Below are 56,742 nucleotides of genomic sequence, written 5' to 3' on the forward strand. Positions count from 1 at the left end.
CATCTCTCTCTTCCTCTCTCTCCTCCTCTTTGTCCCTCTTCCTCCCTCCTTCTCGCTTCATCTCTCCCTCTTCCTCCCTCTCTCTCCCTCTTTCATCTCCCTCTCTCTTCATCCCTGTATCTCTATCTCTCTTTCTTTGCCCCTCCCTCTCCCTCCCTCTTTGTCACTCTCTCTCCCTTTCCATCTCTCTCTTTCTCTCTCTCTTCCTCTTTGTCCATCTTCCTCCCTCCTTCTCGCTTCATCTCTCCCTCTTCCTCCCTCTCTCTCCCTCTTTCGTCTCCCTCTTTCTTCATCCCTCCCTCTTCCTCCCTGTCTCTCTATCTCTCTTTCTTTGTCCCTCTTCCTCCTTCCTTCTCGCTTCATCTCTCCCTCTTCCTCACTCTCCCTCCCTCTTTCGTCTCCCTCTCTCTTCATCCCTCTCTCTTCCTCCCTGTCTCTCTATCTCTCTTTCTTTGTCCCTCCCTCTCCCTGTTCCTCCCTCTTTGTCACTCTCTCTTCCTCTCCATCTCTCTCTTCCTCTTTGTCCTTCTCCCTCTTCCTCCCTCCTTCTCGCTTCATCTCTCCCTCTTCCTGTCTCCCTCTTTTTTCATCCCTCCCTCTTTCTCCCTGTCTCTCTATCTCTTTTTCTTTGAACCTCCCTCTTCCTCCCTCTTTGCCATTCTCTCTCCCTTTCCATCTCTCTCTTCCTCTCTCTCTTCCTCTTTGTCCCTCTTCCTCCCTCCTTCTCGCTTCATCTCTCCCTCTTCCTCCCTCTCTCTCCCTCTTTCGTCTCCCTCTTTCTTCATCCCTCCCTCTTCCTCCCTGTCTCTCTATCTCTCTTTCTTTGTCCCTCTCGCTCCCTCTCTTCCTCTCTCTCCCTACTGATTTCGTCTATTGTGGATTATTTTTAGAACATAACCTCCACGATAAACGAGGGACCACTGTTCTACAAATTTAACTTTTCCTTAACTGTTAATCGCTCTGGAACGTTTTTTTAATCAGTCTCAACTCCATGGACATCATTTGGAGCCGAGTTTCATATTTGGAATTCCGACCGTGAGTATCATAGCAACCAAAGAGCCAATCTGAAGCGAGGTTGTTGAAGGAAACGCCACTTCCCGCCCACAAACACCGCTGGTTTATCAGGCAGTGGGCGCTTAGCAACACTGTCAATCAAACCTGTTGCTAACGCTAACAGGAGTGACTTTGCAGAAATAAGGCGCCTGATTGGTCTGTTATTAGTGTTTATAGTTTGATTTACAGACAAAATAGCTAAATAAATCCGCTCTAAACCCCAGTATCATGTAGAGCGGGTTAATACGAACATTTTAACACCAAAATGACGAGTCTGACAGCAGCAGGTGCAGAGAGAGGAGACACAGTTCTTCAATAGAAAGTGAATTGGAGCCATAGTTGATGGAGCTGGAAGTGCGCCCATGATCACTTCCTGTTTGGAACGCGGCGACTAGCAGGTTACCTATGTTTATTTATTTTATTTGTTTTTTTAATTATTTATTTATTTTATTTTTATTATTTATTTATTTATTTTTACTTTATTTATTTATTTATTTTTTTAACTTTATTTATTTATTTTATTTTTATTATTTATTTATTTTATTTTATTTTATTTTTATTATTTATTTATTTTATTTTTATTATTTATTTAGTTTATTTTTATTATTTATTTAGTTTATTTTTATTATTTATTTATTTAGTTAGTTAGTTTATTTTTTATTTTATTGATTTTATTTTTTTTTACTTTATTTATTTATTTTATTTTATTTTTATTATTAATTATTTTATTTTATTTATTTATTTAGTTTATTTTTTTATTTTTTTTATTTTTTTTTTAATGTCCATTTATAAATACAGTCCATCTTATAATGTGCTGTTAAAAATACATTTACCAAAACCAGGGTTGTCAAAACATAGATTCCCAGATAATCAAAACTAAATCTAGAATCAAATCTAGACACTCAAAATGTGACGTTTCCTCAATTGTTAATCACTACGGCAACGGTTCTTTTTTCATTTTGTCTCATTGTGAAACCCCACAGAGATCTGAATGAGTAAAAGACCTCGATATTAAATCAACTGATATTTTGTGTTGAAAATGACGTTTCGTTGTCAAAAAGCAGCAACAGTCGAGCGTTTGTCCACTGATCCGAAAGGTTAACGGTTCGAATCCCGCTCTCGACGTAAACTTCCACTGACCCACAGGTTGGTCGAGTGATTCCGGCTCCCACAGAGGAATGCTGTCCTTGTGTCCTTGGGCAAGACACTTACCCTGCCTCACCCCCAGTGTCTGTGTGAGCGGAAAAGTACTATATAAAAAGTATAACATTTTAGGTATCTGTACTACTTTTACTTTTACGTCACAACATTTGAGAGCAGTATCTGTACTTTCTACTTTTTTATTAGATCAAAAAACTGATGTTATTAAGTGAACATCCTCCATTTGTTCACTCCTCCGCCTGTGTCCGTCTATTCTCTCTCTCTACCTGCTGTTCGCTCTCTTTACTCTCCCTCTCTCCTCCCGCCCTCTTTCTCAATCTGTGCCCCCTCTCTCTCCCTTTCCCTCGCTTTCTCTCTCCATCTTTTCTCTTGCCATCTCTCCTCCCTCCCCCTTCCATCTTTCTCCCTCTCTTCTCTCCCACCTTTCCCTCTCTCTTTCTCTCCGTTTCCTTTCTTCCTTCCCTCTTCTTTTCCCTCACTCCTCCCTCCCCCCTTCTCTTTCTGTTTCTTCTCTCTCCCTCTCTCCCCTCTCCCTCTTTCCCTATTTCGTCTCTCTCTCTCTCCCCCTCCCTCTTTCCCTGACTGTTTCCTCTCTCCTTCTTTCCCTCTCTGTTTCCTCTCTCTCCCTCTTTCCCTCTGTTTCCTCTCTCTCCGTTTCTCTCCCCCCTCCCTCTTTCCCTCACTGTTTCCTCTCTCTCCCTCTCTCCCTTCCTCTTTCCCTATTTCCTCTCACTCCCTCTCTCCTCCCTCCCTCCCTCCCTCCCTCTTTCCTTCCCTCTTTCCCTCTCTGTTTCCTCTCTTCCCCTCCCCCTCCCCCTCTCTCCTTCCTCCCCCATTCCACTCTCTCTTTCTCTCTTTCCCTCTCTCTTCTAAATCTGCACAAAATACATTTTACTTTTACATTTTTAAACAGATACTTTAATACTTTTACTCCATTTTTCCACCTGTTTCTTGTACTTTTACTTGAGTACTCCAGTATGTGTAACTGAGTACTTCTTCCTCCTCCGTTTATTGGGAGCACATTGCCGTGATTCCGGGGCCGTGTTTCCTGATCGGAGCCAGGTTTGGTTTGGAGGATTTGTCTGTGGTGTTGTGTTTTATGAGAGCGACACAGGCAGAACGTGCAAACTCCTCACAGAAAGGCCCAGACCACCCGGGAATCGCACCCGGGACCTTCTCGCTGTGAGGCGGGACTCTGTCAGCTCATAAATTCCAAACGCATCGTGCAAAAACTTCCAGGAGAAATACATGGATCAGATTCAGGAATTTCTTTTCCAGATGCCACTGACACCAGATGTTTTACTCGTGTGTTTTTAGCAGGTCAGAGTAGTAGTAAGTGTAGTATTAGTAAGTATGCAGTAGTAAGTGTAGTGTTAGTAAGTATGCAGTAGTAAGTGTAGTATTAGTAAGTATGTGGTAGTAAGTGTAGTATTAGTAAGTATGTGGTAGTAAGTGTAGCGTTAGTAAGTATGAAGTAAGTGTAGTGTTAGTAAGTGTGCAGTAGTAAGTGTAGTATTAGTAAGTATGCCGTAGTACGTGTACTGTTAGTAAGTATGCAGTAGTAAGCGTAGCGTTAGTAAGTATGCGGTAGTAAGTGTAGTATTAGTAATCATTGTAACAGGAAATAGTCCTTTAGTAACTTTTAGAAAACATTTTATAAAGAGGAGTATTTTTTACACCTTACTTTTTTGTGTACTTGAGTACTTTATTCTGATGTGTTGTTGCAGTGTTACAGTAGCAGCAGGCACAGTAATAGTAGTACCAATACCAGCAGCAGTCGTAGTAGTAATAGTAGGATTGATAGTTGTAGTAGCAGTAGTAGTAGTAGTTCTTCTTCTTCTTCTTTTCTTTTTGTTCTACTTGTTCCTCTTGTTCTTGTTGTATCTTCAGATGTTCTTCTTCTTGTTCTTCTGATATTGATCTTCTTATTCTTCCTGTTCTTCTTGTTTTTCCACTTGTTCCTCTTATTCTTATTCTTCTTGTTCTTCTTTTTGTTCTTCCTGTTCTTCTTCTTCTCGTTCTTCTTCTTGTTGTTTTTCTTCTTGTTCTTGTTCTTGTTCTTGTCCTTCTTCTTCTTGTTCTTCTTGTTCTTCTTCTTCTTCTTCTTGTTCTTCTTCTTCTCGTTCTTCTTGTTCTTCTGATATTGATCTTCTTATTCTTCCTGTTCTTCTTGTTTTTCCACTTGTTCCTCTTATTCTTATTCTTCTCATTCTTCTTCTTCTTCTTGTTTTTCTTCTTCTTGTTCTTCTTCTTGTTCTTCTCGTTCTTCTTCTCGTTCTTCTTCTTCTTGTTCCTCCTCTTCTTCTTCTTCTTCTTCTCGTTCTTCTTCTTCTTCTTCTTCTTCTTTTCCTTCTTCTCCTTCTCCTTCTTCTTCTCGTTCTTCTTCTTCTCGTTCTTCCTCCTCTTCTTCAGTCTCATGTTTAAACTGTGTGAGATTCAGACTCAGCAGATTCAGACTTTGTTGAGTTTGTTTAAATCCCAGATGTTTGAGCAGAGCACGGTGGTGTTATGTAGGTCACTGCTGGGACGTCCTGAACACGTGTACTAGAATACACACTCTGAATACTCTTTACGAATAACTGCAATCTGCTACAGTCTCAAATACATGACAGTGCAGTACTTGACCACACAAACTGCAGTATTAGTATTACAACAAACGCAGAACAAACCCTTTTCAGTCCTATGTTGTCCTCTGTGTAAAAGTATTCCAAATATTCAGAATACATTACTCTGATTGGACCATGTATCAGAATATGTCACAAAGTACTTTTTAATGCAGTAGTCAGTATTCTGTAACTACATAAAAGTATTCTCCCCATCACTGTACTGTATGTAGGTCACTGTGTACGTACTTGTTACATAAAAGTACAAATAAAAGTTCTGTTTTTTCATATTTCTGCTCAGAAAAATGATACTTTTTGGGGGTTTTTGTCCAAGTGAAGCAGACGTATTGTTCTTGTGTCGCTCTGTAGTTGTAGTTTCACTTTTAAAATCACAATATTTGGCTAAAACTGGAGTGTCAAACTCGTGGCCCGGGGGCAAATCGTGGCCCGCGAGATGATATTTTGTGGCCCGCAGGACAATATGAAACTTTAATGTTCGTGTTCCTTACCATGTTGCGTGTAGAAGGTTACGCCAAATCGATAAACCTCAAACGCGTCGTGTCTCTCGCGCTGTGTACTCCCATCACAAAAGATTCAACAAATAACGACGTATATCCATAAAATCCACGAAAACGTTTCAGATAATTTCAGTTTGAGACCCCTGATTTTAAACGACGTAATAAAAGAAACGAGTTCAGTGATTTCCACGTTAGAAAACTGCGACGTCGCCGTAAACGTCACAAAGCGCCGTGTAGCTGTCAGCGCCCCCTATGGACAGATGCACATCACACTAGCGAGCAGCAGATTTTTTTTATTTTTATTTTTTTACCATTTGTACCAAAATGACTATGCAACACTTCTGAATCCTACGAGTATCACCGATTAAGAAAATAAAACTGAAGAACGAAACAGTACGTCACAGTGGGCGTGTCCAGGTGGAGGTGAAAACAGGGATTGATAAATAAATCCAAATGAAATGAAAAAAACAAACAAAAAAAACTTCTTTGCCACTTAATTTCAGTGTATTTAAGTACAATTCCCAAATTCAAAATCCTTAAATCCAAGAAAAGATGGTTAGACATTTTAGACACCGAACCTAAAAGTGAATTCCAAAATGGCCGCCGTCTTTGTAGCTTGATTCTTGCTTTGATTCGATGTTTGATTAAGATCACAACAACTTCCAGGTGTTTTTAGAACCAAACTCATTCCAAATCCCTGAAGGAAAAAATGGCGGAATTTTAACACAACTTAAAACCCGCTGGCCGTCGAAACGAAACTTTTTCTTTGTTTACGCTTTTATTTCAGCTGTAACTTGCTTATTTTCAGTCAAATCAACCACTCTGGGAAGAATGTGGATCACTAGACCACAAATACAAACAGTTTTAATTGGATTTTAGGAATTCTGCCTGGAATTTTTAACCTAATAAAAAGTCTCATCTCAACAAGTGTCATTTTTAGTGAGATCAGCTTCAGCTTTGAGTGAGTAAATGAGGAGAAACAGCTGAAACGTGGTCTGAAAAGAACATTTGGAAAGAAAAGGTCTGACTTAAACTTGAATCTTACCTTTGTTTTCTGATGTTTTTCTTCTGTTTCAGCTCTGATCGTGCGGTTTCTCACCAAACGTTTCATCGGGGATTATGAAGCCAACACGGGTGAGTTTGGGACATTTATTCACCTTTTTTTTAAATTCAGTTGGACGTTTTTAAGTGAACGTCCTCCATTTGTTCTCTCCTCCATCTCTGTGTCCATCTATTCTCTCTCTCGACCTTTCTTTACTCCTCTTACTGTTTCTATCCTTCCAACTTCTCCCCCCCTTCCCTCTCTCTTTCTCTCTCTGTGTCCCCTCTCTTGCCCTTTCCCTCCCTTTCTCTCTCCATTTTCTCTCTCACCCTCTCGTCTCCCTCCCCCTTCCCGCTTTCTCCCTCTATTATCTCCTCCCTTTCCCTCCCTCTTTCTCTGTTTTCCTTTCTTCCTTCCCTCATCTCTCCTCCCTCCCCCCTCACCTCCTTCTCTCTCCCTCTGTTTCCTCCCTCTCCCTCTCTCCTTCTCCCATCTTCCCATCCCTCTCTCTCTCTACCTCTCTCCTCACCCCCCCTTCCCCTCTCTATCCTTCCTTCCCCCTTCCCCTCTCCCTCCCTCTCTCATCTCCCCCTTCCTCTCCCTCTCTCTCTCCCTCTGTTTCTTCAATCTCCCTCTCTCCTCTCTCCCTCCTCCCCCTCCTCTCCTTGTTTCTCTCCCTCTTCCCTCTTCCCCTCCCTCTCTCCTCTCCCCTTCCTCTCCCTCTCTCTCTCTCCCTCTGTTTCTTCACTCTCCCTCTCTCCTCTCTCCCTCCTCCCCCTCCTCTCCTTGTTTCTCTCCCTCTTCCCCTCCCTCCCTCCTTCTCTCCCCCTTCCTCTCCCTCTCTCCTCTCTCCCTCCTCCCCTCCCTCTCTCTTCCTCCCCCTCTTCCCTCTCTTCTGTAGGAGCTCTGTATTCGAGGAAGTTGCCTCTGGACACAGAGGACGTGTCTCTCCAGATCCAGGACACTCCCTGTGTGTCTCTGCAGGTATTTCACACTTTAATCACTCCTTTTTTTCCACTTTTTACATTTAAAATCAGTTCATCAGCTAATGCTAACAGCTAACTCCGCTAACACTGCAGGTACGGAGGAAAAATAAGACACAGTTCAGGCTCAGGTGTCATAAGGTTTTCATTTTTGTGTTTTAAATCAACCTCAAAATATCTGCAGCAGCTTATTTGATATTTGTTGAACTGGGAAAAAAAAAATCAGCAGCAGTCGTGACAAACTCCACGTCGCCCGATCTGTAGATTTGAACATCAGGAGGTGGTTAAAGTGTGTGTGTGTGTGTGTGTGTGTGTGTGTGTCCTCGGCTCTTATCTCTGAGGGGAAACGACCTCTACCTCAGCTCCTGTAAACACACAAACCACAAAGTCCACACGATTCAATAAACCCAGCGACGACGAACGAGTACAACGAGTGCATAGCAGAACGAGTACTCACACCTGTGACCTGTGACCTGTGACACCGGGCTCAAAGGTCACACAGGTCAGCGTGTCCATAAACATGAGGAGAGAACGACCTGCCCCCGGGGGAAACGGAAACACGGCGCCAAAGGAGAAGTGGAGACAGGCAAAAAGAGGAGGGACAGCTCAAAAAATACTTTAAAGTACTGCAGCGAATGTACTGATACGTAAAAAAGAGGGAGTAAAAAAGAGGTCAAATAAAGGATACTAAGAAGAAACTCCATCCATTTTCTTCCGCTTTATCCGGGGTCGGGGTCACAGAGGCGGCGGGCTGAACACGGAGGCCCAGACTTCCCTCTCCACACCTCCTCCAGCTCTTCCGGGGGGATCCCAAGGCGTTCCCAGGCCAGCCGAGAAACATAGTCCGGGTCCGGCGTGGGTCCTGGGTCTTCCCCGAGGGTCTCTTCCTGGTGGGACATGTCCAGAACAACCTCCCCTGAGAGACGTCCAGGAGGCGTCTGGAACTACTCCGAGCTCCTCAACCTAAGGGAGGAGGAAACTCAGAGGAGGAAATTCAAACCTTTAAAAAGCCAAAAACAAAACAAAAAAAAACATGGATTCTGACTGTGAGCAGGGTCAGGCTGTGGAAACAAGCAGGTGGCAGACCCTCCACCAGAAAGGTTACATAGTGCAGCTTTAAATAAAACAAAACAAATGTCAAAATTGTAAATATGTGTTTTTCTTTTTTTCAGGAGGACGACGGCCTGTACTGCCAGGAGCAAATCAACAGGTCAGACGTTCATGTTTTTATTCACGTTTTAAAACTACGCAGCGAACACAGACTTAACTCCAACGCACTGTCTAACTCTTTACTTTCAAATATCATCAGGTAACATCTCATTTATGATTTGAAGTGAATTAGAATCGCAAAATATTAAATCTTGAATCTTAAATATTTGGTATTCTGAAGGAGAACTGCAGGAAACACAGATGTTCAGATCATTTCTCATTGCTGACCCTAAACCTGTGCGTTTTTTTCTGCAGATCTATTTACTGGGCGGATGGATACGTGTTTGTGTTCTCCATCACAGACTACAGCAGTTACCGCACGGTGCAGCCTCTTTACCAACACGTGCGCCGCATCCACCCGTCCGGAAACATCCCCATCATCCTGGTACTTTTCTCCCGCGCTACTGTCCACCACAGGCTCAGGTTTCTCTAAATATAACTTGGTTTGGTGGAATAGTACTACTACGCTAATAGTAATACTCATCAGCTTTTTTAATCATTTAGGTTTGCAATAAGTTTGTGGAAGGAAAAAAAAAAAAAAACTTTACAAACTAAGTACAAAAATACAGGAAGTAGAGCTGGGAATTCCTCTACCAATGTCATTAACACGGAAAACTCTATCCAAAAAGAAGTAACAAGGATCACACTTTTCTGCCAGAGTAAACATTGTTTTAAATCAGTGACTTGTACTCAGATGTGATTTATTTGTGAAATATATGTTTTTTTTTCTTCATTATTATGCATTTTTTTGGCTGGTGCAAATTATACTCCTGTGCGATTTATACTCCAGTGCGACTTATACTCCGGTGTGACTTATACTCCGGTGCGACTTATACTCAGGAGCGGCTTATACTCCAGTGCGACTTACACTCCAGTGCGACTTATACTCAGGAGCGACTTATACTCCAGTGCGACTTATACTCAGGAGCGACTTATACTCCAGTACGACTTATACTCCAGTGCGACTTATACTCCAGTGCGACTTATACTCCAGTGCGATTTATACTCAGGAGCGACTTATACTCCAGTGCGACTTATACTCAGGAGCGACTTATACTCCAGTACGACTTATACTCCAGTGCGACTTATACTCCAGTGTGACTTATACTCCAGTATGACTTATACTCCAGTACGACTTATACTCCAGTGCGATTTATACTCCGGTGCGATTTATACTCCGGTGCGACTTATACTCCAGTACGACTTATACTCCAGTGCGACTTATACTCCAGTGTGACTTATACTCCAGTATGACTTATACTCCAGTGTGACTTATACTCCAGTACGACTTATACTCCAGTGCGATTTATACTCCGGTGCGACTTATACTCCAGTACGACTTATACTCCAGTGCGATTTATACTCCAGTGTGACTTATACTCCAGTGCGATTTATACTCCAGTGCGACTTATACTCCAGTGTGACTTATACTCCAGTATGACTTATACTCCAGTGTGACTTATACTCCAGTGTGACTTATACTCCAGTATGACTTATACTCCAGTGTGACTTATACTCCAGTACGACTTATACTCCAGTGCGATTTATACTCCGGTACGACTTATACTCCGGTACGACTTATACTCCGGTACGACTTATACTCCAGTGCGATTTATACTCCGGAACATACACTATTCTGCAAAATCGACTTTTTATAGCGTTTAATCTCATGTTATAGTTGTTTCCTTCTCATCAACCCTCTGAATTTGCATTTTGAACATATCGTATTAAGTCGTTTTAGCTGAATATTGTGATTTAAAATGTGGAATTTATAACATAAAGATCCACAGCTACATAGCAAACACAAGCACAATAACAAACGCTTTAACAAAATAAAGGCGTCATGTATTTTATTTGTTAACCCTCTGGTGCATAGTGGTCACTGCAGTGGACAACTACTAAAACATAACTTTCTCTTTAATGCATTTGTTTATATGGTCAGCATCTAGAGTGCTCTCTGCTGCCACACTCCATTGAGGTCAATTCAGTGGTCAGTCGGTGTAACTGCAAGTAAATTTCCTCTGATTGGTTTTCTTATTCAGGCCTAAACATTGCGCCTATACAGTGTTGAAATTTCCCAAAAATTGTTGAAATGTTTTTCAAAACATAAAAATAAAAAAATAAATAAAATAAAATAAAATAAAATAAAATAAAATAAAATAAAATAAAATAAAATAAAATAAAATAAAATAAAATAAAACAAAACAAAACAAAACAAAACAAAACACAAATTAATTCATTTTTACAGGCAGTTCACAATGTTGTTTTATGTCCTGAGAAGAATAAAAATGCTTCAGAAAAAAATTTTGACCAAGGCTTTGATAATTCCATACATCAGAGGGTTAAATCATCGTGCAATTTAGATAAGTTTTGTTTGGTTTGTTGACATCATAGTTGCTAGGTAACAGTTACAGAATTACCTCTACCTATGTCCAACCAGGAAGTAAATTGATAAACTCCACCAAAAATGTTAAACTAATAAAAACGAGGTAAGATTTTGAGTCAACTCTTAAATCCGCACTTTAAGGACGGGCCTGGGCCTCCTGTTCAGACGACCTCAGACCGACCTCAGATTGACCCTAATCCCGCTCTAATCCTGTGTCTGTGCCTCAGGTCGGGAACAAGAGCGACCTGCTGCGAGCTCGACAGGTGCCCGCTGACGACGGAGAGACGCTCGCCGCCACTCTAGGTCGGCCATCTTTGCTCCTTCTTCTCTTAGAGTGTTTAGATTTGACCCGTAGACTGTTTACATAAGTGTTATAGCGGCTAATCTGACCGCGTGCATCATAGTAACTAAAGAGCCAATCAGGAGGGAGGTTTTTGAAGGGAACTGTAAAAAACTGTACTACCGGGAGCACCTTAGGGAAAGAAGGCACCACATTGGTCGGTTATTAATGCTCGTATTTTGATTTAGGGACAAAATAGTGAAATTAAAACCGCAAGATCACGTAGAGCGGGTTAATACGAACATTTTAAGACCGAAACGACGAGTCTGACAGCAGCAGTTACAGAGAGAGAGGTGACAGCTTTTCAATAGAAACTGAATTGGAGCCAGAGTCGATGGAGCCATGGTTTAAAACGTGATATTTTAGCAAAGAAGACGATGAGAATTGAGTAAAAACATAAACTTTGATACATGTTAAGAGCGCACATACAACAAAACAGAATTATTAACGTGACAATTTGTGAGAAAAAAGTAAACAGCTGTGTGACGTTTATCAGTCTGAACTCCACACGTGTCCGTTACTCTCCTCCGTTTTCTGTAAATAAGAACCAAATACAGATAATAATTCCTCGTTAACATATTTCACTGTGCAAGACTCGTGTATTTCTCTGTCTCTCCTTCTGGTTTAAGCTCAGAGCGAGTGTCTCTCTTTTATCTGAGCTCTAAACACTCACGCTGTTTAATGAGTGAGGAATGTTCTTATCTGCACAGCCACTTGAAAGTGTAACTCTGCAGAGGAGGGACTTTAAAGGCCTTGTATTACACAAAATGGACTCTTCTGAGCTTTAAGTCATGTTAAAATGCTGTTACTTCATCAAAAACACACCTGGAGTTGAGTAGTACTGCATATTAGTCTGCGTACTTTTCCAAAACTCAAAATGCTCTGTTCCACCGTGTGATGTCATCAAGTGGTAGTTTTAGTTAACAGCTCCTTTTACCTTTAGTTCAGTCGACATTCGCAATTCCAGCACTGAAATTAAATCCAAATGATTCTAGTGAAGGTGTGTGGAGTTTAAAAACACAGTGAAGCACTTCCTGTATTACCACACGATGACATCACAAGGTGGAACGGAGTGTTTTCAGTTTGAGAGAAGAAGAACTCAGCCTAAATCTGCAGGTTTGTGCGTTAAAAATGTGTGAATGAAACAAAAAAAACACAACTCCCGGTCTGTTTGTGACGAGGAAACGACATTAGAACAGATCAGAAAATAGCGTATAATATTTTTTATCGAAACAAAATCTGAACAAACACAATTAGCAAATCAAAAAGGCTGCAATTTTTGACGTATTCTCCATATTTCTGCATATAAACGGCTAACCCTGTACTTCTGAAATGTGATTCTTGTGTCTGTCAGTTCATATTTCAGTCTTTTTGTCACGTGTTTAAAATGTGAACTTTGAACAGAATCGTATTATTATTCAAACAGAACTTGCTGATCGCAGTTGCAGTTTCCCTGTGCAGTAAACGTTGTTCTGCACATTCTGAAAATAGAGCAGTGTTTTATGTCCATAAAGTATCTCTGACATGAGCTCAAACTCACTGCTCACACTCTGAGAGCTTAGAGTCATGGCCCTGCGGCAAAACTTATTTTCGTGGTACATTTTTACGCCAAAGACATTATTACAAAAGTTTAAAGCTGTGGGGTATTAAAGAGGAGGTATTTACTTCTGTGGGGTATTAAAGAGGAGGTATTTGCTTCTGTGGGGTATTAAAGAGGAGGTATTTGCTTCTGTGGGGTATTAAAGAGGAGGTATTTTACTTCTATGGGGTATTAAAGAGGAGGTATTTGCTTCTGTGGGGTATTAAAGAGGAGGTATTTGCTTCTGTGGGGTATTAAAGAGGAGGTATTTGGTTCTATGGGGTATTAAAGAGGAGGTATTTTACTTCTATGGGGTATTAAAGAGGAGGTATTTGGTTCTGTGGGGTATTAAAGAGGAGGTATTTACTTCTATGGGGTATTAACGAGGAGGTATTTACTTCTATGGGGTATTAAAGAGGAGGTATTTTACTTCTGTGGGGTATTAAAGAGGAGGTATTTACTTCTATGGGGTATTAAAGAGGAGGTATTTACTTCTATGGGGTATTACAGAGGAGGTATTTACTTCTATGGGGTATTAAAGAGGAGGTATTTACTTCTATGGGGTATTAAAGAGGAGGTATTTACTTCTATGGGGTATTAAAGAGGAGGTATTTACTTCTGTGGGGTATTAAAGAGGAGGTATTTACTTCTATGGGGTATTAAAGAGGAGGTATTTACTTCTATGGGGTATTAAAGAGGAGGTATTTACTTCTATGGGGTATTACAGAGGAGGTATTTACTTCTATGGGGTATTAAAGAGGAGGTATTTACTTCTATGGGGTATTAAAGAGGAGGTATTTACTTCTGTGGGGTATTAAAGAGGAGGTATTTACTTCTGTGGGGTATTAAAGAGGAGGTATTTACTTCTATGGGGTATTAAAGAGGAGGTATTTACTTCTATGGGGTATTAAAGAGGAGGTATTTGGTTCTGTGGGGTATTAACGAGGAGGTATTTACTTCTATGGGGTATTAAAGAGGAGGTATTTTACTTCTATGGGGTATTAAAGAGGAGGTATTTGGTTCTGTGGGGTATTAACGAGGAGGTATTTACTTCTATGGGGTATTAAAGAGGAGGTATTTTACTTCTGTGGGGTATTAAAGAGGAGGTATTTACTTCTATGGGGTATTAAAGAGGAGGTATTTACTTCTATGGGGTATTACAGAGGAGGTATTTACTTCTATGGGGTATTAAAGAGGAGGTATTTTACTTCTATGGGGTATTAAAGAGGAGGTATTTACTTCTATGGGGTATTAAAGAGGAGGTATTTACTTCTATGGGGTATTAAAGAGGATGTATTTACTTCTATGGGGTATTAAAGAGGAGGTATTTACTTCTATGGGGTATTAAAGAGGAGGTATTTACTTCTATGGGGTATTAAAGAGGAGGTATTTACTTCTATGGGGTATTAAAGAGGAGGTATTTACTTCTATGGGGTATTACAGAGGAGGTATTTACTTCTATGGGGTATTAAAGAGGAGGTATTTACTTCTATGGGGTATTAAAGAGGAGGTATTTACTTCTATGGGGTATTAAAGAGGAGGTATTTTACTTCTATGGGGTATTAAAGAGGAGGTATTTACTTCTATGGGGTATTAAAGAGGAGGTATTTACTTCTATGGGGTATTAAAGAGGAGGTATTTACTTCTATGGGGTATTAAAGAGGAGGTATTTACTTCTATGGGGTATTAAAGAGGAGGTATTTACTTCTATGGGGTATTAAAGAGGTATTTTGTTTTTCTTGAAAACTATGTATTAAAATGTCACAACACAATCGATGTGAATTTCGCTAATGAAACTACTGCACATTGAATCAGGTTTGTGAAGTTGTAGTGTATTGTTTCGTATCATGTTTTTGTATATTTATGGAGAATTGCCGTGCATGGGTGATGTAGGCTTGTGGGCGGAGCCTCGTACAGGATCACAAGGAACTTCTAACCATAAGGAAGATAGGAATAGGGCCCTGGAGAGATCGCTAAATTAGTCAAACATTCATGGATGACATCGGAAACCTCTTCAGACGTGTTTTTGACGAGGGAACAACATTATAACGGAAAAAAAGCTCCAAAAAGTAAAGTTTAATGACATAACAGTGTGTGTCCACCAGGGGGAGTGTACTTCGAGACATCAGCACGAGAAAACCACCACAGCGTCCACAGCGCCTTCCAGCATCTGTGTCAGGAGGTCAGAGGTCGCACTAGTTCAGCGCTTTGTTGTTAAACTGTAGTACACTTTTATAATGTAAAAAAAAATAATGATAAATGTTTGTCTTCTTCAGGTGATTCGCTCCTTTGGTTCTGCAAACGGAGAGAAGCGTCGCGGAGGGCTTCATTTAGCACGACCCAAGTCTCCAAACATGCAGGAACTGAAGAGGAGGTTCAGACAAGTGCTCTCGTCCAAAGTCAAGTCTGCGCCCACGTTATGACCCGAAACGCAACCAAAATTCATCCAATATATTCCCCAAAACTGACCCGAAACTCACCCAAAATATACCCCAAAACTGACCCAAAATATACCCCAAAACTGACCCGAAACTCACCCAAAATGTTCCCACAAAAATTATCCGAAAATGACCCAAAATGTTCCCACAAAACTGACCCGAAATATACCCCAAAACTGACCCAAAATATACCCCAAAACCCACCCAAAATATACCCCGAAACTGACCTAAAATGTTCCCACAAAACTGACCCGAAATATACCCCAAAATGTTCCCACAAAACTGACCTAAAACTGACCCAAAATATACCCCAAAACTCACCCAAAATATACCCCAAAACTGACCCAAAATATACCCCAAAACTCACCCAAAATATACCCCAAAACTGACCCAAAATATACCCCAAAAGTGACCTGAAATATACCCCAAAACTGACCCAAAACTCACCCAAAATATATCCCAAAACTGACCCAAAATATACCCAAAAACTCATCCAAAACTCACAGAAAAATACCCAAAAATTGACTCAAAATATTCCCAAAAACTCATCCCTCTGAACACAAGAGGAGGTTCAGACAAGTGCTCTTGTCTAAAGTCAAGTCTGCAACAACGTTATGACCTGAAATGCAGCCACAACCCACCCAAAAAATACTCAAAAACTGACCCAAAAGTTACCAAAAGTATACTCAGAAGCTGATCTGAAACTTGTCCAAAAACTGACCCGAAACTAAAACTAAAGAGGAGGTTCAGACAAGTGCTCTCATCCAAAATCAAGTCTGCAGCCATGTTTTGACCCGAAACGCATCTGAAACTCACCAAAAACTCACCAAAAACTTACTCAAAAATGTACCAAAAAAACTGACCTGAAACTCACCCCTCTGAACCAGGAGGAGGTTCAAGTGCCTTCGTCTAAGGTCAAGTCTGCACCGATTGCTATGTTTGCCCGGAATCCAGAACACATTTCTCCAATACTTTCTGAAGATGTGAGTCTGGTCACCGGTGAATCTCCAGAGTTCAGATGGGCGTGATTGACAGGTGGATTAGCCAATGAAAGACAGGGATGGTCTGTTCTTATCAAAACAAACATGGCTGCTTACAAGGAAAAAAGAATGAGGAAAAAAAACGAGACTGAAAAACTGTTGAACTTTGATTTAGTTTGTAAATGACTGACTGAAGATGATTCACTTTGTCACTCAAATAAACAAACATAAACTCTTCCAAAACCTACCATGACGTATCCTTCAAAATTTACCCAAACTTTTCCCAAAATCTAGCCAAAAACTCATCCAAATCTTCCATTTTCAACTAAAGACAAGGTCCAGATATGAGTTTTTGTCTTAAGTAAAAGTCTGCACCAACGGTAAGATCCAAAACTGAACCAAATCTCACCTTAAAGTCGCCCAAAAACTGACCCAGATCTCGCACCACCACCATGAACCATCTGACCAGCCCGGACTCAACCTTAAGGAGGACATTTCGAGTTTTCTTCAGGTTCTTCCTTGTTTTTAAAGTTCATCCTTAAACCTTCTTCTGATTAGTTTGACCTTTGACGCTACAGAACCCATCGTTTGAGCGAAGTTCGTTCCTCAAGGACCCAAGAACCACACGCGCTGGTCGGGACTTGGATCGAACGCCTGAATAAATCTGCATTTTGGACTTTTAAATACTTGTAATAATTCTACAAAGTGCATCTCAATCCTTCTGCAGGAACTTTACCGTTTTCTGGTCGAAGAGGAGCGACGAAAATACACGACGATCACGATCAAAGTGTTGGACAAACCTTGAAGAAGAAACAACATCAAAACCATGAAAGACACAAATGGAACAGGTAGTAAGCAAAAATATAAACTCAAAATAACTCATAATTCCATATATCTTGCGTCGTATAAAGTATTTGAGAAAAACACGGTCCAAACCTTTGAGCGGTCGTGTAGATAAACGGTTTCCTTCGATGTCCTGGTAGTTCGAGCGTCAGATTTGAGTTTTATGTTTTATTTTTCTACAAATGTTTTTAATGTTTACAATAAAAAATCTGAATCTCTGAGTTTGAACTTCCTTCTGGAAACTCGAAAAAACAGGACGTGACCTTTGAGCGGAGAATGTGAGGTCAAAGGGAAACGTGGAGTTTGACCTGTGTTTTTTCTGCAGTGTTTTGTTTGCTCTTTAGTTATTTTTGAATCAGACACAATACTTGACTTCTGTTCGATTTCGATACCAAGGAATAGACTTGATACTTCGATACTGATTCAGATAATAAAAAAACACTTTATTTGGACAATATAATGTGATCAGGAAAAGTTCATTTCTGTCCTTTGAATGTGATTTTTTAGTATTGATACAAACGAGGATATAGTTTCGCTTCTAGTTTTAGTATCGATCTGTATCTGATTTTCGATACTTTTGACGACCTCCACTCAGACATGAAGTTAAAGTTCTTCTGGAATGTGACATGTTTTTGTTTTTACCTGGTTGGATCTCTCTCTGTTTCTACCCCTCTCTATCTCTTTCTCTCTTGCTGTCTTTCTCTCTCTGTCTCATTCTGTCTGTCTTTTTCTCTCTTTCTGTCTCTCTCTTTCTCCCTCTCTCTGTCTCTCTCTCTCCCTTTCTGTCTCTGTCTATCTCTTTCTCTGTCTCTCTCTTTCTGTCTCTCTCTCTCTCTCACTGTCTCTTTCCATCTCTCTCTTTGTCTCTCTCTCTCTTTCTGTCTCTCTCTTTTTCTCTTTCCATCTCTCTCTCCCTCTCTATCGCTTTCTCTCTTTCTGTCTTTCTCTCTATGTCTCATTCTGTCTGTCTTTTTCTCTCTTTCTCTCTCTTTCTGTCTCTCTTTCTTTCTCCCTCTCTCTCTGTCTCTCTCTCTTTCTGTCTCTGTCTATCTCTTTCTCTGTCTCTCTCTTTCTGTCTCTCTCTTTTTCTCTTTCCATCTCTCTCTCTCTTTCCATCTCTCTCTCCCTCTGTCTCTCTCTTTCTCTCTTTCCATCTCTGTCTCTCTCTCTTCCTTCTCTCTCTCTCTTTCCTGAGACAGAGTATTCCCATCATTCCCGTCTCTTCTCCTCTTCCTGTTTTCACCTGTGACCTGTGCACTCAGAGATCAGGGGTCAAAGGTCAGACTGGAGTATTATTATGTTGTAAATTTTAGCTCTGAGGCTCTCGCGTCGTCTCTCGCGTCGTCTCTCGCGTCGTCCCTCGCGTCGTCACAGCCACAGCAGAGAGCAAAACAAATCTGGATTTGTATTTTATTTGAATTTTTATAGTCAAAGAACTGATCCCAGACAATGAAACTAAAACTATTATCAAAAGTAGACACTCATTAAAGCACATCATCCATCCATCCGTTTTCTTCCTCTTATCCGGGGCCGGGTCGCGGGGGCATCAGTCTAAGCAGGGATTCTCAGACTTCCCTCACCCCAGACACGTCCTCCAGTTCCTCCGATGGGTCCCCAGGGTCAAAATCAGAGGTTTGTGTTTGTGATTTAAATCAGAGTAGATGTGTTAATATTAGACTAGAATTATGTGTTGAAAATGATTGAAAATGACTATTTGTTTATTTTGTTTTTTCGATCTCAGATGTGGAGCTCAACAGACCCGTCCACTTTTAAGTCCAGCTCTGCTTCTGCAAAATGTTCGATTCATTTTTCCCTTAGACTTTTTGAAAAATTCACATATTAAGAGTTCAAAGAATCTGAGGCTAACCAGCTACGTGTTAACCAGCTACATGCTAACCAACAACGTCCTAACCAGCTCTGTGTTAACCAGCTAAGTTCTTACCGGCTACGTGCTAACTGGCTATGTGCTAACTAAGCTCCATAACGCGGCCGTTCTAAGTCCAAAAACACAAGATTCTGCCAAATGTTTTAACAACTTTAAGGCTTATAAAGTTTGAAATAAAATGGCAGATCTTGTTGTCATTAGTTACCACAGAGCGGATCAGCCCGGAACTTTCAAACTTTCAACATTTACATTTTTTGAAAAGTCAATGGGAAAAATGAACAGGAATTCTACTTCCAGAATAGGGAGCGGGCGGTCACTGCTGAGCTCGGTTGGTATCAGGTCATTTCCTTAAAATTTTGGTATTAGCCGCACTATTAAATGGTCAAAAGTCCTCAAAATGGCACCCAGCTGTCACTCAAAGCAGGGGGTTTAAGTTTAAGTTTGGCTCCTGACTCTGCTCAGTCCAGGGCCTCAAACAAAATGTCCGCCGTGTTTCTCCCTCGTCTCTGTGTTTATGTTCAAACTGTCCTGAGTCACGGTTCTCATGACCTCCGCTCTCTCCTTCTCTCTCTCTCTTTCCTCGTCTCTCTCTCCTCTTCCTTTTTCTCCTCTCGTTCTCTCGTCCCTGTTTCTTTCCCCCTCCTCTCTTCCTCACTTTCACTCTGCTCCCCTCTCTATCTCTCCTCTTTTCCCTCTCCCTTTCTCTCCACTTTCAACCCCCATCCTCCCCCTCTCTCTTTCACTCCCTCACTCCATCCCTTCCTTCTCCCTTTGTCTCTGCCATCCCTCTCTCTGTATCTCTCCTACTTTCTTTCTTTCTTTCTTTGCTCTGCCCCTCTATCCCTCCTTCTCTCTTTTTCTCTCTTATCTCCCTCTTTCTTAACTCTCTCACCCTCTCTCTCTCTCGCTGCTGCAGTGTGAATGAACAGAACCAGGAGCGAGGGAGGAGACGGAGGAAATGAAGAGGTTTTGGCGCTTTCTTTTAGGCCAAGACACAGGAAGTGGAGAGTTAAGAGAGAGAGGAGAGAGGGAGAGAGGGGAGAGAGAGAGGGAGGGTTAGAGAAGGGAGAGAAAAAGAATGAAAAGAGAGATTAAGGAGAGGGAGAAAGAAGAGAGTGGAACAGGAGAAAGAGGAGGGGCAGAAAGCAAAGAGAGGAAATTAAGCAGGTGATAGAGAGAGAGAGTCTCAGTTGAGAGAGAGGAAAGAGGGGAGAAAGAGAAGAGAGGAGGGGGATAAAAGAGAGCAGGGAGAGAGATAGAAGAGGCAGAGAGAGAGGAGAAATGGAGAGAAGGGAACTTGGGGAGAGTAAGAGAGAGAGAGAAGACTGAAAGGGCAGAGGTGAGTGAGAGAGCGGAAGAAAGAGAGAGGGAAAGAAGTTAAGGGCGGAGGTCAGAGAGGAAAGAGAGAGGGGACAGAGACAGAGGAAAGAGAGGGAGTAAGAGGAGGAGAGGGGGCAGAGGAAAGAGAGGGAGTAAGAGGAGGAGAGGGGGCAGAGGAAAGAGAGGGAGTAAGAGGAGGAGAGGGGGCAGAGGAAAGAGAGGGAGTAAGAGGAGGAGAGGGGGCAGAGGAAAGAGAGGGAGTAAGAGGAGGAGAGGGGGCAGAGGTCTGGACACTGGCCACAGGAAGTGGACAGTGAAGTGCTCGACTCCTGGGACGATTCCTCCAAAAATAGAAACTCAAACTTTAACTCTTTACGGGCAAGAAAAACAGGACACGGTCTGACCATCAGAGGGCGCAAGGACAGGAGCAGAAGAGGGACAGGTCAGGAGGGACAGGTCAGGAGGGACAGGTCAGGAGGGACAGGTCAGGAGGGACAGGTCAAATCAGGCTCAAACCGGAGCTGCTTGGTTTATTCAGTTCCTGCACAAAGGACACAAGGACAGAGAGTGAGACACAGAGTGAGACAGAGAGTGGGACAGAGAGTGAGACAGAGAGTGAGACAGAGAGTGAGACACAGAGTGAGACAGAGAGTGGGACGGAGAGTGGGACAGAGAGTGAGACAGAGATTGGGACAGAGTGGGACAGAGAGTGGGACAGAGAGTGAGACAGAGAGTGGGACAGAGAGTGGGACAGAGAGTGAGACAGAGAGTGAGACAGACAGTGGGACAGAGAGTGGGACAGAGAGTGAGACAGACAGTGGGACAGAGAGTGGGACAGAGAGTGGGACAGAGAGTGAGACAGAGAGTGGGACAGAGAGTGGGACAGAGAGTGAGACAGAGAGTGGGACAGAGAGTGGGACAGAGAGTGAGACAGAGAGTGAGACAGACAGTGGGACAGAGAGTGGGACAGAGAGTGGGACAGAGAGTGAGACAGAGAGTGGGACAGAGAGTGGGACAGAGAGTGAGACAGACAGTGGGACAGAGAGTGGGACAGAGAGTGGGACAGAGAGTGAGACAGAGAGTGAGACAGAGAGTGAGACAGAGAGTGGGACAGAGAGTGGGACAGAGAGTGAGACAGAGAGTGAGACAGACAGTGGGACAGAGAGTGGGACAGAGAGTGGGACAGAGAGTGAGACAGAGAGTGAGACAGAGAGTGAGACACAGAGTGAGACAGAGAGTGGGACGGAGAGTGGGACAGAGAGTGAGACAGAGATTGGGACAGAGTGGGACAGAGAGTGGGACAGAGAGTGAGACAGAGAGTGGGACAGAGAGTGGGACAGAGAGTGAGACAGAGAGTGAGACAGACAGTGGGACAGAGAGTGGGACAGAGAGTGAGACAGACAGTGGGACAGAGAGTGGGACAGAGAGTGGGACAGAGAGTGAGACAGAGAGTGGGACAGAGAGTGGGACAGAGAGTGAGACAGAGAGTGGGACAGAGAGTGGGACAGAGAGTGAGACAGAGAGTGAGACAGACAGTGGGACAGAGAGTGGGACAGAGAGTGGGACAGAGAGTGAGACAGAGAGTGGGACAGAGAGTGAGACAGACAGTGGGACAGAGAGTGGGACAGAGAGTGGGACAGAGAGTGAGACAGAGAGTGAGACAGAGAGTGAGACAGAGAGTGGGACAGAGAGTGGGACAGAGAGTGAGACAGAGAGTGAGACAGACAGTGGGACAGAGAGTGGGACAGAGAGTGAGACAGAGAGTGAGACAGAGAGTGAGACAGCTCCACTCAGTTTGACTGGTTTTAGTGACTATTTATTTATTTATTTATTTATTTATTTATTTACTTATTTATTATATTTATTTATTATTTGCACTCTGAGCAGCAGTGGGTGAGTAGATTAATAACAAAACAAAACAAAATTACAATTTTAACAATGAAAGTGAAATTTTTTCCTTTTTTTTAAACTATCAGTGAATTTTCATATTGAACTTTACTTTTAATCAAATGATTTTAACATATTTTTAAGTCAGAGATGTTGATGTGATAAACACATCTTGCTTTGTCACTCTCCTTTGCCTGAAATGTCCCGTAGTGTGGCATTAACATCATCCATTATCCATCAGACAAGCAGGTCACACCAGGAGAAATACTGTGTTTAAATAAATGCAAAGGTGGAATCAGGCGAAACAATAACATCTCCATGGAGACAGAGCGATCTTATCCCCCCCAAAGAGTCCGGTGTGGGAGTCACACGCTGCACTGTGGAACTTTTCATGTGGAGGGTCTGCTACATTCTTGTCTCCATGGAGATTTTTCTGAAATGTTCCACAGTATTGCATTAAACTTATCTGTTTTTCATTTTCATTGCTGGTTCAGTCCTGGTTTAGTCCTGATTTAGTCCTGGTTCAGTCCTGGTTCAGTCCTGGTTCAGTCCTGGTTCAGTCCTGGTTTAGTCCTGGTTTAGTCCTGGTTTAGTCCTGGTTTGGCCTGCTTTAGTCCTGGTTTAGTCCTGGTTCAGTCCTGGTTTAATCTGGTTCAGTCCTGGTTCAGTCCTGGTTTAGTCCTGGTTCAGTCCTGGTTCAGTCCTGGTTTAGTCCTGGTTCAGTCCTGGTTCAGTCCTGGTTTAGTGTTGTTTTTTTTAGGGTTTTTTTCATTTCATTTCTAAAAAATACCTCACCATTCATTCACTGTGAGCGGGGCAGCCTCTCCACAGATCTGACCTATACCTTGCACATCTACATGGAAAAACGCTGTGGAACATTTCTGGATGGATCCTTTATTCTACTGCCCTCTACCTGCGACAGAGCGACACTGCACCACACAGGGACCATGACCCAAAACACAAATGTTAAAACGTCTGCGGGTTTTTTGGTTTTGTTTCAGTTTCTCCTGTTCTCTAAACGCCCCTGTGTGTCAGATGCCCTCCCTCTAAGTCCGTTTAAAGTTTCAGGACAGGTTTAAAATGTGCAAAGAGTTTTTATTTAAAGCAACACTGTGTAACTTTCTGGAGTTGGGACCTCACCCTCACTTTAAAAACCATCCTTCTGAACATTTTCCATGGAGACAAACACTTTTTTAAGACAAAGTGTGACTATCAGAGCCAAAGGAACGACATTTCAAAGGAGGAGAACAGTAAGAGTAAGAGTCGGGTTTGTGGAGATGCGAGCCCACGTTTTTGGCTCAACATTACATGGCAGAACTGTGATTTTAACGTGTACAACCCACAGATCAACACTTTACAGCTGGACCAGTGGAGGATGAAGTACTCAGTGTTGGTACTTAAGTAAAAATACAGATACAGAGGTCAAAAGTATCACATGAAAAGTAAAAGTATTTAAGTACCTGTTTAAAAATGTACTTTAAGAGTAAAAAGAAGTATTTCACACAAGTGTTGTTCATTTGTTGAAGTGAAAATGTAGTGATATTTATTAAAACGACACATATTTTGGTCACAGTAAAAATACAAATCAATTTCTTATTTTTTTTCTTATGAATTTTGTTTATTTATTTTTATTCGAAGCTTGAACATGGTAAAAAAAATAACCCCTCAAATCATATGAAAAGTACTTTTTACTTTTCAGTCCTGTTCAAAAATGTAGTGGCGCAGAAAGTACAGATACTGCTCTGAAATGTAGTGAAGTAAAAGTAAAAAGTATCCACTGTAAAATGTACTTAAAGGTCTTATATTACACAAAATGACTCTTGATGACATCACGAGGTGGAACAGAGTGTTTTTTTTTTTAGTTTCAGAGAAGAATCAGCCTAAATATGCAGAGTTTGTGTGTTAAACGTGTGTGAAAGAAACAAAAAAAACACAACTCCAGGTCTGTTTGGAGGACTATAAAGTACAGACAGCTACAAATTCAACATAAATACAGTACTTTACGACTTGTACTGCGTTACTTTCCACCACTGGGCTGGACTGACACATGTTTACAAATGTCCCGTGTCCCGTATGAAATAAAGACGACGGAATAACGAGTGCGTGTCCCTCCTGTGGCCTTCACGTGTCACATATTAGCTCGATTCAGATTAGCTTAAATGTGCAGCGTGGGATTGAATGTGATTTAATGTGAAGTGACAGCGCGGCTCAGCGTCTCATCGACATAATCTCACTGTCTTTACTCGAGTTACTTTCACTTTGTTTTATTTCATTCCGTCAGCCGAGCGTGATGTGAGCTGGAGGGACACGTTCGTCTCTGCGGAGCGAGGTAAGACGACGTATTTTACCCGAAGGACGGCTTTTTTTTTGCTACTAATTAACTGACATTTTTTGATGTTGCATGGAACTTACATCAGGTGAAACAAGATATTTACTAATCGGAGTAGGTTTGACTACACTGGAAGAAAAAATAGCATTAATAAATATCATAAAGAGCACATAGCATCAAAATGTGAAGGTTCAAATTTCAAACTGTGACAAATCCAGTTGGGACGGTTGGTATAAATAAAATTGTGAAAAGACTCTTCTGGGTCAGTATTTAATCTGATGGACTTCTGTCGGTGCATTTTTTTAGTTTTATGATCATTTTCAAGCACGGTTTTTAGTATCCGATGGGTTTAAATCAAATTTTTAAACTTTAAGTAAAGGAGTGCCCCAAGGCTCAATTTTGGGGCCACTAATTTTTACGATATTTTTAGTTTGATTGGTTGCAATTTAAGAGAAAGCCTCATACATTTATTTGCAGATGATGCTGTTTCGTTTGCAAGTGCTCCCTCTGCTGATGAGGCGGTTTAAAAAAAAAAGTGAAAAAGTTTAATGAAATCCAAAATTCCCTAAAATTAATGGTGTAATTTTACTGGTGTAATAGAGCTCAACAGTCCCGCCCACTCCGAAATAAGCTCCAGTTCTATAAGTCAGTTTTTTCATTAGTTTTTCTCAATAGACTTTTCAAAAAATTTAAATATTAAGAGTTCAAAGACATTACAGAGGCTAACCAGCTACGTGCTAACTAACCCATCCATTATGCGGTTGTTTTAAGTCCAAAAAGCACATTTAAAGTAGAGGATTCTGGGAAATGTTTTAATAACTTAATGTTTAGAGACAGATTTTAAATACAATTGTAGATCATGTGGTTATTAGTTACCACAGAGCTGATCAGCCCTGAGCTTTCAAACTTAAATTTATTCTTATTTATTCTTATTTCTTCTTCTTCTTCTTCTTCTTCTTCTTCTTATTATTATTATTATTATTATTATTATTATTATTATTATTTATTATTATTATTATTATTATTATTATTATTATTATTATTATTATTATTATTATTATTATTATTATTGTTGTTGTTGTTATTATTATTATTTTATTATTTTTTATTATTTTATTTATTTATTTTTTATTTTTTATTTTTATTTTTTTTTTCAGAAAGTTGATGGGAAAAATGAAAGGGAAATTCTACTTCCAGAGCTGGGGGTTGGGTGGTCACTGTTCAATTCTATAACATTCATTATCATCATCAGTTTATCATTTATATACTTAAACTTTTTATTACTTAAAAATGTGTTATCATGACCCCAGGACCCCATGACCTTTGGACCATGTTGTTCTGAGCGGGTGTAGGATCTGGGACACAGAGATGCGCCCCCTGCTGGTCCTGGCCCTGCTTGGCTCTGTGCTCTGGCTGCCCCGTCCTGTAGAGGGCTTGCGGTTCCGGGTGGGCGTGGTCGGACCGTGGGGCTGTGACCCGCTGTTCGGCAAAGCTCTACCTCATGTGGCCGCCCAGCTCGCCATCAACCGCATCAACAAAGACTCCGCCCTCTCCTTCGCACACACCTTTGAGTTCACCGTCCTGCAGGTAAAGAAAGACCTGGTTCAGTCCTGGTTTAGACCTGGTTTAGTCCTGGTTTAGACCTGGTTTAGTCCTGGTTTAGTCCTGGTTCAGTCCTTGTTTAGTCCTGGTTTAGTCCTTGTTTAGTCCTGGTTTAGTCCTGGTTTAGTCCTGGTTTAGTCCTGGTTCAGTCCTGGTTCAGTCCTGGTTTAGTCCTGGTTCAGTTCTGGTTTAGTCCTGGTTTAGTCCTGGTTCAGTCCTGGTTCAGTCCTGGTTCAGTCCTGGTTCAGTGCTGGTTTAGTCCTGGCTCGGTCCTGGTTCAGTGCTGGTTTAGTCCTGGTTCAGTCCTGGTTCAGTCCTGGTTTAGTCCTGGTTCAGTCCTGGTTTAGTCCTGGTTCAGTCCTGGTTTAGTCCTGGTTTAGTCCTGGTTTAGTCCTGGTTTAGTCCTGGTTTAGTCCTGGTTCAGTCCTGGTTTAGTCCTGGTTCAGTCCTGGTTTAGTCCTGGTTTAGTCCTGGTTCAGTCCTGGTTCAGTCCTGGTTTAGTCCTGGTTCAGTTCTGGTTTAGTCCTGGTTTAGTCCTGGTTCAGTCCTGGTTCAGTCCTGGTTCAGTCCTGGTTCAGTGCTGGTTTAGTCCTGGTTCAGTCCTGGTTTAGTCCTGGTTTAGTCCTGGTTTAGTCCTGGTTCAGTCCTGGTTTAGTCCTGGTTCAGTCCTGGTTTAGTCCTGGTTTAGTCCTGGTTTAGTTCTGGTTCAGTCCTGGTTCAGTCCTGGTTTAGTCCTGGTTTAGTCCTGGTTCAGTCCTGATTTAGTCCTGGTTCAGTCCTGGTTTAGTCCTGGTTTAGTCCTGGTTCAGTCCTGGTTCAGTCCTGGTTCAGTCCTGTTCTGTTCTCATCAGGAGCCGTGTGAATCTTCTCGAGGTCTGCAGGAGTTTCTGTCGTTTCACACTAAAGCGTCGGCGTTCGTTGGACCCGTCAACCCCGGGTTCTGCGACGCCGCCTCCATGATCAGCAAAGGATGGAACAAGGTCAGGACAATCAACCAGCGCAAACATTCACCATCACAACTGGGGTGTTCTTCCTGTATGCCTATGATGAAATGTTCCGCAGTTACCATGGTGACACAATGCACACATTAGCAAACACAGGCCAAAATGTTTTAAGATTGTCTAAAAACTCAAGTAAAAAAAACACAAAATGGATTTAGACAACACATTTTTATTTACTCCTGTATTAAACTGCGGTTCGACTCTAGCGCCCCCTCTGTCCGTTATATTAAACTGCTATTTGACTCTAGCGCCCCCTCTGTCCGTTATATTAAACTGCTATTTGACTCTAGCGCCCCCTCTGTCCGTTATATTAAACTGCGGTTCGACTCTAGCGCCCCCTCTGTCCATTACATTAAACTGCGGTTTGACTCTAGCGCCCCCTCTGTCCTCTCCCAGGCGCTGTTCCCGTGGGGCTGCGTGGGGGAGGACCTGGACGACCCCCGGAGCCACCCCACCTTCGCCCGCTCCATGCCCCGCCCGACGTGGGTGCTCCTGAGGGTGCTGTCCTACTTCAGATGGGCCCACGTCGCCATATTGTCCTCGTCTGAAGACGTCTGGATCGAGACCGCCACAAAGGTACGTCACTTTTACACTTTAATATTACATCTGCGGGTTTGGAAACGTAAAGTAACTTGAAGAACTTGAAGTATCTCCTGAATATTCACGTATCATTCAGAAAAAATATACATAAGCCACTCTTTAGGTCCTTTATTATTACTCTGTCTACATCTCTAAAGCTCAAAATGCTCTGTTCCACCTTGTGACGTCATCAAGTAGAACAAGGTTTTCAAGTTAAGTTACTTTTTTACCTTTAGTTCAGTAGAGATTCGCAATTCCAGAGCTGAAATGATCCAAATGATTCTAGAAATGAAGGTGTGTGGAGTTTAAAAACACAGTGGAGCACTTCCTGTATCGCCACATGATGACATCACGAGGTGGAACGGACTGTTTTCTGTTTAAGAGAAGAGCTCAGCCGGTGTGAATGAAACAAAAACACAACTCCAGGTCTGTTTGTGACGATGAAACATTATAAAACAGATCAGAAAATGGCGTCGAATGAGCCCTTTAAGATCGTGCTTTTCTCTGATTGGTCGATGCTCCTGTCAATCACACCCAGCACCGCAGACGTAAAGTTTTGTAAAAGTTTTGTAAAACCCTGTGATTTTGCCTAATCTTCTCCAGGCTGCAGACTCCCTGAGGGGCCATGGTCTCCCCGTCAGACTGGTCAGTTTTATGGAGAACACGCCTCACAGCATCAGGAGAACTCTGGGAAAATTAAGGAAGAGGAGCGAGATCCGAGGTCAGTCCGATGATGTCATGGTTTAAACCGCAGAGCATTTTTCCCATAAACACAAACTGCTGGTGTTCAGAGGGTTTGAGTAATTACAGATCTTAAAATGCTCATGACGGGTGACAGATATTGCATATGTCTTGACCCTAATCCTAATCCTATTGAAATGTCACATCCATTTCTGTATATTTTCTAGCCAGAAACACAAATTTGATGTATTTTAATCCCTTTTAAAAAAAAATTATTGCACAAATATAAAAAACCTTGAAAACCTTGAAAACAAAACCTCTTTGTACAGAAATCAAAATATAAAATGTAATACTGTATTTATTTTTTTATTTATATTTGTTTAATACTTAATGTGAAGGGTAATGATTAAGCCTCTTGTTGTTTTTATTGTTTATATTTGTATATTTGAAGAAAATAAATAAATAAATAAATAAATAAATATAATAATAATAATAATAATAATAATAATAATAATAATAATAATAATAATAATAATAATAATAATAATAATAAATACATAAATACATAGATAAAATACATTGTATATTTGAAAAAAAAGTTAATAAAATAAAGAAATAAATAAAACCGAAAGAAACAAAAACATAAACAAAACACACACACAAAATTAATTTAAAAAAAGAAAAAAAAAATAGAATAGAATAATATATTATAGTTTATAGGCCCATCCATAAACAGTGCTTCATAAATAATAAACCTGGCAAACTTTGTGTTGTTTAAAATAAATAAATAAAAATAAATTAAATTAAAAAATAAACAAATAAAATAAAATAAAATAAAAATTAATGAAATAAAATAAATTAAATAAAATGAAATAAAATAAAATATTGGTATCAGCCTAAAATTTTCATGTCGGTGCATTCCTCATTTTTCCAGTTGAAACCCTTCGCAGGAGCTTTAAACTGACTTCTTGTTCTTCGTGGTAGTGGTGCTCCTCTGCATGCACTCGGCTCTTCTCGGCGGTGACCTCCAGCGGCGCGTTCTGGAAACGGCCTACGACCTCCAGATGATCGACGGCTCCGTGGTCTTCATTCCCTACGACACTTTACTGTACAGCCTGCCGTACCAGAACGTCTCCTACCCGGCGCTGAAGAAAAACGCCAAACTCATGCGGGCCTATGACGCCGTGCTCACCATCACCATAGACTCGCCTCATCAGTCCTTTTACCAAGCCTACAGCGTCGCCATGGAGACGGGGGAGGTGGCCAAGACGCTCGCTCCGCACCAGGTAAGAGCAGAGGCCAGTCAGGTGAGTGAAACGGGTTGTTCTGTGATCAGGCTGGTTTAGATAGAATTCTGTGGCCCACACTCACACCTAGTAGGGCTGAGCAATGTGGCAAAGAAATTATACTAATGCATTTTAGATTTTCTTTTCAAAAAACAAAATAATAATAGAGACCTCCAAAGTCTCCTGTCTGCTCCAAACCATTGTGTAGCGCATTTTGTTTACAGGTGACCAAACAATACAATGGCCATGTACAAATTTGCCAAATGCACCATTCAAAGTACCCTTCGATGTACAGTTCGAAGTGCCGTTCCAAGTACTGTTTAAAGTACCCTTCGATGTACAGTTCCAAGTGCCGTTCCAAGTACTGTTTAAAGTACCCTTCGATGTACAGTTCCAAGTGCCGTTCCAAGTGCTGTTTAAAGTACCCTTCGATGTACCGTTCCAAGTACCCTTCAATGTACAGTTCCAATTGCCGTTCCAAGTACCATTTGAAGTACTGTTCCAAGTACCCTTCGATGTACCGTTCCAAGTACCCTTCGATGTACAGTTTGAAATGCCATTCCAAGTACTGTTTAAAGTACCGTTCAATGTACTGTTCCAAGTACCCTTCGATGTACAGTTCCAAGTGCCATTCCAAGTACCATTTGAAGTACTGTTTGAAGTTCCATTCCAAGTACCCTTCGATGTACCATTCCAAGTACCCTTCGATGTACAGTTCCAATTACCATTCCTAGTACCATTTGAAGTACTGTTCCAAGTACCCTTTGATGTACCGTTCCAAGTACCCTTCGATGTACAGTGTGAAATGCCATTCCAAGTACTGTTTCAAGTACCGTTCAATGTACTGTTCCAAGTACCCTTTGATGTACAGTTCCAAGTGCCGTTCCAAGTACCATTTGAAGTACCGTACAATGAACCTTTTTAAGTATCCTTTGATGTACAGTTCGAAGTGCTGTTCGAGACCGGAACCGTTGCATAAGTGCCATTCTCCCCACTCAGGCGGATAAATTCCATCATCTGGTCGACACTCCCTGAAGACAAAAGAATATTCTTACCTAAGGACGAATATTAAACATTACGATAGCTACACTAATATACAAGTGTAAGGGATAATTCAGTAAGGTTGAGTTGCCTTGTACTGATCTTTACTCACATTTTAACAGTTTCATGTCGCACTGTTCGAACGGCGCATTTAAGGGCACTTGTTTTTCCCTTCTCCCCACCTTCTCCTCCTCCTCTTCCCTCCTGTAGGTGTCCCCTCTCTTCGGGACCATCTACACCTCCGTGCTGCTGGTGGCCCACGCACTGCACAAACTCAGGGCTAAAGGACAGTGGATGTCCGGGGGGAACCTGGCCCAGCAAACGGCCAACCTGCACTTTCAGGTTAGCTCACTGAAATGTAGGGGTACATATTTTTAAAAAAAAGTTTCCTCTATCACACACACGACCAGTCAAAAGCTTGGACGCATGTTTTCGTTTATTTTCTTCTTTATTTCCACGATTATTTACATTGTAGAGTCTCACTGAAGGCATCAAAACTATGAACAGACACATTAAAGTAGATTAAGATTAAAGTAATGTAATGTAGTAAATAAAAAAGAAACTCTTGTTCTAGATTAAACTGTTGCTTTGAACTTTGGTTTTGGCATTTCCAGACCCTGACAAGGCACAAAACTACGGAGCCCGACATAGGACATCTGCAAAATATAATGTTAATGCGTCGCTACGAGATAATATCACATTCCCACATGGTATTATCTTTAGGGAACGTCTTAATTATCTTTAGGGAACGTCTTAATTATCACGAGAGAATGAGATATTGTTGTTTTTTGTTTTCTTTTTAAGTTAAATATGTTGTGCGCTCGTGAAAATATATGTATAGAAATGATTATGTTCCATCATGGTAATATCTCATTCGCTCAAGATAATTATGTCGTTCCCTCAAGAGAATATATTTTTTTATTTTTTATTTTGTAAATATTATTCTTCTCCTTTCAGTCGTCTGCAGGGCTCCGTACTAAAGCCATTTCAAATCCACTTTCATCATTTAGTCCATATTATCTGTTTTGGGGTCATATTTAGTTGGTTTTACTACATTTACCTGCGGCAAACTCCACTGTGCTAAACAATCTAATTATAAAACCCCAAAACCGGTCAGACCACCCAGTCTATAGCAGGTCAAAGGTCAACGAACTGAAAAGGTGTGAATGGTGGCTACGAGACGTTCAGGCAGGGACGTTCACAGAAATTTAGGGGCTCGCGGCAAGAAAGCCCCCCCTCTAATATAAATTAATAGGATGAGGGTCTAATTCTGGGCTCCTCTAACTGGTTTATAAGTTCTCTCCACAACACATTGAAGCTGAGGTAAGTTTCATTTTGGCTTTAATGTAGCAGAAAGGACCAAAACAAAGCGACATGTGCTAATCCGCGGTGGAAAAGGTGTAGTTTTTGATCGCTACTAATCTAAACCGAGTGAGTAAACGTCCAAACACATGTCAAATATTTTCCAGGATTTTTTTTTACCCCGTGCAGTTGAACACCTCTCCTAGTCTGTGCCTAATGTAAATAAAAGACTGCGCGGTAATGACACTGAGATCTTTATTCTGTCAAAACCAGACTTGCATTTGCATCCGTGCATTTGTGTCCAGTAGATTAGACGACTGTAACGTCCTGCTCACTGGACTTTCCAAACGAGCCACAGAACAGAACATCCAGAACATCCAGAACACTGCTGCTCGGGTCCTGACTAGAACCAGGAAGTACTTCACACATGTGTCCTGTGGCTCAGGTCTCTGGCTCCTGTGGCTCAGAGACTTTAAAGCTGCTCTGTGTGAACAAGTCTCTCCATGGACCAGCACCAAAGAACATCTCCCACATGAGCCACATGAACCATCTCACATGAGGAGGACTGAACCAGGACTAAACCAGGACTAAACCAGGACTAAACCTGTGGAATCAGTGTTTCAGTTTTCTGAAACACTGTTTAAACCTGGAATGTGAGACAGACCTCGACTTTGATAATGTTTAAATCCAGACTCAAACAGTTCTGTTTATCTGTGCGTGTGACTGAAAGGGTTTTATTCTGCACTCTTTTCTTTTAATGTTCATTTTGTGATTGTTTGTGATTATCTATGTTTTGATTTGTTGTATTGTGATTTGAATGTCTTTTTTATTCTATAAAACACTTTGAATTACTTTTTGTACAAATTGTGCAATACAAATACACGTGTCTTGCCTTCGAGATTCAATTCATGAAATCTTAATCTCTTTCATGCAGAGAAATCTGTTAATTGTTTATGTAATTGGACTAGGTCAATAATCTGGTTTTCCTCATGTGCATAAACGTAGTGACTGATGCTGTTACAGTTTCACTAAATCACCTGTTCTGTCTGCAGGGCTTCAGTTTCCCCATTAAAACCGATGCCTCCGGATCTGCTCTGACCGACTTCCTCATCCTGGACTCGGACGGAGAGACCTGGGAGCTGCGGCCCACTCACAGGTACAGTCCTGGTTTAGACCTGGTTTAGACCTGGTTTAGATCTGATTTAGTCCTGGTTTAGTCCTGGTTTAGTCCTGGTTTAGTCCTGGTTTAGTCCTGCAGCGTCTGCAGTGATGCGGTCGCTGTATCGGTCCGTTGTGGTAAAGAAGGAGCTGAGCTCAAAGACAAAGCTCTCGATTTACCGTCAATCTACGTTCCTACCCTCACCTATGGTCATGAGCTTTGGGTAATGACCGAAAGGACAAGATCGCGGATACAAGCGGCTGAAATGGGCTTCCTCCGCAGAGTGGCTGGGCGCACCCTTAGGGATAGAGTGAAGAGCTCGGTCACACGGGAGGAGCTCGGAGTAGAGCCGCTGCTCCTACACGTTGAGAGGAGCCAGCTGAGGTGGCTCGGGCATCTGCTCAGGATGCCTCCTGGACGCCTCCCTAGGGAGGTGTTCTGGGCATGTCCCACCGGGAGGAGGCCCCGGGGAAGACCCAGGACATGCTGGAGGGACGATGTCTCTCATCTGGCCTGGGAACGCCTTGGGGTCCCACCGGAGGAGCTGGAGGACGTGTCTGGGGTGAGGGAAGTCTGGGAGTCCCTGCTTAGACTGACACCCCGGCGACCCGGCCCCGGATAAGCGGAAGAAAATGGATGGATGGATGGACTTTTAAAAGTGTAAACCATGTTTTAATGTTCACAAAGAGTCATGTTTTTTATGTTTCAGTTCTATCAAATCTGAATCTAAAATATACAACATATTTACAGTTATTTACCATTTCTCTCTTTGCGTCATGATTCTGTCTTGTGTCATATGTTTGATATCTAGAATCTACAAAGCAGTAAACATAAAGAAACAGAGACATAAAGTTTGTGCTGATCACTTTATTGACTTTATTGACAGTGAAGAGTTTAGGCTGCTCCTGGTGGTGGCTCATGGTCCTTTTCTTCAGTGGAGATGATGGGGTCTAGATTTGGGAAGGCCTGGACACAGCAGACCTTCTTGTGAAGACTGAAGGGATTCTGAACCACTTTGGTCTTCTAAGGAGCGGCTTGTTTGTTGTGGTCGCCTTGCGCAGTCGGGACCATAACCCCCGGAGCCGGCGTGGGATAAGCCTCCCAAAAATGGACCTGGGGGCTGTCTCGGTTTCTCCAGAAATCTTGACCTCTGTAGTATTCTCCTCCTCATACAGTTTCTAAATGTCTTCCAAGATTTCGCTGTCGTCCTCCGTCATCTCGTCCAAAACCGATGCAGTCTCCAGAAGATCATGATCCTGATGAGTCACTGCACCTGTGCTTTGTTCATACTCTGTGGTATTTGATGCAGGGAACTCTACCCGTCTGTGTCATGATTTTCTCTAAAAATAAATTGTTGAATGGTTATGGGAACTTAAACTAATATTTGTCTAGATTATTGTTAATAATTATATTTTCCACCAGGCTGAAGGAGACAGGTGATTTTCACATTGTTGCACACGTCCCATTGGAAATAACTGAGCATGAATGATGCAAATTCTGCAAATGACTCAAACTCTGCAATGGCAGCCCTGTCCAAACTGATCAAACCTCTCCCCTGGTGCAGGATCGACCTGGAGGTCGGTTTGGTGCGTTTCCTGGGGTCAGAGATCCACTTCCCTGGAGGCTGGGGACCACGAAAGGACGCGCCCTGCTGGTTCACCCCAGGAATGCTGTGCTCTGGAGGTGAGAGCGGGACACACAGGGAGGGCATCTGACACAGGGAGGGACTCTAACTGTTTCTTTTCAGGTGTGGATATGTTTTCCACTCTGATCGTGTTTCTTTGGGCTGTGGTGTCTTTTATCTCGATGATGGTTCTGACCTACGGTTTGCGGTGAGAACATCAAATGTGAAGATTCTTTAAAAAACCCTTTTCCTGAATGTGGTGTGTAATTATCCTTTTGTCCTGCAGGCGGCGTGTTGTCCAGTTCCGAATGGTTCGTGGTCGAGACAAAATCCGCCTGACTTTGGATGACGTCACTTTTATTAACCCTTCACTGAGCAACAAAGTCAGTGCCACATTTTGTTTTTAATAGTCACTCAGTAAAAGACGTGAAAACAAACATCTATAATTTTGGGCACAGTTATTTCAGTTACATAAAAACAAGAATGTGCATGAATTCATTCACTGGTCAAACATGAGTCACATTAAAAGATTTGGAAAAAGATTTGGACTAAACTAAGATCAAAGTCCAGCTGAAGTAGAGATGGGAAGATCATGAATAAAATATGACGTTATTTAAACGTTTCACTGTAGAAAAAAAAAAAACTGTGCTGAAATACTGAAATACTGAAATACTGATTACTGTATGAGCCAATATTGAACTGTTAAACTGTTAAAGATTTGAATTTTTAACTAATACTGTGATCTATTAAACAACAACATGTAGGAAAAGTCGCAGGCCCTTTTCAAACCCTCCTTACGGTTAGCAGTACGAGCCTGTGCAAGGCTCCGCCCACAAGCTACATCACCCTCGCTCCCACACCACCTTTTTCAGAGATATACAAAACAATACACGACAACTTCACAAACCTGATACGATGTGCAGTAGTTTCATTAGTGGGATGCAGCTGATTGTGTTGTGACAGCACTCTGAAGGGGGAGTGACTTAACACGGTGATCTAAATATGATACTTGTTAGTAGTTAATTGTAATACCCTTTTAAAAATGTATTTTTATGTGTTTGTCAGAAGTTGAGCCGTGACGAGAGCAAAGCCAGTGGCATAAAGAGTGTTTCTATTCTGAGCCACTCAGTAGAGTCAGCCCAGTCCCCAGCCACCTACGAGAACTCCAACGTGGTCATTTTTGAGGTGAGTCCTCTGGACCCTCACAGGCCTCAAACAGTCACACATCCTCAATCTAGGTCCTCAAAAACAATGTACATAAGTTTACAACACAGTGGCACTCAGAGGTGTCAGGTTCTTTCTGTGTGGAGTTTCTGCCTGTGTCTGGGTGGGTTTCCTCTGGGGGCTCCTTTGTCCCTCGTCAGGTCAAATCTTCCAGCTAAGGTACTCCTGACCAAGAGTAGCTTAAGATCTGGAGATGTGTCTCACTGCTCCTGACAGGTTTAACCCAGAGACACAGAAGGACGGGTCAAATGAAGAGGACATGTTACAGTGAAGTGGACCATCACTTGACCCCAGCTAAAGTGTCATATTATGAATGAAATGTTTAGTTCTTATTTGATCAGGTCTCAGAATGTCCTGTCTCTGTTGTTGTTTCAGGGCGACTGGGCGTGGCTCAAGAGGCTTCCTGACGGCGCGTTCAATCGCATAAACCAGAAAACCAGTGATGTGTTTGAACTGGTGCGTCCTGACTCTTCATGTATATAAATGGACCCATCAGCTGTCCTGTTCCAAATAGGAAGTGAGGATGAGCCTCTCTGTCTGTCGGGCTCATCATTCTGACCTTAAAATGTTAAACACGCTCTACATGATCCTCAAGTTTTTATTTTGCTAGCAACAGGTTAGATTGACAGCGTTGCTAAGTGCCCGCCTCCTCCAGTGGTGCAGGCGAGACAGGGCGAGTACCTTCTACCACCTCGCTCCTGATTGGTTGTGCACCTGGATTTCAAAATACAAGCCCTGGTTTCAGATTAGCCGCTATAACTGCTAGCCCTGATGAGCCTCATTGGGCTGGAACCAAATGCTCAGTCCACTTCTTTATATAGGCTGTGGGTGCTCTGTGGGTGCTCTGTGGGTGCTCTGTGGGTGCTCTGTGGGTGCTCTGTGGGTGCTCTGTGGGTGCTCACGTGATCTCATGTTCCCTGCGTGTTGTTCTTTCAGATGAAGGACATGCGTCATGAGAACGTGAACCTGTTCCTCGGGTTCTTTCACGACTGTGGCGTCTTTGCCATCGTCACAGAGTTCTGCTCCAGAGGGAGTCTGGAGGACCTGCTGCTCAACCAAGATGTCAAACTGGACTGGATGTTCAAGTCCTCCCTGCTCCTGGACCTCATCAAGGTGCACCCTGTCAGCACCCTGTCACCTCATGAGCACCTGTCGGCCCCGAGACAGGCTCACCCTGTGGGAGTCACACTTAAGGCTCTGGATTCAAGTCATTTTTGATGACAGATTTCTTTTATTTTGGCTGATAATTAATATAAAGAATCAGGATCTTAGGAATGAGTTTGGAAAGTTTGAAATGATTCAAAAAGCTAGAAGTTCAAAACAGGAAACATCAAGTTCAGGAGCTTTGAAGGGGCAAGGTTTCTTTTTCAGTGGAGGGCTCTGTTCTCCATGGAGATGTTGTTTTGCCTGGAAAGTTCCGTCATATGTCATAAAACTTGGCAATCTCCATGGAAACAAGCAGGTAACTCCACTAAACCAACTATAATATCATACTGGGGAACATTCCAGGCAAAGCAATAACATTTTCAAGAGGCAGAACCCTCCCTCAGAAAAGTTACACAGTGCAGCTTTAATGGAGTTGTGTGTTTAGGGCATGAAGTACCTGCACCACAGGGGGGTGGTCCACACACGGCTCAAGTCCAGGAACTGTGTGGTGGACGGGCGCTTCGTTCTGAAGGTCACAGACTTTGGATACAACGAGGTCCTGGAGGCTCAGAAGTTTCCCTACAGCGAAGACAATGTGGACGGTGAATCCTCCATCTGCTCCTCCTCTGCTCCACCTGCTCCTCCTCTGCTCCATCTGCTCCTCCTCTGCTCCATCTGCTCCTCCTCTGCATCCTCTGACCCTCCTCTGACCCTCTGCTCATCCGACCCTCCTCTGACACTTTGCTCCTCTAACTCTCTGCTCCTTTGACCCTCCTCTCCTCCTCTGCCCCTCTGCCCCTCCTGCTTGTCTGCCCCTCCGTTCTCCTCTGACCCTCCGCTCCTCCTCTGACCCTCCGCTCCTCCTCTGACCCTCCGCTCCTCCTCTGACCCTCTGCCCCTCCTCCACTCCTCTGGCCATCTCCGGTGACCCTCCTCTGCTCCTCTGACCCTTTCCTCTGCCCCTCCCCTCTGCCCCTCCCCTCTGCCCCTCCCCTCTGCCCCTCCCCTCTGCCCCTCCCCTCTGCCCCTCCCCTCTGCCCCTCTCCTCTGCCCCTCCTCTGCTCCTCTGCCCCTCCTTTGCTCCTCTGGCCCTCTCCTCTGACCCTCCTCTGCCCCTCTGACCCTCTCCTCTGATCCTCCTCTGCTCCTCTACCCCTCCTTTGCTCTTCTGACTCTGCTCCTCTGACCCTCCTCCTCTCCTCTGACCCTCCTCTGCTCCTCTGACCCTCCTCTGCTCCTCTGAGCCTCTCCTCTGACCCTCCTCTGCTCCTCTGACCCTCCTCTGCTCCTCTGACCCTCCTCTGCTCCTCTAAGCCTCTCCTCTGCCCCTCCTCTGCTCCTCTGCCCCTCCTTTGCTCCTCTGACCCTCTCCTCTCGGTGCAGACTTGTTGTGGACGGCTCCTGAGATCCTTCGTTCTTCTCAGCCTTGTCTTCATGGGACTCAGTCTGGAGACGTGTTCAGTTTTGCGATCATCATGCAGGAGGTGGTGGTCCGGGGCGCCCCCTACTGTATGTTAGACCTGTCCTCCGCAGGTGAGGTCAATATATTTACATTTATGAGCATCGTGTCTCCATGGTAACAGCTGAACATTCACTTGTACAAATGATGTTGCAGAGATCGTGGAGAAGCTGCGGCGGCCCCCTCCTCTCTGTCGCCCCCTGGTGAGCCCCGACTACGCGCCCATGGAGTGTATCCAGCTCATGAAGCAGTGCTGGACCGAGCAGCCGGACAAGAGACCCGACTTCGAGAATATCTTCGACCAGGTGCGTCAGGGGAGTGGACGGGGTGGAGAAATAGGGTCTGTAGAATCCCAACTATTCTAAATGTATGAACATGTTTAAAATGTGAGTATTTGTTTTTGTCCCAGTTTAAGAACATAAACAAAGGGAAGAAGACAAACATCATTGACTCCATGCTGCGGATGCTGGAGCAGTACTCGTCCAACCTGGAGGAGCTGATCCGAGAGCGAACGGAGGAGCTGGAGATCGAGAAGCAGAAGACTGAGAAGCTCCTGACGCAGATGCTGCCTCCGTGAGTCCAACAGAACCAGAACCAGAAGTGTAGGACAGAGACTGGATCTATGAGACTGTACTACAGAGACTGGATCTATGAGACTGTACTACAGAGACCAGACTGTACTACAGAGACTGGATCTATGAGACTGTACTACAGAGACCAGACTGTACTACAGAGACCAGACTGTACTACAGAGACTGGATCTATGAGACTGTACTACAGAGACCAGACTGTACTACAGAGACCAGACTGTACTACAGAGACCAGACTGTACTACAGAGACTGGATCTATGACACTGTACTACAGAGACCAGACTGTTTGGACGTTTAAATCACAATATTCATCTAAAACGACTTTATAAAAGAAACAAGCCCATGTCCAATGGGAGCTGACGTCGCCATAAACGTCATCACAACAAAGTCCCACATGCTGTAACTATACTCTATACTCTGTACTCTATACTCTATACTCTATACTCTATACTCTATACTCTGTACTCTGTACTCTATACTCTGTACTCTATACTCTATACTCTATACTCTATACTCTGTACTCTGTACTCTATACTCTGTACTCTATACTCTATACTCTGTACTCTATACTCTATACTCTATACTCTATACTCTATACTCTATACTCTGTACTCTGTACTCTATACTCTGTACTCTATACTCTATACTCTGTACTCTATACTCTATACTCTATACTCTATACTCTATACTCTATACTCTGTACTCTGTACTCTATACTCTGTACTCTATACTCTATACTCTGTACTCTATACTCTATACTCTATACTCTATACTCTATACTCTATACTCTGTACTCTGTACTCTATACTCTGTACTCTATACTCTATACTCTATACTCTATACTCTATACTCTATACTCTATATACAGCTCCAAAGGAAACAATTGTAACATGGTTAAAAGCTTTGAAAAGTCACAATCTGTCTCCTTTAATTTCAGTTCATTTTTCTTTTTACTTTAGTTTTTTTATGAATGTACTCTTCTCTGTACCGTCCCCGTGCTCAGGTCTGTGGCGGAGGCTCTGAAGGTCGGAGGCACCGTAGTCCCAGAGTACTTCGATAACGTGTCCCTGTACTTCAGCGACATCGTGGGCTTCACCACCATCTCAGCCAACAGCGAGCCCATCGAGGTGGTCGACCTGCTCAACGACCTCTACACGCTGTTCGACGCCATCATCGGGAACCACGACGTCTACAAGGTCAGAGGTCACAGAACCACCAAGTCTATAATGTCAGAGGTCAAAGGGCACAGAATCATTTGCTGAATTTGTGTCAGTCATGCTAGTCGTTAGCTTGATTTTATTTTTGGTTTTTTTACACCAGAAACAGTTGTGCTTAGTTCACCATTTTATTAAGTTAAAGAAATTTTATAAAGAAAGTTTCAATATGTTTATTTTTAGAAGAACACGTGGAAATACAGTATCACCTCATCTCCAAATACTTGAAATATATTATGTCTGCTCAGGTTTAGTACAGTTACATGAGCGTTTTACACAACTGTTTGGCTCAAATTTAACTTTAAATGAATGTAAATATAAAGAATAAATCAAATAAATAGCATATTACATGTCATTTTTCTGTGTATGTGCAATTACGAGTGTTTGTGCAGAAGTACTGAGCATGTGCAGAACGGTTTTTGACTCAAATCTGGCTCAGACTCAGGGGGGAATCAGTCCGAAGCTCAGAGTGACAGAACCAGGGCCGTGTCCAAATGTCCACACTCTTTCCACTTCAGGCACGATTCAGGGTCTCATCATTTAAGTCCTGTCTAAATGTCCAGAGAGGGAAAAAGTAGTGATCCCAAAATCTCCCACAATGCACCTTGAGAAGTAGTGTCCAGTGATGGTCAACACAGACCACAATGCACTGGGAGAGTTGGGGAAAAAACAAACAAACAAACAAAAAACAGTGGAGAGTGACAGGTTTTTAACTGTCTCCCCCCTCTCTGTCGCTCTCTCTCTTTCTCTCTCCCCTCCTTCCTCCCTCTCCCACATTCCCTCCCTTCATCTCTCTCCCTCCTTCCTCTCTCCCTTTTCACTCGTCCCTCCCTGCTCCCTCTCTTCTTCCTTGCTCACCTCCTCTCCCTCCTCCCTCTCTCTCCATCTCCCTTCTCCCCTCCCTCCCTCTCATCTCCTCTCCCTTCTAACTCTCTCTCACTCTCACGCCCTCTCCCTCTCTCTCTCCATTTCCCCCCTCCCCCATTCTTCCTTCCTCTCTCACCTCCTCTCCCACCTCCCTCTCTCTGTCCCTCATCATCTCTCCCTCCTCCCTCTGTCTTAGCCTCACCCCCTCTCCCTCTTCGCTCTCTCTCTTCCTCTTTCTCACCCTCTCTTCCTCCCTCTGTCACCTCCTCTCCCTCCTCTCACTCTCCCTCCCTCACCCCGTCCCTCCCTTCTCCCTCCCTCCCTCCCTCGCTCCCTCCCTCACTCCCTCTCCTTCTCTCCCTCCCTTACCCCCTTTCCCGCTCTCCCTCTTTCTCACCCCCTCTTCCTCCCTCCCTCCATCCCTGTCTCTCTCTCCCTCTCTCCCTCCTCCCTCCCTCACCCCCTCACTCCCTCTCCTTCTCTCCCTCCCTTACCCCCTTTCCCGCTCTCCCTCTTTCCTCTCTCTCCCTCTTTCTCACCCCCTCTTCCTCCCTCCCTCCGTCCCTGTCTCTCTCTCCCTCCTCCCTCCCTCACCCCCTCCTCCCTCTCTTACTCCCTCACCACTCTCTCCCTCCTCCCTCTCTCCCTCCAGGTGGAGACGATCGGAGACGCGTACATGGTGGCGTCCGGCGTGCCCGTCCCAAACGGAAACCGTCACGCGGCCGAGATCGCCAACATGTCCCTGGACATCCTGAGCGCCGTGGGGTCGTTCAAGATGAGGCACATGCCCGACGTGCCCGTGAGGATCCGCATCGGGCTGCACACGGGTAACAAACCTGCGTACCTGTTCCTCCGCCGGCCCGTGCTCCGTTAACTTCAGTCCTTCGTCCCCGCAGGCTCGTGCGTGGCGGGGGTGGTGGGGCTCACGATGCCGCGGTACTGCCTGTTCGGAGACACGGTGACCACGGCGTCTCGGATGGAGTCCACCGGGATGCGTACGTCTCTCCTCCGAAGTCTGAAATCTGAACTTTAAACTAATCCAAGAATCACATGCAATTCAGAACATGTTTGTAGAGCAGAGTAAGACCTGATGGAGACACAGGGAGGGCATCTGACACAGTTTTCTTCACAGAACTGTAGATTACCCAAATAACAGACTCCATTTCTGACCCTTGGAGTTGATATTTTTTGTATCGATTTTTGACTTTGTTCCTTTCCGTCCTCAGCGTACAGGATCCACGTTCACCAGAGCACCGTCAGGGTCCTGGAGGAGCTCAGCCTCGGGTACAAACTGGTTCTGAGGGGACGCACGGAAGTCAGGGTGAGAGACTTTACTGTCCTAGTTAGAGCATGGGACAGTCTATGGGACAGTCTATGGGACAGTCTATGGGACAGTCTATGGGGCAGTCTATGGGACAGTCTATGGGACAGTCTATGGGGCAGTCTATGGGACAGTCTATGGGGAGTCTATGGGACAGTCTATGGGGAGTCTATGGGACAGTCTATGGGACAGTCTATGGGGAGTCTATGGGACAGTCTATGGGACAGTCTATGGGGAGTCTATGGGACAGTCTATGGGACAGTCTATGGGACAGTCTATGGGGCAGTCTATGGGACAGTCTATGGGACAGTCTATGGGGCAATCTATGGGGCAGTCTATGGGACAGTCTATGGGGAGTCTATGGGACAGTCTATGGGACAGTCTATGGGACAGTCTATGGGGCAGTCTATGGGACAGTCTATGGGACAGCCTATGGGGCAATCTATGGGGCAGTCTATGGGACAGTCTATGGGGAGTCTATGGGACAGTCTATGGGACAGTCTACGGGACAGTCTATGGGGCAGTCTATGGGGCAGTCTATGGGGCAGTCTATGGGGAGTCTATGGGACAGTCTATGGGACAGTCTACGGGACAGTCTATGGGGCAGTCTATGGGACAGTCTATGGGACAGTCTATGGGGCAGTCTATGGGACAGTCTATGGGGCAGTCTATGGGACAGTCTATGGGACAGTCTATGGGGCAGTCTATGGGACAGTCTATGGGGAGTCTATGGGACAGTCTATGGGACAGTCTATGGGACAGTCTATGGGGCAGTCTATGGGACAGTCTATGGGACAGTCTATGGGGCAATCTATGGGGCAGTCTATGGGACAGTCTATGGGGAGTCTATGGGACAGTCTATGGGACAGTCTATGGGACAGTCTATGGGACAGTCTATGGGGCAGTCTATGGGACAGCCTATGGGGCAATCTATGGGGCAGTCTATGGGACAGTCTATGGGGAGTCTATGGGACAGTCTATGGGACAGTCTACGGGACAGTCTATGGGGCAGTCTATGGGACAGTCTATGGGACAGTCTATGGGGCAGTCTACGGGACAGTCTATGGGACAGTCTACGGGACAGTCTATGGGACAGTCTACGGGACAGTCTATGGGACAGTCTACGGGACAGTCTATGGGACAGTCTATGGGACAGTCTATGGGACAGTCTATGGGGCAGTCTACGGGACAGTCTATGGGACAGTCTACGGGACAGTCTATGGGACAGTCTACGGGACAGTCTATGGGACAGTCTACGGGACAGTCTATGGGACAGTATCACAAAGTTCACCTTCATTTCAGTTCGTTCTTAACCATAAAAACCTGTTTCTTCTATGACCTTGTGCAGGGCAAAGGCATCGAGGAGACGTACTGGCTCACAGGAAGAACCGGCTTCACCAAACCTCTGCCCGTCCCCCCCGAGCTCAAGACAGGGTAAGACGCCCCCTACAGGCCTGCTCTGTCTCTGTGGCGCACAGGTTCACTCACTGAGGGAGGAAAGTCACGTCCAGTTTAAACAGTAACATGTGTTTTAAATTGCATAAAGCTTGAGTCTGGACGTCTAATCGTTCTAATTTCATTAACTTTAAAAGGACCACTATAACTTCTTTTACAGTTTGGTTCTTTAAGTTCACAGGTTACGAGAACTTTTCAGCCATTCAACTGCAACATTTACATTTAACAGTTCAGTTTCACATTAGGGCAGGAAGGAACAAAAAGTTGAAGTCCAGACTGCAGGGTGTGGTGACTCAAAGCCCACGACCTGAGACAGACCAGACCAGACCAGACCAGACCAGTCAGAGGGAGACCAAAGACTGCTGGAGACCTTTATAGTGTTTACTCCACTGCCCCCTGCTGCTTACTCCACAAAGTCCACCCCACTACACGTGCACATCATAGTCCCACTGATAGAAATCAGATTATAATCAGATTTTGGTGTGCAAGTGAACTCCTCTTTCACCCCTCCCCTCTGTTCACTGATGTGTCCTGATTGGTCCACAAGCAGATGGCCCCTCCCCCTCTCTCCTGTCGTAGGCTTCTGTTGTAGGCTTCTGTCGTAGGTTTCACTGATGTGTCCTGATTGGTCCACAGGCAGATGGCCCCTCCCCCTCTCCCTGTCGTAGCCTTCTGTCGCAGGTTTCTGTCGTAGGCTTCTGTCGTAGGCTTCACTGATGTGTCCTGATTGGTCCACAGGCAGATGGCCCACGGGCTGCAGATGGCTGAGATAGCGCAGTACAAGAAACGGAAGGAACAGGAACGACTTTTAAAGAAGAAAAACTGAGGTAGTGTTATGCATTTATACAAATGTATAACATTACTACAACTGCACAACAGATTACTACAGCTGTACTACACAGTACTACAGTAGTCCCACTTGGCAACGTGACTCTTTGACAAACACAGTCTGGGCTGTAACATTTTGAAAACATGTTGATTTTACTCACTATGAAATTTTTACTCACAAAACTCAGTTCTTCTACTTTACAAGTTTTAAAAGACTTTTACCGTCGCGACGCTGCGTCCGCATGAAAACCTCTAAAACTGAAACCACACGGAGCTGTTTATGGAAATGTGTTTGTGCTGATGTATGTTCTAACAAAGAGACAAACTCCTCAGAGCAGAGTAAAAGCTGAAATCAAAGCTGTCACTGGACAAGAAGTTGTAGGAGTGAAGACGTTTGGCCACTTCTTCAGTTCTGGTCAGATTCACTGCTGGACACTGCCTTGTATCTGTCTGAAGGAGGAGCCAACGACACTGAAACTGTAAACAGCTACTGTCTCCAGTTTCAGTCTTAGTGGCCTCTATTCCACCTTTAATGGCCCTACTGGCTCACCCTGTTGTTCCTTTTTGTTTGCTTTGGGTCTGAGGACGGGGTTATAGATTGGTGAGAGACTTTGTCTCAGGCCCACGTGTGTCCACCAGCAGAAACGTCTCCACTCCTGAAACAATCAGTCCAGTTGACTTCATCTTTTGCTCTGGACGACTGAGGGTCTACACAGACAGAGCAGAGCCACTCCTCACCTGGACTCAGCTCAAACTCTCTGGACTCCACCACAGCCTCCACCACAGCCTCCACCACAGTCTCCACCACAGCCTCCACCACAGCCTCCACCACAGCCTCCACCACAGCCTCCACCACAGCCTCCACCACAGTCTCCACCACAGCCTCCACCACAGCCTCCACCACAGTCTCCACCACAGCCTCCACCACAGTCTCCACCACAGCCTCCACCACAGTCTCCACCACAGTCTCCACCACAGCCTCCACCACAGTCTCCACCACAGTCTCCACCACAGTCTCCACCACAGTCTCCACCACAGCCTCCACCACAGTCTCCACCACAGCCTCCACCACAGTCTCCACCACAGCCTCCACCACAGCCTCCACCACAGCCTCCACCACAGTCTTCTGCCTCCACCCCAGTCTCCATCAGTCTCTGAGGTGATAATGGTCCATTAAAGCTCCGCTACAGTTTCTTTCCTTTTCAGAGGTTTCCATGTGAACACAGCCACACTCCTACTGCGCTCTAGTCCAAGTGTCATGGTGCTACTGTGACTATGCAGTACTTGTGTACCAGTACTATGGTGTTTATGCAGTACTTGTGTACCAGTACTATGGTGTTTATGCAGTACTTGTGTACCAGTACTACTGTGTTTATGCAGTACTTGTGTACCAGTACTACTGTGTTTATGCAGTACTTGTGTACCAGTACTACTGTGTTTATGCAGTACTTGTGTGCAGTACTAGTGCTAGTGTGTACTCATACTCAAAATTAATTTCATTTCATTTCATTTTACTACTGTCCCGTGTAAGTACTTGTGTAAGTACTTGTGTAAGTACTTGTGTAAGTACTTGTGTCTGTCCCCTCTCCGCAGACGTGCCTGCAGCGTGGTCACTTCTCAGAGGAACATGAAGCATGTGTTTCACAAAGCGGTGAAGATGATCTCACACGTGCGAGTGGTGACGCAGCTGTACGGCCACGAGGAGGAGCCCAACGTCATGATGGCACATCACTGAACTGTATCAAACTACGGATAATCATATAAATACTGTATATAAGTCTCATTTATACTGTCAAACACTGGCCTTTATTCAAGGTTTATATAATAAATATTCTGAAAAGGGCATAGTACTGTCACTGTTTACAGAACTTACAGAACAATAAGATTGTGTATCTCTGTTTACTGATTTAACTAAAGCTTTTGATTCAGTAGAATCATAAAATCCTCCTGAAGTGTCTGAAGCAGATTGAATTTAATCATGCTAAATGTACCTGCTTCTATAATTATCCTTCAAACCGAACTCAGGCAGCAAAAGCCGATGGTTTAAATCAAATGTTCTGACTTTAAAAGGAGTGCCCCAAGGCTCAGTCTTGGGCTCGCTACATTTTACTATATTTATTAATTCCTTTGGTTGCAATTTAAGATAAACATTTATACTGACATCTGCTCCTGTTTTAATGCTTTAAATGAACTTATTCTGTATTTTGAACAAGACGCCCATGAAAAGGAGAGTCTCGGTGCTCTCATTGGGCCTCCCTGTATAAACAAAGATAAATAAAATAAATAAATTCGACTATAATATTTGACACAATTAGGGGCAGTTCAAATGAATCTGGCTAAAATGTAGATTTCTGTTGTAATACAGTGACTTTTTGGGTCAGATTCAACGTTTGTGAATTTACCTTTTGGATATTTTCAATGGAAAGTCCAGTGTAATCAATAATAAGGAAATCTGGCTCTAGCGCCCCCTTCTGAGAAAATGAAATCATCACAGTCTAGTGTCTGAAAACCATCAAAACGAGCTCTGAATGTGTTTTTAGACACTGGTATAAAACTACACACAAACATTGACCTTGGACATGTTTAACCCCAAAGGTTCATTATAAAGACAAATGTTTACGATGATATTTTTCACGTAAATAAAGAAAACAAAAGAATAAAACTGGCTCTGGTGGGTTTTTACATGTCATTTTTCTGGGTGCCATTTTGAGGACTTTTGACCACTCAACCAAGAGAAGCCATTTTGAATTGTTTGTTGATACGGCAACCTCTGAACCTACACACACACACACACACACACACACACACACGTAAACATGGAACATTCTTGACCATTTATTTATGCAATGTACCGTGTAAGTAGTGTGTGTTTAGTTTGTAGGGTTGTATAAAGTATCGAAAAGTCATTGTTTGCAGGTATCGATACTAAAAAATAAAGCCATATTAACCCTAACCTTTCCTGAATATCTTTAAAATGATGTTGAGCTGCATCAGAACAAGGATAAGACACATAATCAGGGCCGGTCCCAGATTTCAGGGGCCCCTAAGCTGAATGTGTCTCTGGGGCCCCTCCTGGTTCAGCTGTTTGTGATTCACATTTGACACATTCTGACTCTCATCACTTTGACCAGATGTTTTTGTTTTTATCTGAACAACATCAGACTGAAAATATCCAGAATGTCACAACTACAACAACACAACAACAACACAAACATATAAGAGCAACACAAACATATAAGAACAACACAAACATATAAGAACAACACAAACATATAAGAACAACACAAACATAAAAACAACACAAACAGATAAGAACAACACAAACATATAAGAACAACACAAACATATAAGAACAACACAAACATATAAGAACAACACAAACAGATAAGAACAACACAAACACAAACATATAAGAACAACACAAACAGATAAGAACAACACAAACACAAACATATAAGAACAACACACAAACATAAGAACAACACAAACATATAAGAACAACACAAACATATAAGAACAACACAAACATATAAGAACAACACAAACATAAGAACAACACAAACATATAAGAACAACACAAACATATAAGAACAACACAAACATAAAAACAACACAAACAGATAAGAACAACACAAACATATAAGAACAACACAAACATATAAGAACAACACAAACATATAAGAACAACACAAACAGATAAGAACAACACAAACACAAACATATAAGAACAACACAAACAGATAAGAACAACACAAACACAAACATATAAGAACAACACACAAACATAAGAACAACACAAACATATAAGAACAACACAAACATATAAGAACAACACAAACATATAAGAACAACACAAACATAAGAACAACACAAACATATAAGAACAACACAAACATATAAGAACAACACAAACATACAAGGGATGGTCAAGATTGTTAAAATTCTAGACATTTTTTCTTCACTTCTGTTGTATTTTAATGTGTCCAGTTGTGTGTTTCTTATATTCACATGATGTCGGGTCCTTGGTGTAAACACAGAGCTGCCCTCACCTCTGCCCGACTCAAAAACAACAGCAGCAGATATTTTACTGCTATAAATATAAACCAAATATAATGGTTTTAGAGGGATATTTATGCTGCTGTAAACACACAAACCCTCTGTCCAATAAAACTCGATATATTATTTTATTTTCAATATAAATGTATGGGCTCTTGGGGGCCCTCTAGTGGTCTCGGGCCCCTAAGCAGCTGCTCAGTCTGCTTATAGTCTGGACCGCCCCTGCACATAGACTGATATACGCCCATGGACCAGTGAGGGATTACACAGATATAAAACCACATGGGAAAACACATTTTATTTTTCAAACTAAATAGAAATTATGGGATGACAGAGTAACAGAAATAACAGAAATACTGCCCTCTGGTGGTCGGAGTGTGTGATGCAATGATCCTGGCATATGTTTAATACAGACGGAGGCAGCAGATGTTAATATTGTTCAAATGCAAATGATAGAAATGATCAGTTTCAACACTTCTCACATTTTGTCTTTTGATTATTTCTTATAAAACGGGGAAATCTGAAAACCACCAGCTCGTCCTCTGTCAAAACGTCCATCTCAGACATTTTATTTAACTCTTATCTCCTTTGTAGTGACTATTTGTCCTCGAAAACTAACAAACAAAAGCGCTGAGCAAACTTAGAACTAAACGTAACTGAAATAATCTCTTTGGGTATGAGGTTTACATCGAAAAAAACATCACAAAATCAATGTCCAGGTCCAGAGATGCATTTTCTGTGGGTTTATTTCCATGTACGCAGGCAAAAAAAAACACGTTTACATGTACAATTCCTATTTCCTGCCTCTCCCACAGGCTAAACTAGAACAGAAAAGGTAAAAAAATAGTAAATTAGACATATAACGATGCAAATTAACCCAAAACTAAACTGTCAAACGAATTTCCCATCAACAAAAATAATAAACTAATCTCAGAGCGAGCAGAAATACACAAACAGCTCCTAAAACACTGACATTTTAAAGAGAACGTGCTCCTTCTTAATCTCTCTCTCGTGTACATTATAAACAAGCCTCAGTCATATCGATAATCTACGTTTGAACAACAGGATTTACGTTCTAATCTATAGGATTTGTGCCACGTTAAAGAGGTTTGCTTTGAGTGCCTTTTGCCGGTTCTGTGTAGATTATAAATACAGGGATTAAGAGACAAAGCTATGGATTCAAACAGATTATTGAAACTTGTCTAATGCAGAGGAATCACACAAGCAGCAGTGTCCTGTGCAAAACAAAGCTTTTTTTATACTTGTCCAAGGAAAGAAAGAAGGAAAAAGCATGAATACACTTTGGAAATTAGTCCACAAAGTCACCCGAAGTGTTTTACAGAATAAGAAAACGCGTTAAAATCACAATACAACACGTAAAAACATAAATAATCATCATGAAATTAGCATTAAAAGAGTGTTATTCCTGTACGTGCACTATAAATCCGCACAAATGTTGTTTTTTTGTGAGGTGATAAGGAGCTACGAGACACAGCGGGAACTTTTGGAGGCCGTCGCTTTTAATCTGCTTCACAAAAAATGTAAAACTGTGTGAACATGTGGCTCAATTTGGTCCAAACCGAGAGAAAACAGTGACGTGACAAAGTTAGCATCTCCCTGCATAAATAAACGAAAACAACGGAACAACAAATGAGCTAAATATTAACTTGAAGAAGAAGAAAGAAAAACATAGAAGAAGAAGCGGCAGGAGGATCAAAGCTGCACATAAAATTAAACACCAGGTACGAACAAAACTGTGATAAACAAAAGCAGCGTTTTGTGTAATTCTACATAAGTATGAACTGGGCACATTAATCTCATAATATGTCGTAATGTCTGAGGATCAAAGATTCAGACTCAGGTACAGGCCTGACAGAGTTTATTACAAACAAGAAAATGTGAGTGTGTGGTCGGAGGAAGCTGGGTCGGAGGCTGAGGTGTTAGAACCGGTCGTAGGAAGCTGAGGTGCTCGAACCGGTCGTAGAAAGCTGAGGTGCTAGAATCGGTCGTAGGAAGCTGAGGTGTTAGAACCGGTCGTAGGAAGCTGAGGTGTTAGAACCGGTCGTAGGAAACTGAGGTGCTCGAACCGGTCGTAGGAAGCTGAGGTGTTAGAACCGGTCGTAGGAAGCTGAGGTGTTAGAATTGGTCGTAGGAAGCTAAGGTGCTCGAACCGGTCGTAGGAAGCTGAGGTGCTCGAACCGGTCGTAGGAAGCTGAGGTGTTAGAATTGGTCGTAGGAAGCTAAGGTGCTCGAACCGGTCGTAGGAAGCTGAGGTGCTCGAACCGGTCGTAGGAAGCTGAGGTGTTTGAACCGGTCGTAGGAAGCTGAGGTGTTCGAACCGGTCGTAGGAAACTGAGGTGTTAGAACCGGTCGTAGAAAGCTGAGGTGCTCGAACCGGTCGTAGGAAGCTGAGGTGTTTGAACCGGTCGTAGGAAGCTGAGGTGTTCGAACCGGTCGTAGGAAGCTGAGGTGTTAGAACCGGTCGTAGGAAGCTGAAGTGCTCGAATCGGTCGTAGAAAGCTGAGGTGCTCGAACCGGTCGTAGGAAGCTGAGGTGCTCGAACCGGTCGTAGGAAGCTGAGGTGTTTGAACCGGTCGTAGGAAGCTGAGGTGTTCGAACCGGTCGTAGGAAGCTGAGGTGTTCGAACCGGTCGTAGGAAGCTGAAGTGCTCGAATCGGTCGTAGGAAGCTGAGGTGTTAGAACCGGTCGTAGGAAGCTGAGGTGTTAGAACCGGTCGTAGGAAGCTGAGGTGCTAGAACCGGTCGTAGGAAGCTGGGGTGTTAGAACCGGTCGTAGGAAGCTGGGGTGTTAAAACCGGTCGTAGGAAGCTGGGGTGTTAGAACCGGTCGTAGGAAGCTGAGGTGTTAGAACCGGTCGTAGGAAGCTGGGGTGTTAGAACCGGTCGTAGGAAGCTGGGGTGTTAAAACCGGTCGTAGGAAGCTGGGGTGTTAGAACCGGTCGTAGGAAGCTGAGGTGCTAGAATCGGTCGTAGGAAGCTGAGGTGCTAGAACCGGTCGTAGGAAGCTGGGGTGTTAGAACCGGTCGTAGGAAGCTGGGGTGTTAGAACCAGTCGTAGGAAGCTGGGGTGTTAGAACCGGTCGTAGGAAGCTGAGGTGTTAGAACCGGTCGTAGGAAGCTGGGGTGTTAGAACCGGTCGTAGGAAGCTGGGGTGTTAAAACCAGTCGTAGGAAGCTGGGGTGTTAGAACCGGTCGTAGGAAGCTGAGGTGTTCGAACCGGTCGTAGGAAGCTGAGGTGTTCGAACCGGTCGTAGGAAGCTGAGGTGTTCGAACCGGTCGTAGGAAGCTGAGGTGTTCGAACCGGTCGTAGGAAGCTGAGGTGTTCGAACCGGTCGTAGGAAGCTGAGGTGTTAGAACCGGTCGTAGGAAGCTGAGGTGCTCGAACCGGTCGTAGGAAGCTGGGGTGTTAGAACCGGTCGTAGGAAGCTGAGGTGCTCGAACCGGTCGTAGGAAGCTGAAGTGTTCGAAGTCCTGCACCTGATCGCCCTGTACCTCCGTCCTGAAGTCCTAAAGTCGTAGCATTTCTACATTAAAGTCGTAATTTTAGGAGAATAAAGTTGTATTTTTATGAGAATAGGCTGCTGTGTGTGAATGAGTGACCAGTGCGTTATGAAGAATTTGGAGCATTTCAGATGTAGCAATTTCTTCCAAATCTGTCTGGTTCCTCTGACTAAACAAACTTGCAGAACAAATACTTGCAGTGTCCCTTCAAAGTACTTATACTGATGATAGTGTGGTGATGGGGGGATAAAAGACACAGTATTTCATCGTGTAAACCTCAGTTGTTATGCATTTTCTTACATTTGTGAATACTTACAGTACAGTGCATTTTTGTGCTGTTTTCAGATGATATTTGTCTGTTTTTTTTACACAAAGTCAGGTCCATCGCATCCCGAGCTAGAACCAAACGTGACGTCCAATCAGATTTGTTCATTTCAGTGACACGTGCGAAACGAAGGAGCTCATTGGTCACTCGTTATTTTGAACAACATGACATTTCTCTCACCTCAGATGAACAGATTTTAGGCTTCGCTCACTGATTCTGCAGAAATCCGTCACGTTTTTCCGTCTCCTGTGATATTTTTTCCTGGTAAACAGACATATTGTTTTGATACAGACGCGTGTCTCTGATTGGGTAATCCACCTGTCAATCACGCCCATATGAACTCTGGGAGATTCACCGGGGACCAGACTCATAAATGTGTGTTCTGGACAGTGTGATGTAATATATAAATCACTTCACATCAACGGTCAGACTCCAAGATCGTCAAATAAATATTTAGAAGTAAAAGTAAATGTACGGATGAATCAAAAGTTTACAGTTTGTTTTTGTTTCACTGGGTTTAAGATATATATTTTTCAAATTTAAAATAAAATGATCTGCTAATATCATTGTGCAATAATATGACAGTATTCAATATTTTATGACAAAAAAACAAAAACAAAAAAGATTTGTTTATGCTTAAGTATAAATAAATAATACACACATAAATAAAAATAATAAATAAAATAATAATACATAAGTAAATAAATAAAATACACACATAAATAAACAAACAAATAAATAAAATACACATAAATAATAAAAAATATAATAAATACGTAAATAAATAAAATACACACATAACTAAACAAATAAATAAATAAATAAAATACACATAAATAATAAAAAATTATAATAAATAAGTAAATAAATAAAATACACACAAACATAAATACATAAATAAATAAAATACACATGCAAATAAAAAAATAAAAAAATAATAATAAATAAGTAAATAAATAAAATACACACAAACATAAATAAACAAATAAATAAATAAATATGGAAATACATTCACTTGTATTATTATTATTATTATTATTATTATTATTATTATTATTATTATTATTATTATTATTATTATTATTATTATGTTTTTAATAGGTATTTACATTTTCTTCCCTTTTATTTATTTCGGATGATGTCGTGAAGTGAAATGTTGCAGCAGATTTTGAAATCGACCTGAACAAAGGGAGAACAGGAGGAGGGCAAAGGAGGGAGGGGAGTGTAATTCTGAGGAGCGGCCACCGGAGGACGCTCTCACACACAGCACACAGGCAGCAGGCAGAGGCAGAGCACAGAGCGCATAGCAACAGCAGAAAAAGACAAGGAATAAAGGAGAAAAGAGAGAGAGAGAAACACAAGGAAAAACAGATCATACAGAAAGAACAAAAGAGAAGGGAAAAAAACAGAAACAGAGAGGAAGAGAGAGGACGAGGAGACAGGAGGAGAAAGAGGAGTGAGAAGAAGAAAAGAGGAGGAGAAATCAGAGGAGAGAGAGAGAAGGAGGAGAGAGGGGAGAAGAAAGAGGAGAGAGGAGGAGAAAGAGGAGGAAAGGGAGGAGAAGGAGGAATAGACAGATGGAGGGAGGGGTGTGATAGATTTGAAATAAAGAGAAAATAAAGGGGGGAAGATTTAAATGTACATGTTTGGACTTGAGAATGTTACTATTACTACTACTACTACTGTACTGCAAAGACTATTACTACTACTACTGTACTGACTGTTACTACAAATACCTCTTTTACGTCTCTGTTAGTTCTAATAAAGTAAACATGGACATTAAAGTCCTGCCCATCTGCTCTTTGTTCTTCCTCTCTCCTCTGCTCCTTCTTTCTTTCCCTCCCTTCTTGCTCTCACTCTCCTCTGTCTGTCTCCTCGCTCTCCCCGCCTCTCTCGCTTTCCACTTTCTTCTTACTCCCCTCCGCTCACATCACCTTCCTCTCTCCTCTCCTTCTCCACTCCTTCTCTCCCCTCCTCTCTCTCTCCTTCTCCTCTCCCATTCCTTCTCCCTTGCTCTCCCCCTTTCTTCTCTCCTTCTCCCTCTTCTCTCTCCTCCCCCTCTCCTCCTCCTCTCTCCCTCTTTCTTCTCTCCAGCCCTCTCCTCTCTCTCCCTCTTCTTCCTCTCTCCTCTTCCTTGCTCTCCTTTTTTCCTAACTCCCCCCTCCTCTCTCTCCCTCTCTCCTTCTCTCTCCTTTCAACTCCCTCTCCCCTCTCCTTCTCTCTCTCCCTCTCCCTCTCCTTCCTTTCTCCTCTCCTTTTGCTCTCCCTCTTTCCTCTCTTCACCTCTTTCTCCCTCTCCTTCCCTCTCCTCCTTTCGCTCCTTCTCCTTCCTCTCTCCCTCCTCTCTCTCCCTCGCTCCTTCCTCTCTCCCTCCTCTCTCTCCCTCTCTCCTTTACCTCCCCCTCCTCTCCTCCTTTCTCTCCCTCTGTACTCTTTCCCTCCTCTCTCTGCTCTCTCTCCCCCTCCTCCCTCTCCCCCTCCTCCCTCTCTTCTCTCCCTCTTTCTCCTTTCCCTCTCTCCTCCCTCTCTCCTCCCCCTCTCCTCCTCTCTTTCCCCCTCTCCTCCTCTCCTCCCTCCCTCAGAGTTTCCGGTCAAGTTGTTGTGCAACCCCACTCTCCCGGGGGAGGTCTGGATCAGCTGTTCTGAGTAAAGAATGGCCTGAACCTGAACCGTGTAGCCTCTCGTTATGTGGCTGTGCGTGGCGCGGTTTAACTCGGGTGACCTCTCACCTTTGACCCCGCTCGTGTTTTTCAGGGCAAGAACGAACAGAATGTGATGTGTTCAAGGTTTTCTCAAAGTTTATGTCATAAAGTGAGAAAGAGCCGGACTCTAAAATAGAATCAAATGAATAAAATAAAATAAAATAAATAAAATGGAATAAAATGAATAAAATAAAATGAATAAAATAAAATAAAATGAATAAAATAAAATGAATAAAATTGAATAAAATGACGTGATTATGTCCATTTTTACATCAGAAGAAAAGTCCTGGACTGAAGTAGAATTTTTAATTATCTGTACTTTGTTTAAGGTCATTTTACAGTGAATACTTTATGAAACCAGGACTAAACCAGGACTAAACCAGGACTAAACCAGGACTAGACCAGGACTAAACCAGGACTAAACCAGGACTAGACCAGGACTAAACCAGGACTAAACCAGGACTAAACCAGGACTAGACCAGGACTAGACCAGGACTAAACCAGGACTAAACCAGGACTAGACCAGGACTAAACCAGGACTAAACCAGGACTAGACCAGGACTAAACCAGGACTAAACCAGGACTAGACCAGGACTAAACCAGGACTAAACCAGGACTAGACCAGGACTAAACCAGGACTAAACCAGGACTAGACCAGGACTAAACCAGGACTAAACCAGGACTAGACCAGGACTAGACCAGGACTAAACCAAGACTAAACCAGGACTAGACCAGGACTAAACCAGGACTAAACCAGGACTAGACCAGGACTAAACCAGGACTAAACCAGGACTGAACCAGGACTAAACCAGGACTAAACCAGGACTAGACCAGGACTAAACCAAGACTAGACCAGGACTAAACCAGGACTAGACCAGGACTAAACCAGGACTAAACCAGGACTGAACCAGGACTAAACCAGGACTAAACCAGGACTAGACCAGGACTAAACCAAGACTAGACCAGGACTAAACCAGGACTAGACCAGGACTAAACCAGGACTAAACCAGGACTAAACCAGGACTAAACATGAACTAAAGTTTTGTGCAGTTAAAACCTGGAACCTTCTTCCTGAAGATGTGAGACAGGCCTGGACTCTGAACGTGACTCAAAGGGTTTTATTCTGCACTTTTCTCTTTTAATATGAATCTCATGGTGATTATTTGTGATTATTTATGTTTTGATTTGTTGTTTTGTGATTTCC

General features: G+C 43.1%; 2 protein-coding genes across 4 annotated transcripts in view; both read left to right on the plus strand.

Moving 5' to 3' along the window:
• rasl11a (RAS-like, family 11, member A) overlaps positions 1-17,425 on the plus strand; it is a 22,097-nt gene extending 4,672 nt beyond the window's left edge. Inside the window, exons 2-8 of the mRNA XM_033983636.2 lie at positions 6,413-6,469; positions 7,279-7,361; positions 8,533-8,570; positions 8,825-8,954; positions 11,183-11,258; positions 14,980-15,056; positions 15,151-17,425. Of these exons, the coding sequence (XP_033839527.1) occupies positions 6,413-6,469; positions 7,279-7,361; positions 8,533-8,570; positions 8,825-8,954; positions 11,183-11,258; positions 14,980-15,056; positions 15,151-15,297 (608 nt within the window). The 3' untranslated portion in view covers positions 15,298-17,425. The remainder of the gene's footprint in view (positions 1-6,412; positions 6,470-7,278; positions 7,362-8,532; positions 8,571-8,824; positions 8,955-11,182; positions 11,259-14,979; positions 15,057-15,150) is intronic.
• Positions 17,426-25,910: 8,485 nt separating this feature from the next.
• On the plus strand, positions 25,911-46,671 carry gc2 (guanylyl cyclase 2). Of its 3 annotated transcripts, XM_055229195.1 has the most exons (23): positions 25,911-26,143; positions 27,010-27,138; positions 27,556-27,735; positions 28,342-28,459; positions 29,404-29,705; positions 30,957-31,088; positions 33,101-33,204; positions 34,772-34,890; positions 34,955-35,039; positions 35,118-35,214; positions 35,897-36,016; positions 36,431-36,511; positions 36,992-37,168; positions 37,647-37,803; positions 38,585-38,734; positions 38,817-38,965; positions 39,070-39,233; positions 40,255-40,447; positions 41,985-42,159; positions 42,229-42,327; positions 42,559-42,653; positions 44,002-44,087; positions 46,530-46,671. In XM_055229195.1, the coding sequence occupies exons 1-23, from the start codon at positions 25,925-25,927 to the stop codon at positions 46,669-46,671; spliced, it is 3,273 nt and encodes a 1,090-aa protein (XP_055085170.1). In that variant the 5' UTR covers positions 25,911-25,924. The 3 variants fall into 3 exon arrangements, with proteins under 3 accessions (XP_055085170.1, XP_055085169.1, XP_055085168.1); XM_055229194.1 differs by lacking the exons at positions 25,911-26,143; positions 27,010-27,138; positions 42,229-42,327 and having other exon boundaries at positions 27,615-27,735; XM_055229193.1 differs by lacking the exons at positions 25,911-26,143; positions 27,010-27,138; positions 36,431-36,511 and having other exon boundaries at positions 27,615-27,735.
• The last annotated feature ends 10,071 nt before the right edge of the window (positions 46,672-56,742 follow it).

Source organism: Periophthalmus magnuspinnatus, chromosome 18 (genome assembly GCF_009829125.3).
Source record: "Periophthalmus magnuspinnatus isolate fPerMag1 chromosome 18, fPerMag1.2.pri, whole genome shotgun sequence".
In the NCBI taxonomy this organism is placed as follows: Eukaryota; Metazoa; Chordata; class Actinopteri; order Gobiiformes; family Gobiidae; genus Periophthalmus; species Periophthalmus magnuspinnatus.

Bases quoted from the DNA above. Each gene is read 5' to 3' on its own strand.
- gc2 (XM_055229195.1), top strand. From the start codon at position 25,925: ATGCGCCCCCTGCTGGTCCTGGCCCTGCTTGGCTCTGTGCTCTGGCTG. The intron at 27,139-27,555 runs GTCAGGACAATC...GTCCTCTCCCAG, and splicing joins TCAGCAAAGGATGGAACAAG to GCGCTGTTCCCGTGGGGCTG. The intron at 38,735-38,816 runs GTGAGGTCAATA...ATGATGTTGCAG, and splicing joins GTTAGACCTGTCCTCCGCAG to AGATCGTGGAGAAGCTGCGG.